Source organism: Etheostoma cragini, chromosome 12 (genome assembly GCF_013103735.1).
Source record: "Etheostoma cragini isolate CJK2018 chromosome 12, CSU_Ecrag_1.0, whole genome shotgun sequence".
NCBI lineage: Eukaryota > Metazoa > Chordata > Actinopteri > Perciformes > Percidae > Etheostoma > Etheostoma cragini.
The window spans coordinates 17,099,608-17,168,699 of NC_048418.1; the positions used below are offsets into that span (position 1 = coordinate 17,099,608).

Consider the following 69,092-nt stretch of genomic DNA (forward strand, 5'->3'; position numbering starts at 1 on the left):
ATTCGTCTGGACTATGGACCTATAGCTCATGGAAATAAATAGAACCAATGGTGTTAATTGCACTTTATTGATCAAAAAAGGTAAAAAGTGTGTTAATTCCTCTACCCGTGGAAAGGCACCTCAGGGGCTTGGAGCTTGGGCTTAGCCTCCACAGTAAGTATGGGCTTCCATTTGTCTCAAACTGAAGGCTAGCTGACTTTCTTGATAAATAGCACATTACTTATGATGAGCCAAGGTAGTCTTGCCAAAAAATATGCAGCTAATTATAAATGCAGACAACTTTTATCACAAAGCTAAATGAGTCCTTTTTGGAAAAGGTGACCCTTAGATTTAATTCCACAACATAACAACATTTTCTCTGGGTGTGTATAGGATCATTTAGCATTTATCGCACCGCACTGGCAGATTTATTCTCTTAATGTAGGAAAATTAAGTTTTTAGGAATTAGTGATACACACAAATGACTTGATAAGATGGTAATGTTTGCATCTCATCATCATGGTTTCAGGGAAGGCTGTAAAACTGGGAATGTGAGTATTTTTTTTTGAGCACTTGGAGTCTACATGTTGTTCTCTGCACTATGCAAGCAAACACATATAAATTCTCTGGTGAGTCCCGTAAAAGACGAAACAAAAAAAACAATGGTGGGTTTTGAGGATTAATTTCAAAAGCACACTAACACATTTCTGCGCTATTCATGGTTTGTGGTTATGACTGGTGTTCCCTCAAAGAGGTTGTGTGCAGGCCTGCAGTGTCTCAACCTTTATCGTTCACATGAAGAAACTGATTGAATTCAAGAATAGAATTTATGGGCTAATTTCATAGTCAAGATACAAATTTGTTTCAGATGCATTTTATTTTTTCACTAAAGTTTCAAAGAAAACGTTTAAAGTCGTAGTCTCATTTTTCTTTCTTATTTTTTTTAGCAGAGAAGCAGCCTTCTCTGGGCTCAATGGTTTGAAATGGAAAACTGATGAAGACCAACATGGAAATTGTGAGTGACAGACTGGCCCTGTGGACCAGTTACTGACCAAATTGAGAAACAGAGAAACCAAGAGCTGCACTCTGTGACTGAACATGTGTGTGTGTGTGTGTGTGTGTGTGTGTGTGTGTGTGTGTGTGTGTGTGTGTGTGTGTGCGTGGCTGTGTTGTGTGTGTGTGTGTGTGTGTGTGTGTGTGTGGCTGGCTGTGGGTGTAAAGCAATAACACTAATGGCCTTCAATACTGTAACACACAAGACCTTAATGTCCTAAAAGACCCTAAAAGTGTCTTATGTGTCTTAATATTTACTAAACATGTCAGATCATATCACTTTAAATAGCAAAACTGGTGTTGCCAATTCTGTAATTGGTTATAAAAGTTCTTCTTACTAGTGCAAATATTGATTTTTAGACATAAGTATATTTTCATATATTTTATGGTTTTTTGGGGAATCAGTCTTGCATTGCCAGACCTTCGTCCACAGTGCTGTGGCGGAGGGTGCTGCTAGTCCACACAGCCTCTGGTTTGTTGGCATTTCTTTAGACCAATCGCAATAGTCTTGGGTGGTGCTGAGCACCAAGCGGCGCAACGGTGCCGCTGCAAAATAGCATCAGGGAGGAACTTGTTTTGGTGGAACGTGTGTACGTTCAAAAGTTGTTTTAGTCATGCAGCCGAAAACTCAGGATTGGATTTACCCTGCAGAGATCTGAGGAGCATGGACATGAATCAATTGGGCTACACAATGCTGTTATGATCATGTCCTCCAAAATCTGCAACGTGCTGTGACCAACAGGGGGCATAGTCAAGCTAAACAAATATTGCAATTGTTGATGGTCTGTAATAAAAAAACATACACAAACATTGGATATATTTATTGAAATTAAAGGTGGTCAGTTAGTCAATCAAAAATGTATTTAATGCTGCTTGTATTAAATGAACATGAAGACCAGAGAGGAGGATTGATCACGGCCGCGGTCAGACTCTTCAACACCTGCACTACCTGATAATGTTGTAATTTCCATTCCTGTATTTCATTTACTCCACACAGCCTGAATATCTTTTCTATCTTTATTTATATATTTTTTTAGTTACAAGTACTTACTTTTTTAACATTATTTATGGTTACCTACTTTTGCTAAACTATTTTAATTACATATTCAATTTAATTTAATTTAACGTCAATCACTTACACTGCATTATTGTTTTTCTGTACCATTGCAACCGCACTTTACGAAACCTTTATTTGATGTCACTTACATTCAGCCATACCTTCTGCTCACTGTCTGCTGTTTGCTTGTTGTGTGTTTACTTGTGTATCTGGTTGTTTTTGCTCTTATTGTAGAAAATGCTGCTACTGTAATAAGGAAATGTCCCCGCCGTGGGACGAATAAAGTATAAAGTATAAGTAGTATCATTGAGGATTAGCAGGTTTTGAAATTGGTCGCAGGCGCTGACCAACAAAAACATATTAAATATCACAGTGTGGTGGTCTCTAACGTGCAGAAGTTAGTCTGCATCATTCCTTACTTCTGATTAACAAAATTTTCCTTCACTTAGTCCACACACTATTTTGCTGCTTACTGTGATTTAAGGCTGTGTGATCTTAAATGTATTGCTAGAAAATCATTGACACAAACACTGTTCTCTGCATCAACTAAATTCTTATTGGTTTAGTCAATGTATTAACTTTGGTATGACACAGTTTTAAATGATTGCTATCAGTAAGAATGGGTGGTACAGCAGAAGTAACCAACCTGTAGACAGACAAGCCATTGCCACACTGTAACTGAAGCTGTGTGCACTATCTAGACCGTTCTTCACTGCTTACCAAATAAATAAAAAGCATTATAAAAATAACAAATCAAATATGCCAGCTGGGCTAACTGGGGCCTGGTCTGTGTGACAGAGCATACTGAACTACTTCACTGCTTTCATGTGTTTGAAGAGTAAGCTCAGTCCATATGTCAGCTTTTTTTCAAATGATGGGCCATGCACCAGAATGGGTCACTGGCATGTTTCAGTGGATCCCCACATGCCAAGAATACTAACATGCTTTAATGACTGAAAGGTCCCGATTCACTCAGTATTTGCTCAGTTTGGCTCCTTGGCCTAAGTTTGGTTATGAAACATTAATCACACCAGACCATCAACTGGTTGACACTATAGAAAAATACACATATAAAACTTATATTCTGATATTGGCCCAGTTTATGCTTTTATTTCCAAGTCCAGAGATTGCCGTCACTGCCTGCATGTTGCTCTTTGTGTTTGTAGCTATATTGCTCTCTGCTGGCCATGTTGTATAACCCAACAAAGACATCCTAATGTCCTAATATGTGAGATAGGGGCTCCTTTAAATGAGATTCAAACTATTTGGTAGAAAACTAACTTTTTACTTTTACCATTTATTTTCAAGCTGAACAACATACACGTTCTGTATTTAATCTTTCCCTAACCATCCTGTTGGTCTGTATTTCAGCATCACTGCTGTAAAAAATCAACATGGTGCATTTAAGAGTTTCTCCATGATCCACAATGACTAATGATGAACTACCCCTTTTTGGAACCCCACATATGAAAGCCATTCTAGAGACGTAAATTATGGATATCAAATGCTATGTTTGTCCAAAATTGCGTAATTTAAAAAAACAATTGACAGGAGAGTATGAGAATTGGTACTCTTCTCAACCCTTTCTTCTTCTTTGTTCCTCTCACTGCTTCTCTCAGTCTGTCAGCCGTCCTGGGTGGTTCAGAAGTGTGCTCAGCTCACGTACTGTATGCATGCGTGTGTTTGTTTAGTCTGCATAGGGGAACAGAGCCCTGGCCTCTGCCAATTTTCTATACACTGAGAAAATATGCTTTTGGACAGATGGAAAAAGGGGAGCAGTTAAACAGACTCAGGGCCAACAGATACAAGGCCCCTCCTTCCTAAAAAATCAACCACCAAGACTCTCCAGACTGAGAAACAAGCACCTCAAAATTGTGCTGCTGCTTTTCCATGACTGCAATATCCACACAGCATGCTGGTGCAGGGACTAAAGAGACTACCATTTAGGAAGAACGTCTTCCCAGTGAAGTTGAATCATTGTCAGCATCGTGTCACTGAGTTTGTCTGAAGGAAATTAAATTTCATCCATTGTGCAGTGATAATTTTAATTTATAACATGCTGAGCAAGCTGTCAAGATCTTCTGCCATTCCCAATGAATGCACACAAAAACTAACAAAACCAAAAGCTACAGCTGTTGTGGTTGCTCTGACATCTAGCACAAATATATACATGCTCATTGTCTTATACAACTGAGAAGACTAACTAAAACATTCATCATCACTATAATGGCTGCCACCTCACATTGTGTGTCCCTATGACCTGGCCTTCATGTAAAAAGATGTCAATAGGTAAAGACCACCAGAATACTCAGATGTGATATAGACTTATCAGAGACAGACATACACGGAGACAGAGTTAAATGACTAACTTGAACCCAATAAAGATATAATGAGTAAGTACATGAATTCAAATAGAATTCTTCTAAATAGCATAGAAGTTCAAAGCATCATAACAACATTAAAGGATACACACATCCACTGCTGTTTAGTCTCCCTCTTTGTAGACTACAATTCAAAACGTTAAAAAGTTTCACTACTACCAGATTTACTATTTCAAAGAGACATATAAAAAGAGAAAAATATAGTGGCTCAAGTGCCCACATGGCATTATTTGAAACAATGTCATCGCAATTAATGTCATTATAGAGATGACACATGTCAAAAAACACGCAGACGGGACCATGTCAACACACAGACACAGAAGAAACAAGAAGATCAATACTGCAAGGGGATGTAGCCAAGTGGTGTCCCATTTCATAGGGGTCTGTTTTCACCCCTAGCGGTAGGGATAAGGCGTAAGGGGTAGGGGTAAGATGGAGAAATGGGATTCAGTTTTAACCTGCTCCATCCCCTCTGAGGACTCCATCCACTCTGAGGAAGTGTTAAGCCTCAGACTGAAGCTGTAAGAATGGATGGACTGACTGACTGGAGGGGAGGAAAAGGTGGGAGGAGCACTCGAAGTAAAGAAGGGTAGAGGAGGGATTGACGGAGAGAGAGGAGGAGGGTGTTGGAGTTTTGGGGGATGTGAGGAAAAGAAGGAGGAGGGGAATACCACCCACTAAGCAAGTTGTGGAGAGGTTCTGGGGGTTGGGCCGCTCACAGGAAACAGTTGTGGCTCCTTCCCAGGCCTCACACCGAGCAGCCCTGGGCCACCCAGTCATCGACAGACAGACCTACCAAATGGCCTGGCTGGGCCAAACCGACAGGGATTTGTTTATTTTTCATCCTTTGGTGGTGGGGGGGAAATTGTTCAGCACAAGCTGTTTATTAGACCTTTGATTTGTCATGTGTCAGCGTTCACTTGCGGGGAATGTGTATACATAAGTCCGGCTTGTGTATAGTTAGGAGGTTTGGAGGCTTAGAGGGTGTGGGCATGGAGGAGTGAAGGAGGCTGGGGGGCAAAAAGAAAAGAGGAAAAATGGAAAGCCTCCCACGTTGAAGGCAAGTCTGAACTACATTATGGGTCATTCTCCAGCTGTCCCTGATTGTTGATGTCATGGGGGACTGAACTGTTGTGCCTGGTTTGCAGTGGGTGTGGGAAGAGAAGGAGCATGTGGACAAACACAGAATTCTGCTCACATGGATGAAAAGCAATAAGCTAAATAGATCAGAATTTAGCAGCTGTGGTCTGATTAGGAAGCAGTTAAAAGTTACTGTGTAAGTAACAGTCATGGAACAGCAGTTCACAGCTGATTTGTAACATTGCCCTCAGTGACCTACAATGACGAATATTAAAATAAGGGAGGGATACAGTACCTTTTTGTGGTATAGTAATACCACTGACACATTTCTATTGTCTCACAGTACATATCACCCAACCATAAATATAAGTCAGCAGGGATTTATGTACACAATACCTTTTTTATTGTTATGAAAATGTGAATAGGCTACTACAATGTGTGTGCTTTTTTGATTACAACTGCCAATGGCAAAATATTAAGAAACAGCACACTTAACTGTGCAATAAAAAACTCAATATGAGAAATTACATTAGGTAATGATGTAATAAATGAGAAAAAGCCCTTGCGATGCAAGACAAAGTTAATATCAATACTATTTAATAAATGTACTACATGGGAAATTGCTACTATACTTATCTACATTAACGTTTTGTAATGTTGTTCTTACACTTTTAAATGTGTGGTTCTCGTGGCATAATTATGTAATTATGTATGTTATTCACTTGATCTGAAAACTGTAATATCTCATATAGTCGGGCTGCAATTTAGGACAGGGCATTCAGTAAAAAAGCATTATTTTCAGATAAATATTTCCCCAAAACCCATTTCAATTGGGTTAAACTCTATCATTTCTATCATCTATCAAGCTCTTATATGTAAATGTATTATATTCTACCATTGGCATCGCATTACTGTTACTCCTTGATTTTAAATAAGAGAAGTTTACAATATGTTAATCAAACATAGCAGCTGTAAAAAGTATTTTAATGTTGTGAGAAATGTACTCACTAGGCTACATATGGTGGCAAGTAGCCTATACATTATTCAGAGTGCAATAGATATTATAAGTGCACCATATCTTTTTGCAGATAAACTCTGTCTGCAAAGTGGTGACATAAAAGTGTACTATGCTTCTCTCTGAAGTGTAACCTTGCGGTGCAAAAGTATGATGTCACAAAAATAGCTTTCTCAAAATTATTTCTAATGGCCTACACATAAACCCACAGAGCCTACTAGTTATACGCAAGTTGCATGCAATAAAGAATACTATATACTGAATTGTGAGTAGCAATTAACAATGGATTTTTTTAGCAGATGTCGTTCCTTACTGATCCAGGTAGTGGCAGCATAACGCCAATTTGGAATTTACATTTGAAAAAAAGCCATAGAAGAAGAAGGCCGCTGAGGACCAATCAGATCCTCAAGGACCCGGAACACCACTTTCAAACTTTGGCGGCGTTGAAGTTGGCACGTATGCTAGGTAAGTGTGTTTTTTGACGTTAGTTGGCGTGAAAAGGTTAACAGATAAGATTATTATTTTATTTATCAACGAAAGGAATAAACAGTTTTAGTAGCGCAAGTTAACATAACGTTAGCTTGTTTTCAAAAGTTTAGCTAGCTAATGATACCAGGATTTTAATTTCTCCGCTAACGTTACAGCCCAAAAAAAAACTACAATGGAGGCCAACCTTTCCAGGCTTCTTGTTGGACTCTCAGTGAAAATCAGTCGCAGTGATGGTGAGCTGGTGTTGTTTTCTATTGCAATTTGTGCCCTAAATAATAAAGCTGTTTTTCGTAAACACACATGGCGGTGACTTGGTGTTTGTCTGTCTGTAAACCAGGTCGAGTCCATCTGGCGACGGTGAAGTCCACGGATACCGTCAAGTCTACTATTATGGTGGAATGGAACGAAAGGAATATCTGCCGAGGAAAGGAGGTACGTATGTCAAAATACATGGAAAAGACGTTTGTTAACCTGAGGTTACATCGGTTTTGTTGTTGTGAAACCAGCCAGGGACGCTGGAAGTCGATTAACGTTAGTTGGGGGCGCTGAGAGAAAATCAGTCTATATAATAATAATAATAATAATAATAATAATATGAATGTAATTCAACTCGTCCATGTGAAACAGCCATCACTCTGTTTGTAATGTATTAAGCAAGTTGACATCTAATCTAAATTTGTTTGATTTTAGGTGGATTTGAGTGAGTTGTGTACACTCAATCCAGAGCTTTTGGACCATATAAAGACAGTCACAAACCCCGCTTCTGACCCAGCCCCTCCTGCTCCGGACAAGGTAAGCCACCTTCATTTTCCACACAACAACGAACTAAAGCAGCTTGTTGTCAGTGCCAACAGGCGAGGACATATTTCATTCAAGAATTGGAACTTCACAGTTGTAACCAATAATCCTGTCTGAGCTGCTTCCTTTTTTTGTCTCTCCTACAACAATTCTATTCTAAATAAATGTCAAAGTTGAATGGTTATTTTGAATTATAGGGTTCAACATTAGTCCTGGATGGAAACATTGTAAATCATCTAAATAACTGATGACTTGAGCACTTTCTCTCTCTCATTCTCACTCTTTGTCTTTCTATAGAAGTATGAGGGTCGACTGCGCTCATCCAGAATTCCTGCCCCTACCTCCTGTGTGTAAATATATTGTACTATTTCTTTGTTTTAGATTTCCATATTGTGTAATTCGGCTCCTAACAGCTTTTTTCCTTCCAAAAGTCTCTGCTCCAACAGTCACCCCAGCTGAAGAGTCAGGTCGGCATGACATGCATGTTCCTCTCTCTGAAGCACATTACCCTTAATTTCTTTTACTCTATTGCCAATGGGATTAGGGTGTAAATGCTAAACATTCCACAATCCTTGGAGAGCACAACTCAGGCCTGGCCACTGGTTATTCATTAAAAAAAATCATCTACTTCAGTTTAACGATTGGGGCATAGGGTTGCAAATGGATATCTTTGGCTATTGGGTAATTTTGGGCATGCACTACTATATTTTTGACCATTAATCTGCTCTAAATTCTGGGTGGGAATAAAGAGGAGGGGAAAGGATTGCTCCATATCATCACTTATAACAAAGGTACAGCATTTGTACATGCTTTTTTTATCCATTTGTGATAGAGTGGACTGTTATAATACAATGCACTGCTTTTTCTTACAATTTAAGTAAAATAACAGTTTAATTCAGTCAGTAATATTTACATATGGAAAAATAATCAAATAATTAAATACCTGCTGCACTTTAGTTTCCACTTTTCTGCACCTGTCAAATTACTTCTGTCACTCTGGGTCTCTGAAGGTATTTTTTTTCAAAATGGCAAATTTGTTTCTGTAGTCCCTCTTCGTTTGGCAGACTCCAGTCATGTACAGTGTATCCTTCTTTTGTCCCATGGTTTGGATTACATTTACCAGGAAAACCATGCTAGCTATACTTAATTTAAGACACTGATACTCATACTACAGCTGCTTGACTTGGATTTGTCTTACTTTCAGTTGCCAATCGGTCTCAGACTAGGCAGACGTGTTTGTTCCAGGCCCCGACCCCTGTTGCAGCATCAGTCCCGAGCTCCGACTCATCTCAGGCAAGCCTAGAGATGGTCCACCCTAGTCTCCCCTCTTCATCATCGCTCCTCACAAACTCTGGTTGGTATTTATCTACTGAAAAACTTAAAAATTAGAACCTTGTCCCAAAAACATGAGAGAAACTGAGGCAAGACAACATTTGGGTACTACTGTTCTCAGAGACAGGTCATTGCAGGACCTGCCCATACATGACACGTGACACATTAGCAGTAGTATCCCAAAATGTGGAATGTGTTGTTGCATAGACTAGAGTAGATTTTAAGGTGTTTTCTAGGTGCAACTTAATCCTTTTAATGCTGTCTTTGTTCAGTAATTTCCAAATATTTTGTACTTTATAATTTTATGTCTTTACTAAACTGTGCACGCTTTCGCCTTATCTAGCAATTCATAATCGGCGCAATGGAAAGAATGAGCCCAAACCAGCACATTCGCTTCCTTTTGTCCGTGAGGCAATAAAGGAAAATGAACCTGAGATAACGCTTCCTCCGCCTGCAGTCAAAGGTTGGTTACACATTTTACATGAACATGACATCATGGTTAGTTATTGGATCACTTGGTTCCATAGCCTACCCCATACAAAGATAGAAAGCTCTACACATGAATGTCACAAGTGCAGCCTCCCTTTTCTCCTTTTTGTTTTATTAATATTTTAATGTTAAGGCACACATAGATTGTATCAACTCCATTTTCTCTGAGAAGTATAAACAGGTAGTTTAATAATCTGGTACATACAAGGAATTCTGTAACTAGATTTGTTGGATGTTGCGGTGATGAGAATGAGATTTGTATTCATTACTAGTTTATTTTTGCTCTAACAAAAAGGAAAGTATACATCATCTCTATGCACTTCAGGCAGAAGAAAATCTGTGGTTTCCAAAGAGCCAAACAAAGGCAACAAAAGGCTGTCTACTGTTGTAAAGCCTCACGACACACAGACCAAGAGGGGAAAGGTGAGCTTTGTTCTTTCTTTTTTTAAAACCTATTCTGCCATTTCTATCTTAGTTTTTAATTGGTAGAAACCTTTATACCCAGAAGGTCCATCTGTCATTGTATTTTCGTTCCCTTTGTTTCCTTTTTAGTTTGGAGAGGCTCCCCGACCAAACCAGAAGTTCTATGAGATGATCCAAGACTTCAGAGAGACCTTGGAAATAACCCCCATATCAACAAATGAGCATGTATGTTTGGACTCAAGAATGATTGGCCTTCGATGAAGTTGTATCGCGATACTTACAGCACATGTTGTGTTTTTACAGATTGAACCTCACAGGATTTGTGTGTGCGTTCGCAAGCGCCCCCTTAACAAACAAGGTATGTGATTTCTAACATCCTGTATACAGTATCACGTGTAAAAATATTTCCCTTAAGATTTTTTTTGTTTTTAATTGCTGAATTAGACATTTGTGTGTATTCCAGAGACTAATAAAAAGGAGATAGATGTCGTGTCTGTACCTGGAAATGGTACTCTGATTGCCCATGAGCCAAAGCAGAAGGTGGACCTCACCAAGTACTTGGAGAACCAAATATTCCACTTTGACTACTCCTTTAATGAGACCGCCACCAACGACCTGGTTTACAAGTAATGTCCTCATTTGTCCTGTTATTTAGCAACAATGTAGTCTCACAGGAACGTCTGGCTAGTCACACAACATTCCTTGAAAAACATTCTCTGGGTCATTGGTATTTGTTTAAAACAATCACAATCGTCTTGGGCTTTGCTAAGCGCCGAACGAGATATGGTGCCTCTGCAAAATAGCCTTGGGGAGGAACTTGGTTTGGTTGAGAATTTTCACATAGGGAGGCGAGCTCTGGAATGGCTGTCAAATATGTGATGAGAATTTTACTCCAAAGATAAATATAATTGGATAGCCGTTTCTAGTTTGAGTATGTTTTCCTGAATCAACAGGAGTTTAGAAAGTTGCAAACAAACTCCCTTCATTCATTTTGCCCAATGATGGTCTAGTACTAAAAATGTCACCTACTATTACATTTATTTAAGTTAGACAGAATGCAAGAGTTTCTTTGCAACTTTTGACTGACATATCCCCCTCCGAGTATTTTTGTGTACTGAAAACACTTTAAAGAAATTAACAATAATTTGGAGGCCCCCCTGAAGTAACTGTCCCCGGACCCCCTGATTTAAGGAATCTTTTGAGGGAGTTGTTTTCCAAAGCTGTAAATAACACGGGCATTAAAAGTGTAAATAGTAGTGTTTGGTGAAGTGTTGATTAGGAGGAAAACCTTTTGGAAAACTCAAGGTGTAATATCTAAACATGCAATTGCCGTCTTTTTCTTGGAGTTTACAAGTGTTCAATTTATGACAAATGCTATGTTTTTCCCTCAGGTTCACAGCCAAACCTTTGGTGCATTCCATTTTTGAAGGTGGAATGGCAACTTGTTTCGCCTACGGCCAGACTGGGAGTGGGAAGACTCATGTAAGCCTCCGCTTGCTGTTTTGTATTGACCTGTCTTGAAGCAGCATTTTTAAAATGTATATTTATTTATTTTTTTGCTTGTTTGGCACATTTTCTGCCTAGACTATGGGAGGTGATTTCACAGGGAAGCAGCAGAACAGCGCTAAAGGAATCTACGCCTTGGCAGGTAGGGCCGTAACCATCCACCCAGTGGATCAACATCGGCTTGCATAAGTTTACACGCCCATGCTAAAGTTGCAGAAAAAGAGGAATAAAAAGACAACTTTTGGAAATTGATCTTAATGCCTTAATACAAAAATCCAACCTTTTTAAGGATACCAATTTTCTTTATGAATGAATAATGTATTGTAAATAAATGTTCTTCCTTAAAATACAGGGGGCATAAGTATAGAGCCCTATGTTAAATTCTCATAGAAGCAGGCACATTTTTATTTTTAAAGACCAGTTATTACATGGATCAGGATATTATGCATCCTGACAAAGTTCTTTGGCCTTTGGAATTAAAATAGCCCCCCATCATCACATACCCTTCACCATACCTAGAGATTGGCATGGGGAACTTTCCATAAGATCATTGCTCAACCAGCTATTAAGCTAACTGAAATAATACCATGCCATAACAAAAATGTGCTTGCTTCTATGGGAATTTAACATAGGAGTGTGTATACTCATGTCCCCGGTATTTTAAGGAAGAACATTAATTTATTTACAATAAATTATTATTTCACAAAGAAAATTGGTGTCCTTAAAAGTTTGGATTTTCCAAAATGTTTTGAATAAGGCATTAAGATCAAGATTTTTTAAAATATATATATATATATATATATTGCTCTTTTTAATAAACTTTAGAATGGATGTGTACACTTATCCAGGCTACTGTACATGCACTTTGTGTTGAAGGAAATACTAAATCGGGGTTTTCACTTTAAGATAATTAATGTGAATCAATCAATCAAATCAGTATGATTTTGTATTTGTTTGAGTTAACTGAGATATGAGTCTCATTGCATCTCCATTTGTTTTCTCTTTAAACTACACTCAGGATTGTCTAAAACTGGCCTTTTACATGCTAACTTGATTTTGAATAATTTGAGTCTTTCCCTTCTAGCCCAGGATGTTTTTACCTATCTGAACCACCGGAGATATGCTCACCTGGACGTCTCTGCTTATGTCAGCTTCTTTGAGATTTACAATGGAAAAGTAAGAATAAAAAACTTCTACCGTCATGAACTTTTATTAAACGGTAACAAAAACAAACTGTGCCCACCTGCACCACAAAACATAAGTCTACCAGCGTTCCAGCCAATAACGGGCAAGAAGGGGTTGGGGGCCTAGTGCACGGAAGGAAAGGGAGGTGATGGGAGTAGCAGGAGTGATCTTGCCTTTTTTTTATAAATACTTTGAACGTCAACAAGAAGTGCTGTCCCCCATTATTTTTTAGAGCACCTTTTAAAAGTGAAATCTGCTTTTTGGATTCAGGTGTATGACCTGCTGAATAAGAAGAACATGCTCCGTGTTCTGGAGGACGACCGACAGCAGGTTCAGGTGGTTGGCCTGGAGGAGGTCTATGTGTCCAACGCAGAAGAGGTCATCAAGATGATCCAGCAGGGCAGTGCATGCAGGTACTTCTGTCTTAAGAACGTTTATGTTGCAACGTCAAAGACAAAGCATTCTTGGCTGTAGGTCAATGTTTTTTGCACAAAGCAATGGTGCTACAGAGGTTGAAAGGTGTGTAGCAAAGGCAAGAAGTATCAAATAAGTAAAAAAAAAAAAAAAGTCATTTCTTGACCTTTAAAATGAACACAGTACATTTTTTTATTAATCACATTTGTTGCTCGCATCCAGCGCAAAAAAAGCTGTTTTGCTCATGTGCTGGTGCGATGATTTCACTCATTGCACAGACAGATTTTTGTGAAGCGTATCGCACTGTCCAGCCCTGAACATGCAATCGTTAACTTAAGAATCAGAAATATAAAACATATATACTACCGGTACATTAACCTGGCTGCTTTCCCTTCCCTTCTGTCCTGCTGTCTCTCCAGAACATCTGGCCAGACCTCTGCCAACGCCAACTCATCCCGCTCTCATGCCATCCTTCAGATCATCCTGCGGCGTAATGACCGCGCCACCACGCTGCATGGCAAATTCTCACTGATTGACTTGGCTGGCAATGAGCGCGGCACCGACGTCAGTAGCAATGACCGCAGCACTTTAGTGGAGACTGCCGAGATCAACCGCAGCCTGCTGGCTCTAAAGGTAGACTGGCACGCACACGCCAGATACATGCTGTATTTGTGGATGAAAAGTGAGAAGAGCCTGTTTTCTCTCTGACACCTCAGCTAGATGCCATGTAACCATGGCTCTCAAATTGAGACCGTAAAGAAGAGTAAAATGCTTAACTCCTGGCATTTCCAGAGCTCTGTCCAAATGTTAAGTATGCATGCAAATCACCTAATAAGATATGGAAAATTACACCTAACGTGTCTGTGTGTCCACTCCTGTGTCCTTTAGGAGTGTATTCGCTCACTGGGAATGAACAGCGATCACATTCCTTTCCGAATGAGCACTTTGACCAAAGTCCTCAGGGACTCCTTCGTTGGAGAAAAGTCCAAGACCTGCATGGTACGTTAAAACACCATGACTGACTGACTTTGAGTTTGGCATACAGCGTATTATGCTTTGTATACATTGTAATGGTTGATGCAGATTCACACCGAACAAGCACTAACTCTGTTTTGAATAATGTGTGGGTTTAAGTACAGAACGTATATACACATACTTTTCCTTCTCTTATTTGATAGATTGCCATGGTGTCTCCAGGCATGACTTCATGTGAATACACGATGAACACACTACGTTATGCTGACAGGTACATATTTATCCTATCGTAGGAGTTTGACTTAATTCCAGTGATGTGTTTTGTGTGAAAGAAACTCCTACATTTTAACATGAAAAGAATATCATGCCCGGAAAGATGAAACTTGAAACAAATGTTCCAATCTTTGGCAGAGTGAAGGAACTGAATGGCAAATCCAAGGTCAACAGAGAAGCTAAGGCACAAGAGCCTTTAAATAGCTCCACAGAAGAGGTCAGCTTGCACAAAATTATAATTAATATTTGTGTGTGGGTGGGGGTGGGGGTTGGGGGTGGGTGGGTGTATAATTTGCTAAGGTGTTTTGCTTGTGTGTGTTGTAGGAGTCTGTTGTGGATACCAGTGTATATGATGCAATATCTCAAGTGGCAGAGCTGGAGGAGAAGGTTTTTGTACAGTTCCAGGTAATTTTCTTATGTCGGCTCTTCTTTACAGTATACAGGAATAGTGATGATCTTTTCTTATTTTTTAGATCAACTTTTTAAGTCCTCAATCTTTTGTTTCTCAGAGGGCCAATGAACTCTTCAAGGCAATGAGCCAAACCTCTTACAATGTTGAGGAAGGACTCCCCGACCTGGTGGATAATGCAAAGAAATTAATGGGTTTGTTCAAACCACGGTTTGATCTTGTTTATGTTTGTCTGTTTATCAATTTACTACAAAATAAATCAAATGTAACCTCATTTGGGGGGGTTAAATTAAACAACAACAAAACAAAAAGTTAAGATAAATGTTTGGGTATGAGCATTTCCTTGATTTAAATGGAGGCTATGTAGTAGTTTGGGAGCAATGGTGGTCTGTATGGCCTTTTTTCAAAGAGTTTATCTTGCAAACCGATGATTGCTGCATCCTGACCAGGGGAAACGCAGGAGAAACATTGTGCTGACTAGATCACATGTCAGGAGATCAAGTGCCAGGACACAACTGCATTAATAAAGGTCCAAACTCTGGCTGGATACATGTTTCACCTTCTTATTTATTCTGTTTTATCTTTCATCCACAGACACAGTACAGGCCTTGCAAACTGCTGTGGAACAGGAGAGCATGGCAAGGCAAAGATACTGAGAAGAACCGACTTACTCACAAAGTGTGTTTATTAGAAATGTCTGTTTTTGAAGAGCTTGGTTTTAATGTTTTAACAACTGTATTAAATAAAATGTATTGCAACACTATTTCAATAAAAATGTTTCAAGTCTTGTAAGAAACTAGTTTAGGAACTACTTGTTTATATTGTTAGATGCAGCACTTTTTCACTGTGGGTGTTTTCATCATCACCAGGACTAGTCATGCACCCAAAACAATGACCACATTTTTTTACACTAATGTAAAATTCAGACAACTAAGAACATTACTCAAGTACTTTACTTAAGTACAATTTTGAGGTACTTTGCTTTATTTTAATTTCCTGCTACTTTACACTTCTACTCACTTTGTATGTCTTATTCCACAGCATTGGTCAACTATAGTTAATTTACATGTTTACATACAAATAAAGGATGGGGTAATAATATAGATAAAAATTAAATGTATCTGGTCCCTGGGGGAAATGTTCAAGCTACACAGCAGTTACGGTAGTTAAAATAAACGTACCTTTACCAACTTTAACATTAAAAGGATATATGCATTATGCATAAATTGTTATAATCTGAAACTCTGCTTAATAAATTATTTAAGTACATATCAATATAATTTAAACTGTTTAATCCCCAGTGGGGAAATTACTATTCACTGTTTTTTGATAGTAATCCCTACACACATCTATATAAACAGTTTGGTCTGAGTAAATTAACATTTCAGATACAGAATTTACAGAAATTAGTATTTTGTTACATGGAAAAGAAGGCCATGTCCTTCAGTAGAACAATGGGTAATTGCATCTCCCGTTAACTTGTTTAATTGAACTAAAAATAAAATGCTGATTTGTCGTGTGATATAGTTTATAGTTTGTCATAGAACTCCATAGGCGTTGCAAATAATACACTCAGGAAAGTATACTCGAATTTCTTACTCTGTTGACTTCAATGATACTATGCCAGCTAGTGTTTTGGTTGTACTTTACCATTCAATATGGGTTCTGAGGGTGCTTGATATGTATTTATAATAACTATATTTTTGGTTTGTTTGAGAGGAAATAACTTCATGCTAACAAAAAGCAATGTGTCATTATTTATTTAAAGCTCTTCAATGTAGCTAGCTACATTTCCAACACATAATTCTACACAACACAAGCTCCAATCTGTAACAACATGAGACGGTTATGCTGTAACAGCCAGAGCAATAGGTGGTGCTAAAGATGTTGGCCAGTTGTGTTTTGAAATACAAGATTAGAGCAAGAGGAAAAGGAGGGCGGGACCATAGACAGTGGACAGGACGTAGCTAGCTAGCTACAGATTAACCTGCGGCCTGCTTCTCCTTTTAGTGAGGAAGCAAACCACGGAACGGTTTGCGATGAAGTGGTTACGCTTTTCGCTCCTCGTTTTGGGGGTTTTCTCGCTCTGCTGCGCCACATCTGGTGACATCAGCGGCGTGAAGAAGATGAAGATGCAGTTTGCTACGGGACCCCTCCTAAAGTTTCAAATTTGGTAAGCAAATAAGCAAAAACCTGGCGAGTCATTGTAAGCTAGCTAGCTAATGTGAAACACCCCGGATAACGAAGTAGGCCGAACATAACTAACAGGAGGATGACGTTAACGGTATTGGACCTGGAGCGTTAACTAATTAAGCTCATTATTTAGGAACGAATTTACTCAACCATATTCAAACTCTGTGACAATAAATGTTGTGTAAATTCTGTAATTTTGACTCTTCTCATGAACACTTCCTCGAAAACATGAACCCCGCTTACAACGCTTGAATTAGCTCCCGATTCGCATCCTCCAGTTGGGCAGTTAAGAGGAAATTTAACGCTGAAAACTTCTGATTCGGCATTGCTTAGCGAGTGAACCTACGTGTTTGGCAACTAGCTATGTTGTTAAAGCGTGCATGCTAGTAACGTTAGACGTTTTGCTAGGTAACGGTAAAGCATTAAATCTGTCGTCTTTGACTAAAAAGTGTTTTTTTTGTTTTGTTATTATCAAGACTTGGTCTAATGTGTTACATACACGTGAAAAATAAAGTGAAATCTACCGTTATTGCATTTTCACAAATAAAATTAACGCTAGCTAGCTAGTTAGCTATGTTTTTACAAATCTGAAAACAGTTTTATGTGAATATTTAACCTAGCCTCTCTGGGATAATGTAACGTTAGTCCTGATTTGACAAGTCTAGCTAGGCATATAGCTAGTTGTTTTGTGGAAGTTACTTTTGACACTTTTTATGAACAGTTCGTCATAAACACAGCCTGTCTCTTAAGCAAACATATCTATGCCACAAACGGGCATGTAGCATTGGCATTTAAAGTAGGCTAAAGTGCTACTGTGGTATGTCACACTAAACCACTTAAAAAAAAAAAAAAAAAACACTAAACGTTTTTCGCCAAGAAGAAAAACGATCTACAGATGGGATTTACATGTGCCAGATCTCAAGGCTATATTCGCAAAGTCCCCTAGAGATCATTGTAATGCTGTGACTGTCTTTAGCCAATAGTTGATGTTGTATCTGCACACCGTGTATGTCTTTCTAACAGCGTGTTTGTCTTTGCGCAGCATTTCCTGAGGGTACAAGCGGGTGTTTGAGGAGTACACGCAGGCCTTGTACCAGCGGTACCCAGACATCCGTATTGAAGGGGAGAATTATCTTCCTGTGCCCCTCTATAGGTAAGAGAGAGATTGTTTGCCTAGTTACAAGTGGGTTTAATGCAGCTTTATTAAAGCAGCCTGAAAGCTGCTTTGAGTTAGCTGGGATTTGACAGAAGAAATGGAATTCTCATGCATATCTGCCCATGGATTTGTATTTGGTAGTTGTATAGACGTAAGTCCAACACGACGAGGCGAGTTGAAACTTGGCCGGTCTGCAACCTGCCAGTTCACACCAATGCAAATTATCGTCGCAAGATTATAACACCGCATTTGCCTGACGTGGCGGTTCACTTTCCCAAAACCATCAGGCAACCCTTATTGTTAAACCCTTCTTAAACTGTAACAAGTTAATTGTGAATGTATTGTATAGAATGTTTTCTTCTTCTTTTCTTTTTGTAAAATAAGTACGTGACCTGTTTTGACCCAGCGCTTCAAATCTAAACAATACCCAACCCTAGAACCACTGGCTACAAATGAAAAATGTAGGTCATGGGTACACCATGTTATTAGTATGGATTAATAATTGGTTACTTGTCCACTATGGATAAACAATGTAATACAATAACACCACAACATTCATAAACTCAATACTTGAACTATACATTATCAATAGAAATTATTTCAGCCTCAGTTCTTTTAAATCAAGTCTGAAGACCATTCTTTTTGATATATATATTTTTTTTAAATGGTTGTTCATTTCTTTAATGTTTAATTTCTTATACGGCACTGTAACTTTCCTTGTGTTTTATGTTTTTATTTTGTAACTGTTTTTGTGTGAAGAACTTTGATTTGCCCTGTTGCTGAATTGGGCTCTACAACTAAAGCTGCCTTGCCATGCCTTATAACAACTATATAAATCTAAAATAACACAAACTACTCACTAACACTGGAGACAATCATAAAAGGATAATCGGAAAACTGCATAATTAATTTAATTATGATAAAAATACGTAGTTCTTTGTTTGGATGACTTACTGTTTAAAGGAATATTTTTTACCGGATCTGTTGCCACTTGTAGGCAGGGCTTTTAGATGAACGGTGTATGGCTCTCCATGGCGCAAGCATAGGTGCCAATTTATGTTTTCCTCCATGGGCACACACCCTTAAGAAAAAAAAAAAAGTAAATAAGTATTTGAATGTTTGTATTTTAGAACCTTGGTAAATAGACAGTGGCTGACACGAACCCACGTGTCTATTAACTCAATAATAATCTTTCAACTCCGGACAGTGCCACTTCTCACAAAAACAGATAGGACTGGAGATGAAAGGGTTAACAGACAAGTAACTGCAATCAGATTTGTGGGAAATTAAGAATCGATACCACCTGTCTAGTAGCCTAGCAACATAACCAATCACACTATGACAGACGCTCCACTTAACACCAACTGCAATGTTTAACTTAAAATGATTGTAGCTTACTAGCAGTCTGGCACACATGGGTGCTCAGTTTTTTAGAAAATCGGCGCAAGTGCCTATGGGCGCACGTGCATGGAGCTGCAGACGTCTGACGAGGTGCATTTCTCGTCTTCTGGCAGATCTGCTCTGCGGGGAGCTCTGTGCTCTACCGTCACAGAAGAAAGCCAAACACTGTTCTTCTTAACACACTTCTTCAACTCTGGGATTTCTTTTTTACTTTGGAACAAAAGGTCTAAGTAAGAGGCCTATAATCTAGCCGCTGAGTCACTTGTGTGTGATAATTGCATTTGTCCCAGGTGTTGTAGTTAAAGGCGTGGTGTCACTAAAACCCTGAGGTCCTCATCAGTTGCACTTCTAATAAACACACCAGAGATTAGCTCCATTTAAAGAAAATACTGTATCACAACCTGGGTTTCAAATTCTCCAGTAATATTCTTTAGTTTTTGCCGTTTCTATCTCTGGTTCCATCACTGGGAGAATAACCATGTGTCCGCTGACAGGATGTAGTTTACCCACCTCGAAGGTAGTAAAACCAAACGGGATTCAGGCTCTGTGTTACAGGTTAAGTGTTGTCTCGCAATGCCAGATCTATCCATCCACATTGCTGAAGAGGAAGATCTGGCTACTCCACAAATACATTCTGAGATAAGAAAAAAAAATGCTCTGGGTTGTCTGCATTTCCTCAAACCAATTCCAAGTTTCTGGGGCAGCGCTAAGCTGCGGACGCAGCGACGTTGTCTCTGTTTTGATGGAACATTTGCACCCCACAAAAGAGAACTCCATTGACAATATTAAACAAGGTTTAAGTCAGTGCTGCAGTTGACTCCATTTCCTCGTTTATGCAACACAATGGAACTTAATTTGTGTAAATCACGGTCCCCCCTTTTCCCTCGGCACAGTATACAACTAACGTTACAATTGCCTCAGAAGTGAAACCGTATTTTGTGTTTATTGAACATGACTAACGTCCTCTAAGACAAACTACAGACTCTCATTTCTCCAGATAACCGTAATATATCTCTAACAATCTTTTGTTGTCTAGGAATTGTATTAAAAGCCAGTTTCTTGTTCTTCTTTTTTCCTCAGACACGTTGCTTCCTTCCTGTCTGTGTTCAAACTGTTGGTGATTGGACTGATTATAATCGGCAGGGACCCATTCGCCCTTTTTGGCATGCAAGCCCCAGGCATCTGGGAGTGGGGCCAGGGAAATAAGGTAAGGGTTAGGTAGGGAATTATAGGATTCGTAAAAGGTTGGATCCTTTTGGTGAATATGCACTGTTTCAGCTGAGCATTTATTTTGCTTTTCATCACCAAAGCTATTGCACAGAAGCATATGATTCTTATAAATGGAGGAAAGTGGGCTTTAGTTTGACTGTGTTAATCTAATTCAGTTGTACATAAACACTGACTCAAACCCCTGGGGTTTAATTAGCTCATTCAGAGTCTTCAGGTTGTGTTTTTAGTTATTGTTTTGCTTGAATCTGTTATCCCCACAGATAGATTTGATATTTTCCAACAAAACAGAAAACTGAGGCTAATTAAATAAAATGGTTTTTTTTATGTACAGTGGGGAAAATAAGTATTTGAACACCCTGCTATTTTGCAAGTTCTCCCACTTAGAAATCATGGAGAGGTCTGAAATTGTCATCGTAGGTGCTTGTCCAATGTGGCAGACATAATCTAAAAAAATAAAATTCCAGAAATCCCATTAGATGATTTTTTAAAAACTATTTATTTGTATGATACAGCTGCAAATAAGTATTTCAACACCTGCAGAAGGGATTTTGGCCAACTCCTCCACACAGATCTTCTCTAGATCAGTCAGGCTGCTGGTCTGTCGCTGAGAAACACAGAGTTTGAGCTCCCTGCAAAGATTCTCTATTGGGTTTAGGTCTGGAGACTGGCTAGGCCACGCCGGAACCTTGATATGCTTCTTCCAGAGCCACTCCTTGGTTCTTCCTTGTTGGAAGACCCAGCCTCGACCCATCTTCAATGCTCTAACTGAGGGAAAGAGGTTGTTCCCCAAAATCTCACAATACATGGCCCCGGTCATCCTCTCCTTAATACAGTGCAGTCGCCCTGTCCCATGTAAAGAAAAACACCCCCAATGTCCCATATTTATGTCCAACCGGTCGTCAGACACCGCCTACCAAGAGCCTGGGTCTGACCGAGGTTTCTGCCTAAAAGGAAGTTTTTCCTCGCCACTGTCGCACTGTTGCTTGCTCTGGAGGAGACTACTAGAACTGTTGGGTCCTTGTAAATTCTGGAGTGTGGTCTATCTGTAAAGTGTCTTGAGATAACTCTTGTTATGAATTGATACTATAAATAAAATTAAATTGAATTGAATTTATTTGCAGCTGTGTCATACAAATAAATAGTTAAAAAAATCATCCATTGTGATTTCTGGATTTTTTTTTTTTGATTGTGTGTCTCACAGTGGACATGCACCTATGATGACAATTTCAGACCCTCCATGATTTCTAAGTGGGAGAACTAGCAAAATAGCAGGGTGTTCAAATACTTATTTTCCTCATTGTATGTCAAACGGATGAGCATCAGAAAAATCTTTAAATTGCATACAGAGCAGAGACATTAGTATTTTGGTTCAAACTTATTTTGCTAATCCTGACAAACAAATATAATTTTTACAGGTGACTTGAATTGAACTACTAGATTTGTTTTACTAAAAATGCATTATTAAATCTGCCAAGGGTGTCCAAAAAATCTTTCACATTCATGAATCAATTCAAGCTCTACCGATTCAAAATCAGTTAATAGAATTCCAAAAATCCAAGGATTGTTTTTTGTATTGTAATGCCGTGTATATTATCAAATTGGGTAAGTAACTACATTTACATACTGTGATTGTTTTTTAAATTTAGAAGCATTTTTGAATCTAAAATTGATTTCTGAATCGAATCTTCAGCCTAAAAATCTATATTGAATTGAATAGTGACATTTTCTGAATTGTGCACCCTTAAAGTCTGCCTGAACCTCGCCTGGAGTTTCATAATGCTAGACACACAAAGTTAGCTGCCAGTTAAAAAATAAATTTTGTTTAGTTTTTGTGCAGAACTTTTTAACTCTGGTTTCTTTCAGATATATGCCTGCATGATGGTGTTCTTCCTCAGCAATATGATTGAAAACCAGTGTATGTCTACAGGAGCTTTTGAAATCACATTAAATGGTGAGTCTCTGATTCACAACAATGGGATTATTGACTGAACCCAATGCTTTTGGTTCCAAATCAATTGAGTCTTATCGATGAGACAATATCATATGAATAAAGTTGCGTGGTGATGGAAGAAAATGCAGTGAATTACGGTGGAGTAATTTATCTTTCTTTAGATGTTCCTGTGTGGTCAAAACTAGAGTCGGGTCACCTTCCCTCCATGCAGCAGCTTGTGCAAATTCTGGACAACGAGATGAAGATGAATGTTCACATGAACACAGGATCACACCACCACTCCTAACCCTACTCGTCACATCCTGGCTCGAGCTGAAGCCCCTCCATGTAAGTACAGTGGTGTTCATAGCACTGTTTTGTGTATAATCAGTCTTTTGCTTATAATCATGTTTTTCCTTACTTGAGACATAATGGCCTGAGGAAAGGTATTTTATTTATTTTTTATTTGATATGCTTTCCCTTTCTTTGTGTCTAGGTTTGAGGTGGGTTTCTCATTGGGCTGTGAAGTGATGTTTATGAAGGTCTGCGCTGAAGGCAGGAAGACTGCTAGCACAGACTGGATGTCCCCATCAATCTTCACCATGCCCCTTGGAGACGCCCCGCCCCTGACGCCAGAGTGGGATCCATGGCAACAGTGCCGGCCATTAGTTTGTTGTTTAATTGTACTATTCATACTACTGCAGATTTCATCCAAGTGACTTCGGTGGTCCCTTAAGGAGTGATTTAACTTTAATTCTTACAACTTTCTGCGTATGATTTATCTATGTGAATATATAAAAAAAAACATGTCATTTGTACTACTGAGCCACATGTAGAATTTTAAGTTTATTGTTCTAAACATAGCTTAGTCGTGTAGAAAATGCAACTCTTACAATCACTGTTGTAAAAATAACATTGGGAAATTGTGTCTTGATATGATTTCTGAATAATTTTTATATTTGCATAACCTTAAGGAAGCTAAGAAGATTAATAAAACATATTGTAACTATTCAACTGCGGGGCGGTGGTGTGGTGTTGAGGTTTACGGATTGATTGTGGTGGAATCGGGTGTTATAAATGATATCCTGAGTTTAAGTCCGTTAAATTACATAAGAGAAAAAGTAGGAAATCTGAATATCTTGGGCAATATTGCCGTTTGTTCCGTTAAGCAGGCGGCCTGCTTGATTCATGAGTGTACATCTCTTAGCCATCTGCTCAGCCTCAGGAAGACTTGAGGGTTTACACTGATTAGACACAAATCAGATTAAGGGCTAATACAATGTAAGACTACAACTTTGTGACGTCACACTGCCATACACGCCCCTTGAATTTGGAATATTCCCGACAGTAAAGTCACATCACTTCGTTATGAGTTCTAGTAAGTGAACAAAGTTTAGGGAACAAAATGACCATAACTTTTATTAGTTGGCAATATAAAAAAACTGTTTACCTTTTGAGATCATTCCCTATGCGTTTCATGAAACTGAATTAATTTATTTTTGTTTGTGGTTTCAAAATAGTACATTGATGAACAACAGTTCATCATTGTGATGTAAATGCCATTATACTTCCTGAAAAGAACCATTCAGTTATGTAGAAAAAACTCTTAAGCTAATGTTTGATATATTGTTTGCTTGCCTTTTATTACTCTGGTATTCAAATCAAAGTCAAACAAAAGAAGGAAATAATTTTTTTGAACGGGTATTTAGCGCATTACTGGCTATAAGCCATAGTATAGTTGCTGTCATCACGTCACTATGTACTTTATTAATAGTACATAAAGACTGATGCCACCTATGGATGAAGGCTCTTTCTTCATACATAGGATAAACCTTTAAGCTAAATTAAGTCTCATTAGACTGAAAAGCTTGGCAGTGAGGCCCTTGATGTGAGGGTGTACTCAGGTACTGGTTGAGATGTCGAAGGGCCGTGTTGATCCTAATCCTGGCTGCCAACACAAACTCCTCTAATACTGATGGGCCTGAACCATCTGTTTTACATTCACACTGGAGGAAAAAAAAAAAGGTACTGAAACAGTGCTGGAAATGCTGTCAACTGCTAGATGAACATGGCAAGAAAACATGAAGTTGGTTAGAAGCAAAACAATGCTTTACCTGATCACAGCAGGTACCCACACTGAATTTTGCCTGTTGGCCTTTCGCCAGAAAAGAGACAAACACTTGTTCCTTCTCGAGGACTCGGACCCCAACAGTTTTGTTAATGGACAGGAAGACTGGATGCAGGGGAGTGGGACTGCTCCAGCTCCACCGACGAACCCTGGCACCCGCCTCATCCAAACACTGACCGCCTGAACTGTTCAAGGTCAGCCTGCAACATAAACTCATACATCACACATTGGTTATGCTTAACCATACATTAAATACACCCATAAGTACAGAAACAGGATATTAATTTGCCTAATTTTTACATTTATATTCACCTATATATTAAAAGGTATTACAAATGTAATATTAATGCAATACATTTTAAATAAAGAAATGTAGTTATTCATATAAAAACACTTTTAGTACCATATGTTTCCGTTGTTGTGATAACACGTTGCCCTCCCATCAGACTGGAACATTGCTCTTATTGGTTGACAGGAGGCATTGCTATCATCATACACGATGCAGACCCTACCATTTACTTCAGTGACCACGACAATGAGAGCCAAGAGGCCTGAGGGATAGCTGTTACCATGACGATAAGGATAGGAACACCCACTGTATTGCACATACAGTCACACACTCTTTATCTCCAAGCCAAAACCCACTTAAAACAGAAACCACTTTCTACAGAGATTACATTGTGAAGGGATACAAGACCTGAGCAGAGCCATCAGGGAACACTGTAAGAAATGTCATCCCATTGGAATAACACTTCCTGAGAAATTCTGTCCCATCCTGTGAACATATAAGAATAATGTATACAAGGTCAAAAGATGTTCATGTTGACCACAAATTCATAATAAAAAGCCTCCATTACAAAATGATGGTGTGGGAAAAGGTGGGCATTTAGCAGACACAGAGAGTCTAGCAAAAGAAGCTACTGCATTATGGGAAATGTAAGATCAAGTCTTTTTGGAGCCTGAGCAATAGGGACAAAAAAAAAAATCAAGATATCTCGGTCTCTGCTGCTCTGATTTTGACCAATCTTTTTCAAATCTGTCTGCCATCTAACTTATGAATCACAAATTGCTGGAGTAACCCTTTAATAGCCATAAATGGTTATAATCATAAATGTTTTGCCTATTCACAATAACAAAAAGGTTACATTTGTTAAAAACAGCTATTGTGTGGTTGGGGATTTATGCATTGATCAGACACAGTGTGGCCACATGTTTTTTTTATAATTATGTGAAAAGATAAATAATATACATATTTGTAGACTTCTATGACTTAAAAAATTAAGGCAAGGTATGGCTTTAATAAAGGAAAACTAATAACTGGTATACCTGATGATGGCATATGCCAAACTGAAGTGGCTTGTGGTCACAATAAGGGACTAACACCTGCTCCTCTTGCTCTTTTACGTTCATGTGCTTCTCAGTGTAAACTGTCCAGCATGCTTGTTCTGGAGCACAAGAGAGCCGGAAGCGGAGTACCTTTGATGTTCGGGCCACTAAACAATAGCACAGAACAAACTCACATCAGTCTCACAGACCTATTTAAAGTCACAATCTAAAGTCACATAGATACCTTTTGCACATGTTACGCCAGTTCATTTCTGTTCAGCATGACCAGATTTAAAGCTGTCAACTTGTTTGTTGCTTACTGAGCCGTTACTCACGGGTTGCTGCTACAGGTAGTTGGACTGAGAAATCCTTGTAGATACCCAATTCTGATTCTCTAAAAAAATAAAGCATACAGATTACGTTGCTTTTGACTTTAATGCTGTAAGGTTTTATGTATTGACAATATCATTTTACTATATTTGTGTTTATGTGTGTTGGATTAGAATAAAACAAAACATTTTAAGATGCCATTTTGTACCCAAGTCCACTTGGTAAATCAAGGGTAAACTTGTTGTAATCCTCCATCTCTTTGCCTTGGAAGAGACACTCCTTCATCTCTGTGGCTGGCTGGTGTCCTGATGATGATGTTGGAGTACTAGTCCTCAGGTCACATCTCCTCTCAACCAAACGGTTCCACTTCACCAGCGTCTGATACAGCTGCTGCCACTGGACACAGCAGAAGAGTGGCATGGTCTAAGATGGACACAAAAGGGGATGCAAGGAGGTCTGAAGTGCATCGGGTACATTTGGGATATGTGTTTATTGACTCTCTTTCTCACCTCTGGCCCCTGTGCCAATGGAAGATCCAGTGAAGGTTGGGCCCTTAGTCCACAGTATTCACATTTCAATGGGTATTCTGTCTGAGGCTTGGACTGGACAAGAGAGTGTTAAATTGGACTAATAAGTAACATAAAGCCATGTTTTTGTATGGGAAATTCCAATAGATATGTGATCTTTGTACCGCTGGAGGAATGGTTGTTAAGTTTATCCTGTTGTTGTCAGACTCCCGATTGTACCTCAGAACTCCTGCCGCTCTGATACAATAGGTGGGTGGGTCACTGACACACTGTGGACAGCCCTCTGGTATCCTCTTACCAAACCCAGAGAAAAACACAAATCAAAGGAAGTAAAACTATAATAGATCATGCATGTATTGATTTAAAAACAAAATGAAAAAAAACGATAGTGTATAATCTACTACTCGATCTGTCTTACGTGGTCATCCAGGACTGGTTGTGGCACATTGAGCTCATGCTCTAGTGTAGCGGCAGCGGCATCTAAATTGTAATTTCCCCATAGGGGATCAATAAAGAGTATAAAAAAATTAAATTATCTAATGGTTAACAAAAGTTACTGTTGCATCATTGGATCAAGTCCTACTACCAATGGTAAACACTGGTGTGAAAAAGGTAGGAACCTAAAGATTTTCCTCTGCAGTCAGCTTTATTATCTTATAATGAATTCAGGAATTTTAATTGTGACGGAGCAGACTCACAGGAAGAGCTGGACATCATCTTTTTCTCTGTCCTTCTGACTGGAGTGAAGTTACTGTGTTCTTTCCTCCTGAAGATGAATAGACAGTATAGGCTACAGTAAAATAAGATTAGGAAGCGATCACCTGAAAAATATCTCAAAGATTCTGAACCACATCATGTCTCTATTACACACACTTATACAGTACATTAATCAGCTTTATATTTTCCAAAATATGAAATCAATTAGCATGTATAAGAAGACAGGCAAAGGTCAGGCTGACATACAAACAAAAAATAAATATGAGGTAAAGCAATACACCTATTAACTGTTGTTAGTATAATGAATTTATATCTCAATTTGAGAGGGATACATTGCAATAGAAAATAGCACACCTACAAAAATACACAAGTACATACATTGTACAGTAGTAAACGCACCTCAATGAGTCACACCTGCTGTGTTGTCAGTAACCTTGGAGATGAAATAGCAATGTGTACACGTACTATCATTTTGCCACTGGCTGACTGGTTTAAATACCCATGAATATTATGCAACATAATTACAATATACTGTACAATACTGTCGCTGACTGTAATCTCCAATGTGGTCTGCAGAAAAGAAGTACACTTTATGTAAAGGATACCATTTCAAATCTCGTTTGACTGAATCTGGATTTATTTTTGAATCTATCCCAATTACATCTTTTGTAGATGTAGTCCTCGGTCATCCACTGCTATTTATTTAAATTTTGAATGTTATTTCTAAATTTAAATGAATATGCCAAAATCAGATCAGTAATGTTTCAGCTGATTTTAAGACAAAAAAAGGAACAAAACAACCTCACCTCAAGGTCAATAGCTGTTGTAGAGCTTCCTCTGCAGATGAAGGTTTCCCAGTTGTCATGGAGCTGTACATGTTCAAATTCCCATTGCTTTCCTGACTAGGACTAGGCAACTGTCGATCTTCAAAGTTCCATATTGGTTTACAAAACAATATAATCTCAAGGTCCTTTTCATGGTTGTATTACATTATCTTTATTTTAGGTAAAGAATGATCTCTTAGGCTTTACCTATATATAATTTATATAATAATTCTTATGTAAATGGTAAAGGAGAACACAGCCATTTTAACAGTTTATGAGGTTTCTTTTAAAAGGTTTTGTAAAGGATTGGGCTTTTCCACTCTGTTTCAAAACCCACTTTTCCATCCACATTTGTATAATCTCAGTGTTTTTCTCCCAAAGATGGCAGAGTGGTTGTGCCTTCTCAGTTAGGTCTCTGCTGTAGTCTTTATTATGTATTTATTTAGTGAGCTAAATCTGGGGCCTGTTGCACGAAACTAGGATAAGGGATTAAGCCGGGATATTCAAGTTATCCTGGATGAATTTAGCTTGGACTCGGTTGCACAAAACCAGTTTGAATTAAACCCAGCCAAGTAACCATGGAGATTTATTCTTTGCGGCTAGCCTGGTCCAGAGCAGGCTAACAGCCGGGCTAAAATTAATCCTGGAGTGTCATGTGTCAAATCAGCTGCGGCTCGGATCCGAAATAAACGTGTTATTCCGTTGTCTTCTGCATGTGTTCTGCTTAAATTTATGAACATGCATTAGCCTACTTGTCCCTATTGTTGTCGTGAGTTTGATTTAAACCCTACTACAGTTGTTTAGATGGTTAGAAATAGTTGCACTGGTAGCCTACCCTGATGCGGAGTGGGACTTTTCCCGTTGGGACGGTAGTGTGTAGAGGCTGCCAGGCGTGCGGGCGCTGCCCGGTGCCCGGTGACCGCTGTCCGGTGGCCGCTGTCCGGTGGCCGCTGTCTGGTGACCGGTGCCCGGTGACCGCTGTCCGGTGGCCGCTGTCTGGTGGCCGCTGTCTCGTGACCGGTGCCCGGTGGCCGCTGCCCGGGGGCCGCTGTCTGGTGGCCGGTGCCCGCCGGTGTACAGAATTTGGTGTTACACCGGCAGACCTGTGCATTGCGTCAGTGTCCACTCTCTCTGTAACAGTAGAGATGAGCAGCGCAGTGTCCGTGGTCTCAGCTTCAGGTCTATACAGGACGCGCTCCGAAGATTAAGTGTGACAATATTAGGCTAATGTAGGCTATATATTCGTGGCCTTACGCATATAGTTTACATTCATCACACCGGGAACACCACAATGCTTCTTAATCTTTTTATTTTCGTGCGGTCACTTGTCAGAAGAATAAAAAAACATGAATATGGTTTTGCTCACAGCGTGTATTGAAGTCACTTACTTCTTTTTCTAGTTGTTGTCCCTTTCTGATTGTTCTGTAGGCTATGAACATTAATTGTACAAAGAATTAGGAATATCTTATAGAGATTAGTGCATGGTTGTAAAACATGTTCTCACGTTGTGAATAAGGGTTTGAAATTAAGCGTAAAGCCCCTAAGGGGTCCATTTCCCGAGGAACATTAGTTCCCTCTGATCTCTTTGAGGCAAAGGCTATATTTTTACATCCTCACACATTCAGTCGGGTCCGCTATGTCAGGCTTTTCCCCTCCGTTTGATAAGAGCCGTATTTCCCTTTTTGCATATTCTTCCCCTCCTCGTTACTTTCCATTAGAAGCTGCTCCTCATTGGCTGAAACATATGGCGCATATGCGTCTTCTCATTTCTGCATCAGTAGGCCTAGGGCCTAAATCTGATCGATACCGTGGTCTATTTGAGAAAGCCGTGAACGGGCACTTATCCCAGCTATCTACACCTGGCTTGACATAGCTCCATCTGTTAAACCCGGCTCGGCAAACGTGCAACCGATAAAGCCGCGATGAGCGGATCAAACTAAGTCAAGCTGCGCTTTTTCACTTATCCTGGATATCTTTATTCTACTTTCGTGCAACAGGCCCCAGTTTAAGGTGCATTACCGCCACCTACCGGACTGGGATGAGAACAGCAGATTCCTTGACAACATTACCCAGGTGAAATGAATGTCAGTTGATTACAGAACCACATCAATTAGCCCACCTCTGGCCGCTTCTGATTGGTTGTTGCAGCAGCCACTCGCAGAGAATGTTCCAGTTTAAAATGTTGTGGCAGAGTATAATCCATCAGCTTGCTTCAATGCTAGGAGTCATGTGCCACAGAATGTTGAATGAAGGAAAAGGGAAAAGCATTACTGTTTACTTGACTGCAGCTGTCATTATGATGTGTTATTTGGGGCAAACAGTAGACTGTACTCGACTAACTGAAACAGAGTGGCGAAAAGAAGCCGATACTGCCAGAAGGATAGGTTTCAATGAGGGACAAATTGTGTTTGGGAGAGGTTTTCAGAAAGGGTCTGGTCTCGGGCCACAAGTCATAGACAGGACCAGCAAGTCAACCTCAAACACTTCTGTGAAGGAGGATGCTGAATATCAAGCAGACTTTGCAGGTAAACATTAACTTTCACTGTATTGAAGTGTTCAATTTCTGACTGAAATTGAGAAATACAAAATAGTACAACAAAGTAAAGTAGAAGAAAACATCTGGTTGCATCTGAATTGCATGCATCAAATAAAATATCACATTTGAGTTACCTAGCTATGCAATGTGTAAATAATCTCTTCTATTCCAGTGTATAGACTGTACCTCTTATCAGTGTTGCGTGGGTGAAAGGTTGGTCTGGTATCGATGTTCTTATAAAGCTCATTCATTTTCCAAAAAGGAGCAAAACGTAGAAACTAAAGTAGAACATTTAAAGTTGCAATGTTAAAAAAATCAGTGTCCCCTTTCAGGCTGGGTGAAAGGACGAACACAAAATGGTGGCTCCAAAGAAGCAGCATGGAAGCGCATGTCGCCCTCCTTGCAGTGTGGTTCGGACCAGTTGAAGTTCAGAGCAATGGGACCAGGAGCTTCACAGTTTGCTGTGGAACAAGGTAAATCTAATTATAAAATCTAAAGCCTAATTAAAACTATACACTGTAGGTATTTCCACCAATTATTGCATATTCTCATTGAGATGTTCTTCCCCCACAGCAAATGCACCTCCATTACCTCTGTCCCAAGTTCCTTCCACCTGTGGCTACATCATGCAGAGGAACTCTTTTGGGCTTGTCATACTGGTTCCCTATGATGGCTGCAACATGGTTCAAAAGGTAATACTATTTAATGCTAAATGTCGCTGTACTCCAGAATGGAGAGTTTGACCATCAGTGGCTGATCCTGGCAATGTAAAACTAATGACTATGGTGTAACAAGGGATAAAATTATTGATAGTTGCAATTAATTTGATAAGTCATTCACACAAACATGCCATTAGATGGTTCCAGTGTTTTTTAGTGCATTTTGTCTTGTACAATAATGTAACTTGATGCACCCTTTTTTTTCTTTTCTATTTTTTACATACTTTTTTTTTTCCCCCCTCCAAGGATGGCAGTTATGTGCTCCCTATGCGTTGGCAGGGACGTCCAGTCTCACTCTGGTGTCCCAAATCTCCAGCCCCTCCTCCACCCCAATATCCTTTTGGTCCCCAAGATCCAACTCTTGAGCCAGAAACGCCAACAACGCCGCCGCCACCACCACCACCACCACCAACAACAACAACTATTGCTCTCCCTGAAGGACCCCAACACCCTTTCAAATATCCTTTCGATCGCCAATATCCAACTCCTGAGGCTGAAATGACCCCACCAGTGGCTCAACCTGAAGGACAACACCATCACCCCTCTTACAAATATCCTTTTGATCGCCAATATTTCAATCCTTACTATCCTTTCAATCCCCAAAATCCAACCCCAGAATCTGAGATGACACCACCAGTTGCTCTCCCTGAAGAACACCATCACTCTCTCAAATATCCCTTTGATCGCCAATATCCTTTCAATCCCTACTATCCTGTCAATCCCCAATATCCAACTCCAGAATCTGAGATGACACCACCAGTGGCTCTCCCTAGGGGACACCGTCACTCTCTGAAATATCCTTTCAATCCCCAATATCCAACTCCAGAATCTGAGATGACACCACCAGTGGCTCTACCTGAAGGACAACACAATCACCCCTCTCATAAATATCCTTTTGATCGCCAATATTTCAATCCTTACTATCCTTTCAATCCCCAATATCTAACTCGTGAGAATGAAATGACACCACCAGTGACTCTCCCTGAAGGACAACACCATCCCCACATTCTCAAATATCCTTTCAATCCCTACTATCCACAATATCCAGCTCCTGAGGCTGAGATGACACCACCAGTGGCTCTCCCTGAAGGACAACACAATCAACCCTCTCACAAATATCCTTTTGATCGCCAATATTTCTATCCCTACTATCCTGTCAATCCTCAATATCCAATTCCAGAATCTGCGATGACGCCACCAGTAGGTCTGCCTGAAGGACACCACCATCCCCATATTCTCAAATATCCTTTCAATGGCTACTATCCCCAATATCCAACTCCTGAGGCTGAGATGACACCACCAGTTGCTGTCCCTGAAGGACACCATCACTCTCTCAAATATCCCTTCGATCGCCAATATCCTTTCAATCCGTACTATCCTGTCAATCCCCGATATCCAACTCCTGAATCTGAGATGACACCACCAGTGGCTCTCCCTAGGGGACACCGTCACTCTCTGAAATATCCTTTCAATCCCCAATATCCGACTCCTGAGCCAGAAACGACACCACCAATGACTCTTCCTGAAGGACACCTTCACTCTCCCGAATATCCTTTTGATTGCCAATATCCTTTCAATCCCTACTATCCTTTCTTTCCCCAACATCCAGCTCTTGAGCCAGAAATGACACCACCAGCTCTCCCTGAAGGACACCATGTTGTCTCTCACAAGCATCCTGTCAATACTCAATATCCGACTCCTGAGAAAACTACAATGAAAAAAAACTGATGGCCCTAAAGGGCCACATGTCCATTCTCACAATAACCTTTCAATAAATTACCCTCAATTTACATTTTGTTACTGCTCAACTACCCAGAAATTGGGGCACTGTCTACATAAGGAAATATTGTTTAGGCTTTACTCTTGACCAACTGAGCTTTTCCTTTTAGACATGAAATTGTGATGACTTACAATGTACCCTTTCAAAATGAAATTGATCGCATCTGAACCTTGTTGGTCTAATCGGCGATTAAACATTTAATTGGAAAAATGGCATTGTGCGTGTGCACGAGTTTTACTGAAGGACTTGGTTTTATTTTTCAGGTTTCTAAACTCAGTGTAGCAGATGTGAAGAATTGGATTTTATAAACTCTACATTAATCCTTGTGTTGTCCTCAGGTCAATTTGACCCGTTTTCCTATATCAATGTTCTTTTTAAGTACCATATTGTAAATACCCAAAATAACACTGATTCCACACAACGCTCTTTGGCAAGTACAACTCTATGCTTTTATTAATTTTAGAGTGTCTTATTCTATTTCATAGCATCTGGAAAAAAGAATAGAAGTTTTGAAATAGTATTGAGTAAAAGTCAACATTCTAGTCTGATCATCCAATAACATTTATTTTTAGTCCAAGCGTTTTTTTTTAATTTTTTTAAATTTTTTATTTCAAACATTAGGTATTTTCTATAAATGAGGTTTATTGATCATGAATTTCAAAAATACCTGTGAAACTAAAGTTAATTTAATGTTAAACATAAAAAGTGAACAAATTGGAAAAGGTCAAGTGTTGAAAAAAGGGACCAAAAAGTTCAACGTTGATAAAACTCAAGTGTTAATTTTCAATATTGACTGGAAGACATCACAAGAAATAATAATTTGGATAAACTCAAAAGTTCAGAAATTATATTCTGAAGTGAGTAAAAGCTGGCCAAGATTGTGCAAATTTTGCTTTATGGGAATGAAATTTCCCTTGTAGAATTAATAGGTTGACAATCCTATGTATTTTGTTTTTCTAAAAGCAATAAAATATTTTGCTTCCAATTTAATTAGATTCTTTTGAAAATTGAGTTTTCCTTTTTTTTTCAGTACTTCACAGAAGAGATGTATATTAGTTTTTTCTTCAATACAATACGAAATTCACATTTACGACCCACAGCTGCAAACCTTGAAACCAATTTGTTAGTAGGATAAATATAGTGCAGTATTTTGAATTGTAATTCTGTCAATTTATTTGGGATAACAAATTTGTATGGTGGAAGCTATGTTGATTCCCTGTGAAAGTTTGAATACAAAGAGTTCCAAACAAATTTTCCTTTTGCTGTACAAGTAATTCCTTATGTTTATTTGTACATTTATGATTTTTTTAATTTATTCCGTCAACCAAGAAAGCCAGATCCAATTCTTGTCTCTCAGAGTGACATTTTATCAGGTGAAGAATTCAACAAAGTATAGCATTTATTACCATTTGGTATTTTTTGTGGAGAATAGGAAAGATTTTAGATCTAAGAAATTCCTCATAATTAAGAAGTTGAGCTTTATCATTTTGTAAGTCTGCAATGAAAATAAGATTCCTATCAACCCAATGTTGAATATATAAAGATTTATTCTTTCTGGTTAAGAACACCATATAATAGTTCTGTGGGAAGAAAAAAATATGAATAAAGCATAACTTTGCAGCATCAAGCGCCTGCTGGTGAAATTTAGAGAACCTTTGCGGTGACTTAATTTCATTTTTTTAAATGGTGGCATTTATTTTTCAAAATAAAATGAATTAAAATGTCATGTATTTCTTTATAGAGGGTTTGATGGATAAACAGAGATTCCATCTATCTTCATCTGCATATCCGGTATCAGGTCGCGGGGAGAGCAGCTCCAGCAGGGGTCCCCAAACTTTCCTTTCCCCAGCCACATCAACCAGCTCTGACTTGGGGATCCTGAGGTGTTCCCAGGCCAGGTTGGAGATAGAATCTCCCCACCTAGTCCTGGGTCTTCCCCGAGGCCTCCTCCCAGCTGATTGGGTAGGGTAAATAAATCTAGAAATGCTGTTCGCTTTATTTAGACTACCTAACATGGACAGGTCTCTCTGAAGCTACATATTAAATATATATTTAGTTTGTTGTATTTTGGGTTTAAAATTCTTTTCTTGTTGTTTGTTTAGATCTTTTGAGATATGAATTCCAAGGTATTTAATATTATTTGTCACTGGTATATCACCCATAAGTGTTTCATCAGTGTTATACAGAAACAGAATTATACACTTTGAAACGATAAGTCCTAAACCTGATGCCAGCAAGAAGGATTGTGTTTCTTTGATTGAGTTTTCAATTTGTTGTTTGTCCTTTAAAAAAAAAAACTGTGTCATCAGCTAGCTGAGAAATTTTGAAATTTCTCTCTCAAAAATCCTTAATCCTTGACACGAGATGACACCGCCATTGGCTCTCCCTGAAGGACACCACCATCACCACCACGCTCACAAATATCCTTTCAGTCCTTACTATCGTTTCAATCCCCAATATCTAACTCCTGAGGCTGAGATGACACCACCAGTGGCTCTCACTCAAGGACACCATGTCCGCTCTCACAAATATCCTTTCAATCACAAATATCCTTAATCCCTACTATCCTGTATAGCCCCCTCCATCCTTTCAATCCCAACTATCCAAATCCTGAGCCAGAAACACCTACTGCTGCAACAAACTGATTGCTTTAAAGGACAGCATGTCCATTCTCCTTTTCCTCTATATCCTGGCATTCCTATTATCTAACTCCTGAGCCAGACTGACAACACAAATTACAAAGAAAATGGATCGACTTCAACAAGTTAACCTTCAATTTTCTTATCTTCTGCTTTTTTCAGGCTACCCTGCTGAACACTTATAAATTGTTTGGATGAGTAAGCCTTTCAGTTCTTTATACGTTATGTATAACGTACATGGAGAACCCTCACCTTCTCCAGAAATGATCATGTGGCTGACTGTACATGAGGTGTACAGATATTAAAATGATTTACTATTGAGCAAAAGCTATTTTTTTCAGTACAGAATTGTGCGGAATGTACCCTTTCACAAATGAAATTGATTGTTGGCATCTGAAAAGCCTCTGGTTTTGACAATTGGTCTTAACATTCAGTTAAGATTACAGCCTTGTGCACATGCTTTACTGAAGGACTTGGTGGTGTTACAAAAATTATTACCGAAAGATGACAAAGTCATTAACTATTTTTTTTGTACTTGTTCAAGGAGCCAATAGTGTGGGGAAACTAAGAAGTTAAAGGGAAGAAGTCTGGCCCAGTTTTTTGGAACTATATGACCTTGGGTGCTTTTAGACAAGGATGGCTATTTAAAAGTGATAGAAATTCAGTTTTAAATGTTCTTTTTTCAGTCAATTTAGATGATGTGATGCCTGGCTTTTATAAACGTCATTAATGCTGGGCCAGTTCTCTGAAATGTAGAAGCCAAAAAATGAAGGGCACCACTGCATTTCCAACACTGTACCTGCTGTAGTTTTGTGCATTGTCCCCCTTCCCCAACACTGGATCCAGAAGAATAACTGACCAAAGAGCATTAAGCTGATGGAATTGTTTGATACATATTGGAAGTAGCTATAACTTTTTTTAATCTATTGGGCTTAAATGTTCTCTTGAGAAAGATGTCTACAGTTAAAGCAATACATTTAATATGAACAGGAAACTCAAGTCAAATTTACTTGTATAGATTGAGCCACAAGAGCACCACACTCCCAGAATTCAGAGCTGCTTTTGGTTCCTTGAGTCTCTAAAAGTAAGTTGGGATTCAGAACATTCAGCTATCAGGCTCCTCTCCTGAAGGACCATTTTCCAGTCTGAGTTCCTGGGGGCAGACATGTTGCCACATATCAATAACCTGAAAACTCTTCTTTGCTAACGCTTAGAGTTAGGGAGTGAGGAGTTGCAGCGTCCGCCTAGCCAGGCGCACCTGCTTATCGTCCTAGTAATCAGATTCATCTACCATATCACAAACGTAGTGAGGTTGGCCAGTACAGCCTAGTCCGGCTGGGGAGAGTTCCATCTTGACCAGGCACGTCTCCTTGTCTCTGTTATGCTCTTATAGTTCTAGACTACTGGGGATTTCCTTTCCTTCCTTTCGTTTTGGCACACTGAGCTGCTCTCTCCTCTCCCTTTCTACTTGTGTGTGTCCTGTCACAGAAATGCTTGTTACTAACCTATAGTCCTGGGAAGTTTACTCCGGAGTTCTTTGTTTTTGCCCAGCATACAGTGCTTTTAGAAAATCATTGACAATTGACTGCTGTCCATCCACAGATTTTCAATTGGATTTAGGTCAGGGCTCTGACTTGGCCAGACAAGGACGTTCACCCTTTTATCCTTAAGCCACTGCATAGTTTTTTGTGGGTTGTTGTCATGTTGGAAGGTGAACCACCTGCCCCAGTTCAGCTATCTAGCAGAGGGCCACAGGTTTTCCTCAAGAATTTCAGTGTACTTGGCAGCATCCATTTTCCCTTCAATCGTGACCAATTGCCTTGTCCCCGCTGAAGAGAAACACCCCCACAACATAATGTTGCCACCACCATGCTTCACAGTTTTTAGTGTTTGCCAAACATAACGCTTGCAATTCAGTCCAAAACATTCAATCTTGGTCTCATGTGAACATAAAACCTTTTTCCTCATGGCACTAGAACGTTCTGTATGTTTCCTTGCAAAGCACAAACAAGCCTCTGTGTGTCCTTTTTCAAACTTGTAAATCCTTCAACAGTTGCCATTGGCCTCTTGGTAGCTTCCCTGATCAATGTCCTCCAGTCTTGGTCATCCAGTTTGTAGGGACGGCCCAATATAGGCAAGGTGCTGGTGGTGCCATACGGTTTTTACTTCTTAATAATGCTCTGCATGGTACTCAGAGGGTTGGTCAAAGCCTTTGAAATGTTTTTGTATCCTTCTCCTAACTTGTACCGTTCCAAGACTTTATCCCGGAGCCTTTTTGAAAGCCCCTTTCCAACCATGGTGTATTCTTTGCGTTGCCTTGCACTACTAGTGCAAAATCACTACAATTGATTTTAGGTGGGCGGCATTTAGCATGGTGTGGGATTTGGAAGTCAGCTGGTTGTACCCGAGTAATGATTACTCTAAGGGGCTGATCACCTAACTGTTCATCGCGGTAATCAGAAAAACCCAGTTTTTATGCTAAGGCTGCCTTAAAAACTGTAAAGCCATATCAACCCTGAAATAAACCTGGGCAATGGATTGCATGGTATTTACTCTATGCTGCTACTGGTAGTATCTAATGAGAGTCAAAATTGCGCTGCTGCTGGTCTGTTAGGACGTGTCATGCACAATTGCTCGCAGTGAAGTCAGTAGAGTCACTTTCTGAGTATAATGGGAAGTAGTGGATCACATCTGAGGTAGATTTGTGCACCGCCAGTGGTTCACATTGGTTGTCGTTCACAATTCCAAGAACTTGAAGCTCATGTATAAGACGCTGGACTGCCAAACCCTCAGCACAGTGCAATTGTCATAGACATTCTAAATCACACGTTTGCAAAAAGTAATAATTGCGTTATCTTTTCCCCTGGAAAAGTACAAAAATGCAAGCAGCATGGACAACGGAGTAAGAGGAAGGCATGTAGAGGAATGTTACTAATAAAGTAATCAAAGAATCAGTTTTGAGAAGAGAGAATGGATAGCAGAGTTTCATTTTGCAAGACATTTGCAGAGTTTTGACAAAATAGTTAACCCTTCAGTTGAGAAATTTAGCTACAGTTTCATGAAATGTTATCAAACGATCTGTAACAGGATTGATTTTATGTAATGTTTCACTGTGTACTGCTGCTGAAGGAAGAACAGTTGTACCTGGTTAAGGTTGGATTTCTTCAAATCTTTGCTATCTCTCGAGCTTATTTTGCTTCTAGTTATTCTATGAATAACTAGAAGCAATGGTCTTTGAAAGCAAGGGCTCACGTCTGTATTTTTTATTCCCTTTCTTTTGCATTTGTTGGCTGGAATCATGGAACACTGAGCCAAGGATAAAAACTTATGCAGAGGAGCAATAAATCCTAAAAAATCCATCCTTTGGTGGTCATCGGCTGTCCATCATGGGAGAATATATTGTCCTGTTATGCAACGCTGTGCTCATCTCTGTTTTGTTATTATTGAATTTTGTTTTTATTTCATAACTCTGCACTTTACACTAAAGGTAAGTCCTATGTACAGCATGTGCTAAAGATAATTTGACCTTTTATTTTACCAGTATTTAGAATTTGTGATGGAAGACCATGCTTTGTATTTGTGTTTAAGTATGTTTTACAGAATACGTTTTGTGACTTTTGTTCATGGAGACTAAATATAAAAAAGCTTAGGAACATAACATCTACATGGGAAATGTTATGACAAAGATGTGTATATTTATGTTATTACTGTTTGTATGATCACAGTACACAAAGATACATTTTTTTATTAAGAAGATTGACACAGCCAGCATTCAAGCTGTTGATTCCAGCCAGTGATCTGTGTCCCATTTTTGAATATCTTCAGTCCATCTGTGGCTATATTCCCGGCCAGGGCACTTAATCCCTCCCCCAACTTTGACTTTTGCTCCACCCTCTCCATACAGTTTGTCTTTATGGGGGATTATGATGTGGACATGGATGAGGAAGAGGAGGGACAACTGTTCATTAGAAAGGCCACAACAGGCCATTGGTGGGAGGACTGTGGAGACGGTGGCAACACACAACACCAGAGAGGAGGAAGAGGCTGCATGGTAAACAGCCGCAGTTGGGCCGAGGAACTTGAGTATATCTTGGCACCGCAGGCAGAAGACTGTTACAGTGGAGGGCGAACCAGAGTGTCCAGCATCTCTGTGAGTGACTGTATTTCTCTCTTTCTGGCGGAGCCACACAATCACTGAATAATTTCCTCACAGTCCATTTGTTCTGATAAATTACACTGCATCTTTCAGAGATTTGGCAAAAGTCCAGGTTTCTATACAAATGACAGTTCTCAGACAAATAACAAACCCTGAACATTCTCCAGTAGCAAGAAGCAAAGCTGATTTTGTTAAAGGGAAATGTGCATGACAGCATTTGCAACACGAGGTTATGCACATCTGGTTACTATACTGTACATAATGTTTACAACGGTGTTTACTGAGGACAGTCTGCCTCTGATCCTTATGGACGTTGAGTCAAAATGTTACGCTTTGTAATCAGCCTGCTGCTGCATTGTGACACAGCACTGTGGGAACTGTGTGTGGTCTACGTGCTTTTTGTGTGTGTTTGTGTGTGTGTGTATTTGGGTTTCTCTTTTGCACGTGTGGGCACAAACACCCTTCCTGGTTTCTCTCACGGCTCATCCCATTTGAATCTGGGATGTGGGATGAGCTGGATGAGACTCCTTTGGCAGACAAATCAAAACGTCGATGCTGCTAAAAAAGTGCCCATGTTCATTAGAGGAGCTATTATTGATCAGCCTTTTTAATGGTTTTGTTTTTTTCAGTGTTGCAGTCTCATTCATCAGGCTATGTGCCTTTTAACCCGCCACAACATCAATCATGTGCCCTTAAATCTGTAAATCTATCTAAAGTTCATCTGCTCTTTTCAGGACACAGCTTTCTAGCAGCTGCCATTTGTTCCTTTCTTTTGATTAAAATAAAGATGAAGAGGTGAGGAGAAAGAAAGAAGGCAAGTGAGGATGAGGGAGGCGCTGATAACAGATCAGGAGAACAGTGGCAGCACTGAGCAGCTCTGCCTCTCCCCTCCCTCTTCCATCTCCCTCTCCTCCTGCACTTCCGTCTCTTCCCACTCTTTCCTCTCCTGCTCCCACATCCTCCCTCCTCTTTCTGCTGCCTCCTCTCCTTCCCCTAACAGCTCTCTTCTCCCTCCATCGCTCTCCTGCACGGAGCTGCAGTATACGAAAGGGTCTCCTGGGTCTAGCTTCACTGCAGTGTAGAGAAGGGCAGGGCGGCTGTTTCAGTACGATGCGCTGAAGGATGGTGCATCAGGAGAAACGCGTTTACCAGGTGTGTGGAGTTGTGTTTGTATGACTTAGTGATTCTGAAGGTATAGAACATGTAGTATAATATCGACAGGGAAGTAGCCATCATGGGTGAGCTTCTGTAGATGAGTCAGCCATTATGGATGAGTGGCTGTGTATTTGTGAGGTGGCATAGGGATGTTTGCATCTCCTCAGTGAAACCATTTCCTTTATCATATAACGGATATGTGTGTAATCTTATAACATGCTTTGTTCCATGAATGATGATTATTTGACATCATTTACAGTGTTGCTTTACTACATACTTTCTTCTAGGAGGGTAAAATAGGTTGTTGGTGTGACGTAGACTGTCTGCTGGTAAGGAGGACATCTGAAGTGGATGAGATGGAGGCAGAGCATAGGTTGCAAGAGTGAAGGCGATTGACTGGGATTTATGTTCTTACATCCCAGCCTCATCTAATGATGGTTGACAAAAAAAAAAGTTTTGAGTTTTTTGAGAGAGAACATTCTGACGGATAACAGAAACATCTCTAGTTTTAGAGGTGTTTTTCAATGGCGGTGTGTCACAGGCAAACAGACATGGAGGAGTAGGCAGCCTTGGGAGATGTGGGCACTTGGAACAATCCAATAATATAAAAATACTTATGGAGCCAGAATTGGATATCATGTCATGCTGAAACCTTTCGTTGTATATTTCAAGAAAAAAACTACGAGACAGTAGATTTGTGTACAGAAACTCATGTAGCACAAAGGATTAAATTTAAGAAAAGACATTATATTATATTATATAGAAAAATTAAATATACATAGGCGTAGTTGGAGAGATCAAGAGGTCTAATGACAGCTACACAGTCAAAATGGTAAATGATTTAGGGTAAGACAACATAAATGTAGGACAGTGAAACTAGAAGATAAGAAACTAAGTTAATCTTCATTTCTGGTCCAGAAGAAAAAATAGGAGAGGAGAGAAAAGGCCTTGATTGGTGTCATTTGTTAGAATTATTTATATGGCATTTACCAACAAATGTTGGACAAATGCTTCAAAACAGTATAGATATTTATTTTCTTTTTTAGGTCTGGTGTGGGGACCTGGCAAGAAAAAAAAAACTATAGTATACTTTCCCTCCGCTATAGTTTCCCTCCAACTATAGTATACTTTCCCTGGATGTTGTCTGGGCACTGTTAACGAGGATAAAATCAACAATATTCATTCATAACTGATCATTTATAGACAGACCTAACCTAAGCTTTTTGTAGAGTAGGAGAGAACATAGAAAAACTGTGTTTTTAGCTAAGTCTTGACAGTGCAGTAAACATGTTTTTACAATTATAATGACATTATGAGCCTACAGCTGGATTACCCTAATGTGTGAAAGACAGGGAATTGGATTGATTTGCCACACTCTTTTAATGCACCTTGCTTGCATAATCCATGTTTTCCCCCTGCTCCATAGACTTTATTCATAGCTTTAGTTTAAAATGCAAACTACACTTAATGTTTCTTCTCACAAATATAACCCACTTGGTCAATCAAGCGGGGAGATGGAACTAAAGCAGCAGCATCAGCACTATCACTTTTTACATTCATGTATTTTTCTCTTGTCTCCGGCAGGCCCAGAGGAATGAGAGAGAGTGCATCAGGCAGAAACTTGCCCTCGGCAGTTTCTATGACGACGAGCCAGTCATCTATACCAGCTGCAGCAAGAATAGCCAATCCTCTCGGTGGGTTTAGAGAGTGTGTGTGTGTGTGTGTGTGTGTGAGAGAGATCAATGAAGCGTTTTGAAGGCCTGCACCAATAATTTGGGGTTTTAGCTTCTGACAGCTGACACGTCAGCTCTTTAGATGTTCTCCCATAATTTATTCTTAGATGGATGCCAGGGAAACAATGAGATACTCCCAAGATTTAATTAATTATTGATCCACAGAAAGCGTAATCTATTTAAAATCCCTGATCATAAAACTTAACTGTAGGTTTTGTAGAACTAATGTGCCGCCTGTATAAGGAACCTCCTCATGTAGACCACATGACTCACCCATACAAGGCATTCATTACTACATAGCCCACCTATTGGCAAACCAATATCAGTTTAACCCTCTTGTGTATATTCATGCATGTCAATCTGTTCTTTAGCATCTGCAACAGCTAAAGCAATCTACATGGCAAATATAAGAAGTTATTCAACAGCCAGGAGATGGAGCTGTTTAGCTCCTCACTTTATTCATTAACTAACAACTCAAAGCCCAAAAGACCCAAATCTGAAAGATAAAGCTGATTGGATTGGCTTGTAGGTGCAAAACAGTAAATGACAGCGCATCCTTTGTGGGAATCCATTTAGAAACAGTGAGTCATGTAGTGGACAGTGCAGTAAGTTGTGCAATAACAGTGGGTTTAGAAAATAAGTGGATTTATCCTCTCTGTGTTTAAAGACTTAGCAACAAACAGAGGAAGAAAACAAGTGATTAACACATCGGACAGACCGTCAATAGGAGATGAAAGGTTTCCCAGAAAGTCACAAGGCTGTATAGTCAGTCTGAAGGGAATTGACATTGGACTACAAAATTTACAGCAACAGAACAAAGAAACTCAAGTATGGAAAGAGTAGGCGCAGAGGAGGTGGCACAGTGGTTAACCTCGGTTGTGTGACAACAGCTGAGACAGAAAGTTAGGGATGCCCTAGTTTCACACAGATTTGGAGAAATTCTCACGGTGTGACATAAATGCTTTCCCTTTAAAAACTGTGTATATAATAATTTTCTTCTTGTGTTTCACACAATAATACTGCACACGCGTGTGCAGTAGTCTCCCATTGTCTTACTGTTTGTATTGTACTGCCTAACAATTTTTTTTTAAATTTTTTAGGAATATTGTGTATCCTAAATTTCATTGCAGAAGTGATTACAATATAAATTGAATGAAAAGTACATTAAAAATAACAATTACAACAACAATAATAATATAATAATAATAATAATAATAATTTGTATTTGAAAAAAGCAACCTGTACAGTACATGTGAGTGAATTGGTACCAGAGTTAGCTGAACGTGTGCTGGATTTCATCGGCAGTCCCTTTGCCTGATGTTATATGACAAGTGAAATTACTTAGTAAATGACATTTTAAATGAAACTAAAGGAAACCATTGTCTCACGTAATTGATATTTCACATTTGTATTTTGAGGTTTTACACACACACACACACACACACACACACACACACACAAACACACACATACACAGTGGAAAGAGTTGCATTAAATCAGACACAAGTTGGTTAACCAAAGCCACTGCACCTATAAAGCTCTCTGCTTTCTTTTCACAACAGCTCTGACCTGCAGTAACTCTCTGGCACTTGTTCTTTAGAGGGGGCGTTTACATTGACATTGGGGCCGCCCCCTAGGCTGGCTGCTGTTTGAGGAAGTGCAGTTGTGTCTTTGGCCCAAATTCACTGAAAGAAGAAGTGATGCCTAATTTAAGCCCGTGTCTGTGATTGGTGGAATTGGAGCCATGTAACCTCCATTGGAGGTGAAGTTGCACCTTCTGGACTTTAGTTTGAGGTGGAAATTCCAACACCTCCCTGTCCAGTTTGTGATGTTGTATGCGTTATTGTTCTTATCCCAGTGTAGGTTGGGAGGTCACTTTGGGTTGTTAGGTTATTTCAGTCAGAGTCACTCATAATCTGGAACTGAGTGAATGGTGTTATGAGCTCCTGGAAAGGCTGAGGTTAAGGTGCAACTGCTGTGAAGAGCCTTGTGTTATGTTTTTGTCTTCAGTAAATTTTTATCAATGCCTTTTTTTCTATTATATGAGGTCACAGACTGTGACATTACTAAAAACAATGCTCTTCTTGGAAGGCTTCCTGCAAGATTTTGGAAGCATGCTGCAGGGATTTGCTCCTAATCAGCTACTAGAGCATTGAAAGGTCAGGTTGGGCACTGATGTTGGCCAGCACAGGGTTGCAGTTGACTCTCCAATTCATCCACAAGATGCTAAATGAGGTTGGGCCAAGCTTTTGCAGAAATCCTTTTTTTGTAGACCTCATTTTCGGTACTATACTATTGGTACTTGGACACAGCGTCAGTGATGAACCTGGGGTTATGGGGTGTTTCAGGTTTTTGATTATCAGACACCCTAACTCAGACGGAAGTGATCAGCCTTATGTCCAAGAAGGGCCCTGCTTCAAGGATCCACAGCCATTGTGGCGCCTTTCCAGCAGGCTCTTCTGCACTGCAGTCCTTTAACTCCAAGGAGTTTGAGTGGTCACTGTATTGAATGGCCAGCATTCATCTAAATCCACCTTTGACTGGCTCACAACGGGCTCTTCAGCCATTTTATCAGAACTCTGTAACAAGACCTTCATATTTAGCCCTTTGCACGTGTTGGTTTCTTCAATCTGGTGTTTCCAGGGGACACAAAAGTAAAGCAGGACCACTTGCTTTGTAGACTGTGAAGTTAACACCATGTCTGGGCGGAAAGGAGTGGTTGCCATGTTTTCTGGGAACTTGAGCTGCCTTCCTAGGTCCACTTGGAGCTGCCAGTCCAGTGTGGTGGCAAGAAGGGCTCCCGAGGAGCTAGGCTGATAGCGTGCCTTCGCCCGGCTCTGATGCAGGTGATGGGGCTGTTAGGGGGTGTGCTGGTTTTTACTGTTTGAAATCGCTGTACTGATTGTGACTGCCAAAAACCTTAAGACTTGGTCATGGCGCCAGGAGACATTTTCTCTGTATTTAAAGATCAACACTTACACTCTCACATTCTCTCCCTCTTTGTGTTTTTCCTATCAGCCTGCAGAGTGGGGTGAACCTGCAGGTGTGTTTTGTTAATGACAGCAGCAGTGACAAAGACAGCGATGCTGAGGACAGTAGGACAGAGACCAGTCTGGACACACCGCTGTCACCTGTGGTATGCACGGCTTAGACAGTCGTTGTTGTTGTTGTGTGTGTGTTCCATGTTTGTTTCTGTCTTGTTTCACTACTCTCATTGCTCTTTGGAATAACCACACGTGAGAACAATTGGTTGTTACATCATGATGTCATTCAAACCACTTCCTCTCCAGAGCAAGCAGAGCTCATCGTTATCGGACCGGGACACGGCGGAGGAGGACTCAGACCCGTTAGATGACTGCGGCGGGTTCTGGCGAGTGCAGCGCAGGCTTCAGGAGGAGGCCCGGGTGGCACTAGCTCTGGCCCGACCCATGGCCCGGATGCAGGTGGAGGTGGAGAGGAAAATCCAGCTGCACAGACGTTCACCTGTGGCTGACTTGGTTAGTCAGTGAGAGAGAGAGAGAGAGAGAGAGAGAGAGAGAGAGAGAGAGATTATACCCTGGTATACTCACAGTGTACAACGAAAAATAGCCTTGACTTTGACAAATGTTTTATCTCATTGGACTCATTGGAGTCCAATGAGAGTCATTGGAGAGCTCATTGGAGAGCGCAATACAGATCAACTCTTCACTTCTTTGAAACATGCTTTTCAGGAGAAAATCCCAGAAGGAAAAATCCTTACTGTATGTTAAGGGAATAAAACCTGTGATAACAGAATGATTTACTCTAACTGCTGTTACAGTAAACACAACAAAATGAAAATGAAATAAGGGACCTTCATAGCCTGAATAGAAGGTCAGTCAGGGTTTGTAAGGATGTGTGTGTGCGACTTAGAGAAAACCCCAAATGCAGAAGATAGACACATTGATCCAGTTGACTTTGACAAATATTGAATAAAACCATTTTAGTCTTTATTCACATTGTAAGCAATTTTGCAAATTTTTTTAACATGCATTTTCCTGTCTCTGTGTTTAAATACTCAGCTTCCCCATCTGCCCCACATCAGCGAGTGCTTGATGAAGAGGAATCTGAGGAGAGGGGACATGAGGGACATGAGTCTGGGACAGCTGCAAGTTATAACAAATGACTTACACTCACAGATTCAGAGTGAGTAAATCACACACACACACACACACACACACACATGCGCACAAACATTACTTTCCTCTCATTTTAGTTGCATACCATTGTTGGCAGGTGAAAAACATTTATCTTAATTAGGTCAAATTTAAAAAACTTATAACTAAATAACAGCAATGCTTTGGAAGTGTTTGACAAAACTATAGGATCACAGACCTTCACCATATTTAATACTAATAAATAAAGTTACCAAAAAACAAGGCATGTCATTAACAATGCTGATAATGCTGCTAAGGTCTGGTATGTGGCCTGGTGGGTTAGTGGTCAAAGAAGTATACCATTGAGAAATTATGTTAGTTTGAATCCAGTCATCCTCCTATATTAACTCTCTACTGATTTTGAAAGTGTTTTATAGTATACAATGGAGGTCAAAATATCAAAAGACTTAACAACCAATCAACTTTTAAAAGGTATGCTTAAAATATGGGCATTTTATAATATTTATATACAGATCCGGCTCCTAAATTCTCCTTCTCTCGTCCTAAATCTTTCTGTTGCATTGGACTTAATGACGAGTTAATGACATGTATAATCTAACACAGGTCTAAATGAGGAGCTGGTGCAGTTGTTGTTAATGAGGGACGAGCTGCACGTGGAGCAGGACGCCATGCTGGTGGACATAGAAGACCTCACCAGGTGAAACACCCTGTTCTCACACCTCTCTCTGTCTTTGTGTTAGCAATATCTGTCAAATTCTCCATTTCTATCCCATATGTTGCTCATTTAATGTAGGTCCTGGGCTGGGTCTAACGTACATCCTCTCTCTGTTGGGACAGGCATGCTCACAGCCATCAGCGACACCAAGCAGAGAAAGCCATCTCGAAATAAACACCCCGACTACACGTGTGTCCGTATGCACGTCATCTTACCTCCCGCTCCATGGACCGTCACCAGTGTTACTAATGAAACTCCATCTGTGCTGAAAATAACCATGTAGTGTAATAATAACACGCACACACACGACAGGATGTTGTCGAAGGACATAAGACATCTAAAAGAAGCTGAGCTGCTTTCACTGTGGACACAGTTGAGTTTGTGCAGGCTTTTCCACTTCCACTCAGCATGATTAATCATGCTATATTTTATAGAATTAGGGGAATACTCTCATTGTAATTGCATCCCCTAACCCTGACTTACCTCTCTATGATTTTGCATGGTACACTCACGTATGTTAAGGCTGGGTGGAAGAGAGGGCCTGCACACCTTGGTTCTCCATTATCTGAAAAAGGAGGATGACTTCCAGGGGCCCAGCCTGACTGAACGTTTGTCTTTATAACAATCAAGATTAGTCAGTTCATGTTTACTCTGTTCCCCTGTTTATCATCATTTTCAGTAGGAGCATCGCGTTATTTCAGTTTCACAATGGAATTCACTGTTAAAAAAATATAATAATAACAAATTCAATGTAAAACTCTCTGAGCTGTTGCAATAGAACATGATGAACAATCTGCGCTGATTTGCAGCTTAGCTTCACAGTGGTGTTAAGCTCCACAGAGGTCTTGTAATTTGATAGCTGCTACACTTTTCACCTGCTTTTAAAGATGCATTTAGAGCTTTACTGGACAACATTTTGAACTTTATTAGACAAATTTATATTTGTCAACTACCTGCTTTAATTCGCTCTGTACAATAGACAAAATGACAATATGTAGGTTAAATAATCATCAATCAATCAATGGGAATAGAAAAAGCTAAATTGGAGGCATGATAGCCCCAAAATAAAAATACAATCATTTTTGGTATGCTCAATTTACTGATGCTAAAAAAAAAGGGTAAACATAAATCAAATATATGAATAAATCTCAGCCTAGACAAATATCTATTTTATCTGTTCAGAGGGTTTATGGACATACTGTATGTAAATGTTAAAAGACACTTTATTAAAAGTATGAAGAACATGCCTTGTTGTCTGGCTGTGTTTTCACTCTCAGCTTTTGAAGAATGTTATTTAACACAAAGTCAAACTTTCTTTTTCTAATATATGCTTCATTGATAAATGTCCTATATAATGATTGTAAAAACAAAACTCCAGTAATAAATGTTTGAAGTGTGCGGCCTGTGTTGGTTGGTTTTCATGAGAGTCATTTTTCATTTTATGTTATGTTTACATTATTCACTTTCAAACCAGAAATATTGTTTCATTAAGTGAGTAATGCTTGGGAAGATGCTCCTATTTCCATATTCAGCCACAGAGGTGCATTCTGGAGTTTTTCTGCTCATTCATATTTGAGGTGACTCTTATGTAAGTGACTTCTGTGGAGGATTACCACAGGCAAAACATTTACTGTGGGGACAAAACTAAAACTAAGTTACACTCATCTGTTCATTCAAATGAACTTCTGTTAGTTAATAATAACAATAATAATAATAATAACAGCGTTTTAAAAACTATCAGTTTGTAATTTAGTATAAGTTGTTACACATACTTCAACACACTTGAACTACAAGAATTAATATATCATTTCCACCTCAGACAGCTGCTTGGATTTTTTCAATTGTTTAAAAATTATAACACTGATGTCGCACTGTTGCTTGCTCTGGAGGAGACTACTAGAACTGTTGGGTCCTTGTAAATTTTGGAGTGTGGTCTATCTGTATAGTGTCTTGAGATAACTCTTGTTATGAATTGATACTATAAATAAAATTGAATTGAATTGAATTGAATTGAATTGAAATAAACCTGTTAAAATAAAACAATAAGTACATGTCCAGTATGTTTTTCACTCAAAGCCAAAATGGTATACAGACGTGGATCATGGACGTTTTTATCGATGTTTTTAACTTTTTCTTACGTTTTTGTCCCTTTTTTCAACACTTTTGACGCTTTTTTCAATGTTTGTCACCTTTTTTTACATATTCATTGCTACTTTACACTGACTTATTGCCTTTAGTTTGTCAGTTATTTTTGGAATTTATGGTCAATAAACCTCAAATATAGGAAATTATACCTATAATGTTTGAGTTAGAAAAGCTGAAATGAAGAAAAACGTAGACTAAAATTAATGGAATGTACGTTGATGGATAATCACAGACTGGAATGTGTCCACTTTTACTCAATACTATTTCAAAACCACTTCAATTTGTTTTTTCAAATGCTATAAAATTGAATAAGACACCCCAAAATTAATAAAAGAGATGTTTACTTGCCAAAAAGCGTTGTGTGAAATCAATCATGTTATTTTGGGTAGTTAAAAATAACATTGATACAGGGAAACAGGTCAATTTGACCCAAGGACAACATGAGGGTTAAGTTTGACAGTGCAGGACTTCACAAAAATATCAGATGAAATAAGGCTTTAACTCTTCCCTCTGGTTCAACAATGAACAGTTACCAGTATGATGCATCATTGCTCATCAGTGTTGTGTTAATTCCAGTTTCACCAAAGCATTTGGCGATATAGGGGAAACATTATGAAACCTTGACTGTGCACTTTCAAGTTACAGTTTGGTGTGAACACATTGCCGTACGGCAAGGGAAATCCCTGCATCAGAGGTATAAAACTCTTTAGTTCAGTCAGTTACACCAAAGATTCTGAAGTCTTATCCAAGATGCCCCTCATCAAGCTATGTGAGTATAATGTACCCTAACTGAACAGTATTTTCTTTTTGCAACGAAGTAGTTGAAAGCTGAAGATGTACTACGAGATCTATATTTTCCCTTTCTCCTCAGACATCCCTTCTGCACTGCTGCTCCTCGTGCTAACCTGTGCTCAGGTCAGCCGGTCCGTGCCAGTGATGAGTAAAGGGCAGCTGACAGACTCCTGTGTGACACACGCACAGATGCTTCTAGAAAACGTCACTCATGCACTCACACAGGTATAGGCCTACGAAACTGAAGGAAGATTGATTTATATACCGTTATATTTATTGTGTCTTTGATTTGTAGTTCATAACATTATCTTTCCTTGTGGTAGAAAACCCTGTTCAGTGCCATTGACTGCCCAGAGCAGAGTGTGGAGCTACACATGGAGACTAACACCCCATTTGTATGTGCACCAAAGGTAAATGATAAACATTTGAAATAATTGTTAATTGGATTTTCATGAATGTGTTTGAAGTTTGAGACATGGTTTAAATGAAAGGAAGGAATTATTGTTCAAAGCAAAATTACAACTATACTTGCATGTACATGCAGGTATAATTGTAAGTCATAGTTGAAATACCTCTAAAAAAAAGGTACATTTAATATCAGAAATTACTTATGATACTAAAGTACAGTAAATATCAGATGCTTTGACACATTTACTCAGGAGTATTGCAAATTCCAGTACTTTATAATAATGCTTATAGCTGATACAACAGCATTCTATGCCTCTGTATTACTGAAAATTGAACTGTTGTCCCACAGGGATCAACATGCTCAGGAATTGCCACGTCAGAATTTGATCAAGTAAGTTGTATTCTGTCTTTGTAAAAATATTATTACAGTAAGAATACTTTTTTCAGACCTCTATTTTTCTACTTTTGTGTATCTTTAAAAAGAACTGTATTTGAGTCACAATCTCAAATGTACACGTTAAATATAAGTAGAGAGAAACAACATTTGACACGTCATCTACAGCGACTTTATTTTGCTGAGTTTAAATACTCAGTACTCATTTTATTAGGTACACCTCTATTATCTAATGCATTTAGTTTACTTACGTGAAGCCTTTCACGTTCGGTTTTTGTTGCCATTGTCACAGAGGTGTGTTGATAAAGTATATTTTAGCATTGAGGTCATGGTTAGTGATGGTGTGTACAGAACTGCAAGACATTATCATCATTATTCTTTTTGTTATGTTCAGAAGTGTTTCTAATATTCTGTATGCAAATAACAAACAAGTAGAAACACCTGTCAATGTAATGTACACTGACATCAACAATACATATTTAATGTACATATTTCTGTTCAGTGTTCAAAAACTGAACATGATGAGCTTTGTAAAGATTGATGTTACATCAGGGCTGTTCCATTGAACTGCAGAAGATTGTAGAATGAATGAGTACATGCATATAAACTACGTGTATTATTGTCTTGACGATTGTCTTTGCGGCTCCTCCAGGACGCGTGCCTGACAAACATTGGGGAGGATCTGCATCACTACTACACATTTCTCGCTGCTCAGCCGGACCCTGACCGTTTGCTCGCTCCAACTGTACTGTCGCTCAGAGAGCTCATGGAGGTAACTCATTTTACACAACACCGACAGTTCTGTATGACTGTTATGTAAGGATTGATTCATGGGAGGTTCAAACATATACATCTCCAGGAAGAAAACAGTGAGACAATTCATGAAACCAATTACGACAGATAAGGATTTGTTCAGAGTTATTACTGAATGAAATGTAACAATTACCATTAACACTGACTGTCTCATTAGGGGCCGAATACTACATCTTTTTTAGATTTGATACGTTTATGTAATTCATGTAAAAATGTTTTCAGAAGGGTAAAAAGGGAGGTTTCTGATAAGAGATAATCAGCTGCCACACATGCAACACTGCATTGATCAATTGTTTGTGTCAACAATTTTAAAAATGAATCATCTGCTCCCAACAGAATTGCTTTACATGGTCTCTGCCAACCGACTTGGAGGTAAGAGATCTATTAATGCACACCATAACCATGATTTAAGATAAAGTTTTGTTTTATTTCTTGTAACTGAATCAGGTACTTCTACACACAGCACTAAAAAAGTATCCCTTGTCATGTTATTGAAAATATGTATGTTTCTTATCACAAGAAATCAAAAGATTTTTACTAAAATTCTTATGGAAGAACAATCATATTCTAATTGTAATAAATAATTTCATAATTGCTCTGTGTTTTTTTTAAGGCTGCTGCAGACCGTCTCAGCACCTACGATGAAAGGCTGAGGCTCTGCAAAGTGCTGAAGGGCTTCCAGCTCCGCAGCATAACAATCAACAGAGGCATTGCATACATGGCCTCTGGGGACCACGCTATATAAGCCAGCAAGCTCTAACAGATCAGTAGTTTGGAAACGCTACACAGAACCACTTAACATATTAAGGACATAAACTACAGTAACAGTACAAGTTGCATTCACAGTCTCTAGAAAACACTTTAGTCTACTTTATGGCTTTTTGACAGTACATATTTATACTTTTACATAGTCTTGTAACTTATATTTGACATCAAGATGGTGTGTTAAAGTACTTTTTTAAGAGTACATATTATGCTTTTGTGTAGTCATGTAACTTATATTTGACATCAAGGTGTCAAGATTTTTATGAAGTGTATTAAAGGCTATATGCTAATTTATTTATTAATTATATTTGGACTATTTATTTTTGGGATATTTATTGTTTATGTGTTTCTCACTTAGTTCCAAGGATCACCAAATAAATATTTTTTCTGCACATATTCTGCTGCTTCATCATTCAATTATGTTGAATTTTTTACTTTGATTCCAAAAGTAGTACTGTGAGATGATGTTCGTGACGTTATCTTTGACAAAGACAATGGACACTTCACACTGTAGCTTGTAATTCTATCACATTCAGTCAGTACGTGATAGTAGGCTTTCCTTCTTTCAGCTACAGCTACAGTTAGTTGATCCAGTGCAGCCACAAAACAAACAACATATGTCATTTGCAGGAAGATTTGAATATGCCATGTGATGGACTATACTTCCCGCCTGACTGTGTTTTCCTGGAAACACCTCAGTCCCAGCAGCTGAGCTTTGTAAGAATTAATGTAACAGAATGGGTTGTTTGCTCACATTTCATTAGGAAAGTCCAGTGTTAATAGTCAACTTACTATCAGGTGACCACAATAATATTAGACAAACATATTTTGATATTCAGAAGGATGTGAAAGTCAGCCAAAACATATCCATTGTCTGGCTAGTTTTTTATAATAATTAAATAATATTAAAAAAATAGTGTCAGAGTTAGGTCAAGATTAGATCTGGAGTCTCTACACAGCAGATAGTCAGTCTGTATCACTCTGTTGGACACACAACATGTGGAATGTCCACATAGAGCTTTCTTAGTCAGACTCTGATCTTTTCATCATTCCACTGAGTGAACTGATTTGTGTTTACTTGTTGAGCTCAACGTTTAGTTGGCACTGTTGGGAACTTTACTATGGGATATGATGTATTGAAAAAGCAGGTAAGCACCATGCGTGTATCTGTATCTCATCAAATCCTTACTGAAAGTGAAATATAGCTTTTGATTCCAATTCAATCCGTTCTGTGTTCGGTGGAAGTGGCACACAGGTTTGTGGCTGCTGGGGTTGAGAGAGACCTATGACGTTCTTAGCCACAGAAAACATGTGGGACAGAGACACTTTACTGAAAAGGGGATCAGAGTCAGACACCGGAGAGAAAGAAAGAGCAGGATATGTGAATAGGCCTATATGTGTTAAAGGGCTAGCACTTCTCCAATTTCACAAAGCCCACCACACAAGTAGACAGATGTGTTAAAATCATCAATACTACATTCATAAGAATACAAAAAATGTATAAAAATACTGAATGACCAGGAAGGCACCCACATAGGCCACTTATCTCTGTACAGTACACACAAGTAAAGCTACAAGGATAAATTGATTAATTCAATGAAAAGATCCAAAAGGTCCAAATTCTCTGATGCCAGCTACTTAAATATATGAGCGTAAACTAAATATCGTTGAGTTGTGGACAAAACAAGACATTTGAGGACGTTATCTTAGGCTTTGGGAACACTGATACACATTTTCAAAATTTTCTGACATTGTATAGATCAAACAATGAACTGATTATTGGAGAAATATGTCAACAGATTAAATTGACTATGAAAATACTGGTTGGTTGCAGCCCTACACACAAAGGTGTAGGTTTGGTTTCAGAAGTGGGGGACACAAAAGGGACAAAGTTCTGTTTCAAGGGGGATACCATTCCTTGCATTTACAAAACAACATAAAGGTAGCATAACAAAAACGTTAAAATGTTGTGTACACCGCTGTGTTGTTAATACACTAACCTTCTTAAAAGCATGTTCACTAACAGAGACCTGATATCCAACTTATGTCACAGGGGTGCTCATTGGTTTATGAACCCATGCTAAAGTTAACTAAAAAGAGGAAAAATTTTCTTCCTTAAAATACAGGGGACATACAGTAAATATACACACCCCTATGTTAAATTCCCGGAGAGGTAGGCTTGTTTTTATTTTTAAAGACCAGTTGTTTTCATCGAGCCGGGATACTATGCATCATTTAAAGTTCCCTTGTCCTTTGGTCTTGTGGCTTTCTGGGAAACCTTTTATCTCCTAAATAACATGATGATATAGAATAAGCCCTTGTTTGTTGCTAAGTCTATAAACACAGAGAGGACAACTCAACCCACTGTTATTGCACAACTTCCTGCACTGTCTACTACATGACTCACTGTTTCTACATGGATTCCCACAAAGGATGCGCTGTCATTTACTGTTTTGCACCCACTAGCCAATCCAATCGGCTTTATCTTTCAGATTTATGGGTTTTGGACTTTGAGTTGTTAGTTAATGAAGAAAGTGAGGAGCTAAACAGCTCCATCTCCTGGCTGTTGAATAACTTGTTATATTTGCAATGTAGATTGCTCAAGCTGTCGCAGATGCTAAAGAACTGAGTGAGTGAGTGAGTGAGTGAGTGAGTGAGTGAGTGAGATACATGCATGAATATACACAAGAGGGTTAAACTGATATTGGTTTGCCAATAGGTGGGCTATGTAGTAATGAATGCCTTGTATGGGTGAGTCATGTGGTCTACATGAGGAGGTTCCTTTTACAGGCGGCACATTAGGTCTACAAAACCTACAGTTACGTTTTATATTCAGGGATTTTAAATAGATTACGCTTTCTGTGGATCAATAATTAATTAAATCTAGGGAGTATCTCATTGTTTCCCTGGCATCCATCTAAGAATAAATTATGGGAGAACATCTAAAGAGCTGACGTGTCAGCTGTCAGAAGCTAAAACCCCAAATTATTGGTGCAGGCCTTCAAATCACAAATGCGCGCATGCACACACACACACACACGCACGCACGCACGCACGCGCACACACACACACACACACCTTTTAAATATGGCACTAAGATCAATTTCCAAAAGATGAACGTTTTATTATTCTTTTTAGTCAACTTTAGCATGGGTTTATAAACTTTGGAGCACCACTGTATTTTGGCATGGTTTCTACAAAGATCTTTGTAATTTGATATCTTATCTCTGACTGATGCCGAATTCAGCATATTTGTAAGAGAATAGTCCCCAATGGTCACAGAAATAAAACTTCTTTCTGTGTGTATTAAACTTCCAGGCTGTTAACTTTACAAAATGTCTCAGTACCATTCTCCTATTTGTACTTTTTTTTGTAATAGGACTAACTTCAAAGCAATTAAAGAGAAAACATTATACAGCTGAAATGATTTACTTCATTTAATTCAGTTCCATTCAAACAGTGTCGATGGAACTAATGATAGCCTACATGTGTAGTTGTAGTGCCTCCTAGTCAACTACTGACAAACAGACATGCGCAGTGAGACGGGATTAATTAGTCAAACCCTGCTCCAAGGTGTGTATGGGCAGTTTAAATCACCTAAGATTATTTACAGCTGTGGTGATATTTTTCTCAAGTCCCAGAGCACGTCTGCGTTTCCAAAACTGTCCAAAGCCTAGAATGGACCGCAAACTACCAAGAACCAATTCTTGCTGGATTCTCGTCCTTATCCTGAGTTCCACACTCCCACACTTTGTGTACAGCACACCGTCCAGGCGCGCCGAACAAACCGCGGTCCAACAGGAGCAAGGCGCGGGGCTCAGTTTGCAGCCCCGGTCCGTCGTGGTGAACTGCTATCCGGGCTGGATGCGGGTTGTGGTGCAGGCTGACATGTTTGATACGGGCCTCCAGGTGGAGGGCACACACCTGCGCCTGGGCTCAGGCTCACTAAGTGAAGGAAGTGCTTGTGGAGCAGTCCCGTCAGGTGAGGCGGAGTTCACCATCCAGGCCCACCTGAGCGACTGTGGAACCGAACTCTCAGTAAGCATTATGTTGTTTTTTTAGTGTTTTTTTTTAATGGGATGCAGCTCTGGGGACCTTGTGGAAAGTCTGGGTTCAGTCAGTGACTGTTTAGGATTTAGTGTAGCCAATCGTGTGCTGTATACATTCTGAAATACTACATTGTTCTTTGCAGTCGACAAGAGAGAAGATTGTCTATTCTAACGTTCTGGTCTACTCACCTGAACCTTCATCTGGTGGTTTGCTTAGACTGGGTGGAGCAACTATTCCAGTTGCATGCCATTATGAAAAGTAATTCCTGTATATTTTGATTTTTTTTTTTTTTTTTTTTTTTTTTTTCTTATGTAATTGTGATTGTTGCATTCTGACTTCTTGGCCATGGCTAATCTTGAATTGTTTCAGGAGGAATGCTGTCAATGGCATTTCCCTGCATCCCATCTGGATTCCCTCGGTCTCCAGGATCTCTGCAGAGGATCACATAGACTTCAATCTGCTAATCATGACTGGTATAAAAAGGATTATTCCCGATGGGGCATCTTTTTTCTATTCTCATGCATCTTAATTGTTTTTCTACAGTTTCCATGATGCTTCTCTTTAAAGATGCCTATAATACAACTACATTATAGAATTACTTTTAAATGTCTGGATTTCTTATTTGTATCTTCACAGATGATTGGCAGTTTGAGAAGGGATCGTATTCTTTCTTTCTTGGTGACCCCATTCACTTTCAAGTTTCTGCAGTCATTGGCAAGCACATTCCCCTGCGAGTTTATATTGACCACTGTGTTGCCACAGCAACTCCCGATACAGAGACTACAATAAGATATGACTTTATTGAAAATCACGGGTGAGCTCCACAACCAAATATTGCAAGATTTGGTTGTACAGTTAAAATTGTCTACTTTTTGTGATTTCTTTTTAAGATAATGCAACTGCATTCCTAATTTTTGTCATTCGCTGCCCTAAACAGATGTCTTGCCGATGCCTACCTTACAAACTCAAATTCCCATTTCCTGCCAAGAATTGAAGAGCACAAGCTGAGGTTTCAGTTGGAGGCCTTCAGGTTCTACCAAGAGACCGGCAATCAGGTTGGTTAATTTACTTTTTAATTGGCATGCACTTTTGAATATTAACCCATTTTTAAATTAGAAAAACAGTGCAATACTTGCATTAGATTATTTTGATCAATACACATGAGACCAGAGGAGCTTGGTCATTTTTCACACTAATCTCTCTCTCTCCCAGGTCTACATAACCTGCTACGTGAAGGCTGTTCCAGCAGAGTTAACCGTCAGCGCTCAAAACAGGGCCTGCTCTCTGATTGACAACAGGTATTATACTAATGCTGCGTGGTCAGTGTCCCTACAGTGAATCTTTTATCAGAAAATAAGGAGTGAAGTTGTACCTCTTACTGTCATTTCATCTGAAAATCATCTCCCATGTATAAAATGTACTGAGTTTTAATGAATGAGCTCACTTATTTCACCGAAGTGAGTTCCCTTCATTTTGAAAAATGTCCTTATCTAGATGGCGGTCAGTTGACGGGAACGACCAGGCATGTAGAAGCTGCGATGTTTCCCATCGGGTTGCTCAGCCTCTGCCCACAGAGCGCCCCAAAACTACCATCAGAACGAAAGCATGGCCCTCTAAGACTTCACAGCAGAGTTCAGTCCAGAGCAGACCTGAACAACCCCCAGCCAATTATTACCGTTTTAATCCAAGTACGCAACAGAGCCAACACAGCAAACCTCGGCAATCCTCTAGATTGATAAAAAGGGGGTCAGAGTACAATGCAGGTGAGTAGAAGGAAAGTTATACATGTACTCAATACTTTTTGTCACATAAGATTAAACTGCACAGTTTAGAGATCATGGTTTACTGACGGGTTTTACTGATTAAAAGACTTGTATAGAGTATGTATTGATAAAATAGACTTTTTTTTTATCAAAAGTTGAAATATTTGAGATAATGTGGTACCATTTTAACTTTTAGTGCAGCTTGAAAAACATTTGACCTTTTTTTTCAATCATTTATTTACAGAGCGAACTATCCAGCTGGGACCCATTACTGTCCTGCCGCCCCGCAAAACTGACAAGACCATCAGATTCTAACGCCGTACTTTTACCAAAGACCAAGGCCACCAGAGATTTAGGATGGCACAGTTGAGGCTGAGGATGGGGATAGGGGGGACTGCTGCCTTGTACAGGGCAAACCTTTTTGACAAAACCCCCGTCCATGCAGTGGTTAATCTTGTGATTCGAAATAAATTTGCACCTGTGTAAAGTGCTTACACATTCCAACTGTTTCTCTGTAAGATCCTTTTTCTCCAATAAATATAGGACAACAAGTTTTGCTTATTTCATTTTCACCTGCTTTACACAACACATAAGCATTACAGTTGTCTCTATTTGAGATCTGGTCTTTAAGAACCCAGCATGCTGTAGTTATTTCCCAAGAGCTAGATGTGCCTTCAGCCAACAATTTAATAAGCATTGGGTTTGAAGCTCTCAAAGTCATTGGACCCCAGCAGCAGAAGTGGATGTCAAAAAGATGCATTGTGTTTATTTTAACACAAATGCGCACACAATGCTTCATTTTGCCATCCCCTGTAAAGATTCCTCTAACACAATTCCGGTTCTTTTGAAAAGCCGACATGCTATTAGGGAGCACTTCCCTCCATTATAACCCGCAGCCTACTCATCACGTTGTTGCTGTATTGATTAGTCATTGTCAGGAGATATGCTGCAATGTAACATGTTTGCTTAGCCTTTCACATCCAGTAAATTGATGGTTTTATTGTGAACACGTTTGATCAGTTAATTCTTGTAAGTCATTTTGTACACTAATTTTATGATAAATGCTTATTACGGGCTAGGGTGACTGGTTTACTTGTAGCAAAAATCCTTGTTGCCAGAGGCAGCGTTTTTTTTACTTACTGCATCATATCTTCTAATCAGCCTAAATGGAAGTCTGCCAAACCATTGCACCCTTTTAAGGAAAGACCTGACTTGACCCCTTAATGTACACAAGTATTAATATTGCAAATGGAAATTCTTCGTCCTCTTGCCATCTAGAGAATGTATATTTGGGTTAAGTTGTGTCAGCACTTTGGACAGCGCCCCTCAGTGTTTCCCTTAGTGGGCGTGTTGAGCGCTGTCGCTGGTCCTGAAACATCAACATTGGCTTCTGCAAGCCACTTTTTAACATCCCCTCCCACCTTTTAGGGTATTTTCCTCGTGCTCCCGACACGACTGGTCGATGTCCTGGGCGCCTGTTTACCTTAATAGCCAATGAATAAGCCATTGTATGGGAGGCTGTGTTTGCGATTTGCTGGACAGCATCAATATACCCGCTAAGTGCATCATAAATCAATGGCACGCTGAAGTACACTCAGGAGTTAATGTTAAGCTTATTAGCATATTCAGATGTTGCAGAGAGGCATTCAGCCAATTTTACTTTGGTACAGCACTGAGAGCTGACCATTCAATCCCTTCCTCCCTTTCAGTATTTGTGGTTAATGATGGCTCTGCGTCGGCGGTTCAGCCTTAGCGTTTTTCAGCGTATGAAGTGACTCGTCTGCACCCTTTTTTTACCGGCTTTACCATCGAGGCTCACTGGAGCATTTCTCACTTTGGAACACAACAATGCTTTTCTACAAATGCCGAGCGCTGGTGGTGTTCACAGTTTGCTTTCTTGTTCGCGCAGTAGTTAATTCCATCCGAAAATGTGGACAAGACATTTGTCGGGATGACCAGGTCTGCTGCGCACAGGGAAACAACACCACTGCCGTCACCTGTTGCAAGCAGTTCGTGGACAACACATACTACAACATCGCCATGGTCACCCGGAAACTATCTGGGGTGCTTATAATGCTGCTTCTCTTCGCTGTGGGATACTTTGTCCAGCGAATGTTGTGTTCCAGATCCAGGCAGCTCACCCCGCCAAACACCGGACACCCCACCGTTACCACGTCACAGGAGCCGCTCATGGAGAGCAGCACAACGGACCGCTTAATGGATCCCGCTCCTGCTGCTCAACTGCCCTCATATGATCAATGCAAACGCCTGCCGACATATGAAGAAACAGTGCGGGATGGGAGCAGAGGGCGGCCGGAGTTCAACATGGGACAGGCTACAAGGACCTCCTTTGGATGAATCAGGGTTTTACTATATGACACTATAGGTTCGAGATTTGCGATTGTTTCCTATAGCCTAATCGTAATGGAAATTACATAAACACAAAACCAAACTGCCCAGGATATTGTCTGCTATTTCCCAGCAGCCTCAATACTGTGCCTCTGTGGAAGAAGCGCATGACACACTAGGCCCATTGTATCGCTTATAGCTCCATTTGTTCCGAGGAATCTATCAGCGAGTGCTCAAGGGTAGTTATATTTTTGAAAAAGGCACTTTTATTAATGGGTATGGAAATATCAATATATAATCTAGAGCTAATGGTATGGTTATAAATCAATAATAAGACTTTAATTAGAACAATTTTGTGGTTGCCATGTCGTGAAAAAAAATCCCTTTGGACACTCGTCTTGGGTTTTCGGCTCTTTAATGAATTATCTTGAAAGTAATCTGTTACTTATCTTGCTGGTCATGCGTCAGTGAGATGCCTCCCTCAATGCATCTAAGTTTATTGGAACAGTGTAAATGCCCATGGCTTAGTGAGACAATTGATTTGTTTAATAATTGAAAGAAGATGCAGCACATGGCTAAAATCGTTTCTACATTAACGGGTGTGTTTGTGGTTGTAATGCACAGTAACAGACGTCATGGTATCTTGTGTTTCCTGTGGTATAATAGTGTCACAAACGTAGCCTAATAGCTTCAATTAGTCTAACGTTAAGTAGCTTGAAGGATTCTGTAGTCCCAGCTGGTACACTGTGGGCCCCCATTTGCATTAAAGATAGATGGGCCTGTAGACTTTACCAAACGGTGGGATCCCTTTAATGGATTCTTCGTTTAGAGGAATTTAGATCTAGCCTACCAACACATTTTAAAACTCAATTCTTCATTGTGTCAGTGGTTTGAAAAGAACATATTTCATACACAGTTATTTTGTTTTATTTGACCATCTGGACCACTCGTCTGAAGGCCTCTTCAACTCCAAATCCTGTCGAGGCGGAACAGGGCTGCACGAACCAATCCCGATCGGAGCAAATCTTTCTCAGGTTAAACTTGTCCTTGATTTCAGTGACAGTCAGTGCGCCGTTCACGTCCTGTTTGTTGGCGAGAAGAACCAGCGGACGGCCCCGCAGCTGCTCACTCCTCAGGATGTTCTCCAGCTCCCGCCGCGCTTCCTCCAGGCGCACCCTGCTCGAGCTGTCCACAACAAACGCCACAGCTGCCGCGTCCTGGTAGAAACTCGGCCAGTGCTCACGCATCTTTCCCTGGCCACCGACATCCCACACTGTTAAGGCGATGTTCTTCATGTTTTTTCTCGCCTCAAACATTTCCACGTTGAAGCCGATGGTAGGCACGGTGCTGACGCATGCGTTGTGTTTCAGTTTGTAGAGGAGAGTCGATTTCCCAGCGTTGTCCAGGCCCAGGAGGAGAACCTGGGCTTCAGGTTGTTTAGATCCTCGCAGTCCCATGGCGACGCGCACATGTAAAGACACGGGATAGGCACATCTTCCACTTACAGTATCTTTTGACGCAGTGTTTGCTTAATGCGTTGCCCTGAGTTTAATAGATAAGCCAGTGGCTGCATGCTGACTGTAACTCACGGCTCACCGATAAGGTGCCACACCAGGGGGCAAAGTTTGCACCAACCAAAGGATATCCCTTGTTTACATACACTGTAGAGTTATGCAAACGTAGACTATTGCATCTGTAAAAACAATGTTGTTCGGCATGTTATGCAAAAGACCTTCTGCTACCTACGTTCACAGTCTAAAATCACATTCAAAAAGGATAATCAGACATGCATTGCTATAGGATACCTGCTGTAAATATTTCTGTGAATACAACCCACTCTTTACTTCTGAATCAGAAAGAATAAAGGTAAAGGGAGACATGTTTTATTTATTTATATAACAACATGTTGCACAGTGCATTTGATACTTGCACACATGCAATACTTTGCCTGAATTTTCTGACACAGTTCAGGCAATGTAATCATGTACAACGCAAGTGGCCTCAGTGCAGGTGACAGTTAATGGGAACGTTATCTAGACTTCACCCGCCAAAGAAAGATATGCAGTTTCTAACCGAACCAGTGCTGTCCTGCTCTTAAATAAATAAAGTAATAAGACATCCTTTATTTCAACATACAAAACAATTTCAAACAGTGCATCCACCTGAAGTGAAATGTCAAGTGGATGTTTCAGTCCTCAGACGATCCACTTTCACCAAACAACCTCAAAGTTTCCAGAGCTTCTCAAAAACCGGACATTATACATATATATATATATATATATATATATATATATATATATATATATATATATATATATATATATATATATATATATATGATACCTCTTCAGTTACATTGTCCTGAATCTAAAGGTGGGTCACCTCCAGTCCACATTAAAACTATACCATCCAATCAATAAAATAAATAAAATACAATACACGCACGTTTTAAAAAAATATTTCTATGATATTGAATACAGTAAAATGTTGAATTCTAAAAAGATACAGCAAATAAGAAATCAAGGTAAACAACTGAAGGTTGGTCAGCCGTTGGAAGGATGCACTTGTTTTCCTCAGCACAGTGGGCCGAAGTGCACTGTGGTTACAACCCGCTCTTTATAGCAGAGTGGCTGATGTGAGCTGTCATCACAATGCGTTTGCACAAAAAAGTAGCCAACTCTACTTACTTACTCAACCCAAACTCCCTTCTTTCATTTGATCTACTCCTCATTCTTCTTAAAATTCAACAACCGAAATGACTTAGGTGTATTCATTCTTTCTAACTCAGACAAACATAACTCACAGTTATGTTGGAAACAAGCAATTTCCCAAAGAAAACCCGTTATCTCAGTGCGGATGACACATGGCTCTCTCTTCGCCTCCTCTCATCATTTTCTTTTCTTGCAGTCTGGCACTGAATATATAAATGTCTCATTTAGACTAAATTAAGAAATTGCAGTGATCAGTCCAGCCAACTCTTTCATGTTTCGAAGACGATATCCAACTTGATTCCGCGCGCAGCAGTGTGAATGCGCCATGACGGCGCATCTCCAACCCAAATCAGCATCAGTGGCATCCTGCTGCTCGGGAAACGCCAGAGCTTAAAAATGACACACAGTGTTCATGTAGCCTAGGGGGCGCTTCCCTTAATTCCCTCGAATAATATGACCTGTAGTGGAGATTTAGGTCTTGGATCAAGATCTGAGCCAGTTCTCTCCTGGTTTCACCCACACTCCACCGGTTGGATTGTCCATCACGTACACTAGCCCCCCGGCGTCACAGCGGCTTTGGGTCCAAGAATGGGATGTTGACTTCTCTATTGACCGGGGGGAAGAGTGAAGACTAGCCGACTGACTGGTCACCTTCTTCTGAATGTGGACAACGGAGGCTGGAGTGCAACAAGCGTCGATCCGCTGACCCATGTCCACCGTGCCACCGCTGTGGAAAATCACCCGCGCTTCTATGGAGGATTTGGAGCCTTGCTGTCCCATATTGTAACTTATAGTCAAAGACAATAAAAAGCAGAATAGTTTAATTCGTGCAAACGTGTGAGGGTTGGCTGAATGTCAACTTTCTTCCTCTGGTGGCTGCCCACACTTGTCTCACTTCTTAAGTGGCAAATCTAGACTAAATAACATTAGACAACGAGTTCCCGTAAGGTTGTAGTCAGACGCTTGAGTGTGGCAACACGGCTGTCCAAGCTATTCTGAGTCCTTCCACCTGGTAAAGAGCGTAAATAAACTTGATATGACTGAGTGCTTCCGAGCTGCCCGCACCCCTGGGGGCTGCAGCGGTGTCGAGTTGCAATGCGCACGGCATGGCAGAGTCATGGCATGGAAAGCTATTTGTAGTCCAACAGAGGCATCCCAGAAACACTTAGCAGACGTCACTTGTTTCCTCCAACCTTACTCTCTCTCTCTGTCTGTCTCTCTGTCTGTCTCTCCGTCTGTCTCTCTCTCTCTCTCTCTGTCTCTCTCTCCCTCTCCTCATTCTTTTGGGGTTGTGCATCGCCATAAGTTACAATAAACTTGAGACATGAGTTGGTGGCAAGAGAGCACAGCTGATTCAAAGTCCTGGAGAGGTGATAAAACGCAAAATAAGGAAAGAATACCTTTGAGCAAGGCACTTATTACTCAACTGCTTCAGTGGGTGCAAATGTGTTAAAACCCTATGTGTTGTTTAAATATATGTATAAGTAGAGTAATGCACAGTTAGTGCAGCCCAGCTGGCTCCGAGATAATAAAGACCAAATGGGGGGAACACGTTCCAGATGAAAGAGTTAGTTTAATACTGATAGTTTGCATACAGAATTGTTTTACACTGCTTTTTCTTTTTACACTGTGCATCTGCTCACCATGTGTGAATCATTGACAGCTTCTCAAATTAAAGGGATGGGTCCTTTTTTGTAAACTTCTGGTCATGTAAAGAAGGACAACAAATTAATTTACATTATATTGATTTGGTAATCCGCCAGACACCCAAAAAACAACAACAACAAATAAGGCATTAGGTAAAATCTTAAATAAAAAATGACTTCTCTCAATTGATGCAAAGTTCATGCAACAGTTGTAAAACATAGGTGAACAAAGGTATAAGTCTGGTTTACTGTAACCTTCCTTGACAGGTTGTTGCTGTCGATGACACCAGTTGTATTGCTTCAGGAGCATATCATGTTACTAGCTACTAGCATTCCGGCTGTGCAGTTCACCATGCGCCGGTTTCTCCTGGTAGAAGACGTGTGGAAGTCTGTTGCACCTCCTGTTTCGTGCTTTCAGGTCAAAAGGCAGCCAACATTGTGTCAATGGATACGTACTGTAGGTATGTACTTTGTTCATGAACATGGATAAGCCGAAGCACATGCCCTGATACAGATGGTGTAAAACAACTTTGATTGAACAGCTTACATTAGTTCCACCAAGAGGTTAAGGTCAGCAAGTAAATCAGGTTGTACATACATTGAAACCCTCTTGTGTTACTGAGGACATACAGTATGTATATGTAACAATTCACCGTTCCAAAAAAATAAACATCTGAAAAGTGCAATTTTTGACATAATTGATTGTGTGTCTGTGTGCATGTGTTGTATGTATGAAGAAAAGAATACTACAACCCAAAATCTATCTTCTGAGTATACCTAACCTTTGGTTTACTCCAAAAGCATAAGTAAAATGGAGCAGTTTCAGCCTTTAATAACTAAAGTGGCCCGAGGAGCCCCCCTCCAGCAAATTCATTGGTTCATTCATTATTTTGCTGGTTGGCTGCTGCAAACAGTTACATCCCTAAATTGGTCAAATTAAAAATAAAACAGTTATATGTTGTTAAATTACTCTACATTAAAAGCCAGAACAAACTAAAAGTAAAAGGAAATGCCAAATTACTAATTTCGTTTCTCATTCCATCTTTAAATTTTAAACTGGAATCACATTACTTTAAAAATCACTTTTAAATGTACGTTTTTTTGTAATTCAAATTACTCTTGTATCTACTTTTCATATTCCATCTCACAAGTCTTAAATTTCCTGCTTAAACATTTACAGTTTGCAATTGTGTGTCTGCTTGAACTTAAAGACGGTTCTCTTTCCTTTATAGATGTGTTTGTACCTAAAGGTTTAATGAAATCCAACCCACAGAGTAGTAGCAGAATTGTGATATAGTATTGTGACACTGTTCACAGCTGCCTGCAGCCAGATGGTGAAACCACAGATGGTTAACAGCTACCATTTAAGTCTACAGGCGGCCAGTAGTTGATACTCAAAAGTTAGATTTTAGGTTCAGCATCACTTCAAGTTAAATGAAGGTATGGATCCACTGGAGTCTTTTTATGTTTAACATTATCCCTATTAAAAATGTAACAGACACATACATTACTTGAGAGCATCATTAAAATGCAGCAAGCAGGGTGGTGTTTTAGCAAATACATTTTCAACAGCTCCCTGTGGTTGCACAGTAGTTATTGAATAGGCACTAGTTGAAGCCTCCAGTGGAGCTTTACCATTCATGTGCATTAACGGTATACAGTAGTAATCACAGTCTGAAGTGTGCTGGTTAAGAGAAAAAATCCCCTGCTGCTCAGAAAACGCTGTGTTTATGCATCTCCACTGTTGGAGAACTTCAGTATTTTTTCATGTATTCATCATTAAGTTTGCACATGGTTATGATATCTGTATTGTGTTTGAATGCCCTCATCTCAATCAGAAACCTACAAACGAAACAAAACCCTAATTTGACACGTGTTTTTCCATGTGTGCGTATGTCTGTATGTGTGTGCGTGCACTTGTACAGTTCTCAGTAACCTTCAACTTCCTCCAGTCCTACTGGGGTATCGCACTTGCTGCTCCATCCAGAAGATGTGGAAAATCATTGAAAACATTGATCGCAATGTGAGCCCTAAACTTGAGCCTGACCTACTCTCCCGCCTTGCTGCTCCCCCCAGCTCCGCTTTTGAACTTCACCACCATGACAGTGATGTTGTCGGGGCAGCCGCGGTAGAAAGACTGGAGGACGATGCTCTTGGCGCCGAAGTGAGGCTCGTCTAGCCGCTCGCGGACAAACCGAATGGCCTCCTCGTTGCTGAAAGCGTCCCACAGGCCATCAGATGCCAGGATCATGAACTCCGGTTGGAGCTTGTCCATGTCAAAGGTCATGATATCGGGGTCGGGGATGACTACGTTGAGGTTCTTCAGCGGGTAGTCCCCTAGAGAGCGGGACATAGCCAGGATTCCCTGGACTCTCCAGGATCCATTAAAACTGATGAAACCTCCTGGAAGTGAAGAAATAAGAATAACAAAGGTTAGGCACAGTTTATGATCTGTTAATATGGACATACTGGAAGAAGTCTAAGTGCTTTAAGTAAAAGTACTAATACCACACTGTAAGAATACAGTGTACTGCATTGAAAATGTTACTTAAGTAAAAGTATGTAAGGAAAATGTACTTGAAGTATTTAATCGGCTAATAATTTCAGCTGGACTAGTAGGCCGTTATATTGTTGGGTAGTTAAATTTGTAGTAAAACATTGAATTTTACACATTTCATGTGTTTTGTGTGCAAAAATCTTAATTAGTAAAGTAACTCAAGTAACTTAAGCTGTCAGATTAATGTAAAAAGAACAATATGTCTCTCTGAAATGTAGTAGAATTGGAGAGAGGCACAGAAAGAAAAGAGTTAAGTAAAGTACCTTACATGTATGCTTATGTGCAGTACTTAAGTACTTGGTAAATGTAATTAATTACTTTCCACCACTGGACGGAAGTGGCAGAAAACTAGACTGAGCTGAAAAAAGCTGTTGTAAACACTGGAGAGAATTGGGATACTTTGATAGGCAGAGCTCACCATTGGAAATCCTTAAATCACACAGCTTAAGGATCTATTTCATCTACATCTGACCGGGTGCTTTGTTTAACACAATGCTGTTCCTAAACAGA

At 39.7% G+C, this 69,092-nt stretch overlaps 8 protein-coding genes and 1 pseudogene across 11 annotated transcripts; 6 read left to right on the plus strand and 3 right to left on the minus strand.

Moving 5' to 3' along the window:
- The first annotated feature begins 6,931 nt into the window (after positions 1-6,931).
- Positions 6,932-15,606, plus strand: kif2c (kinesin family member 2C). 2 transcript variants are annotated; one of them, XM_034888201.1, is made up of 23 exons: positions 6,932-7,030; positions 7,210-7,287; positions 7,392-7,486; positions 7,745-7,846; positions 8,150-8,198; positions 8,284-8,319; positions 9,057-9,206; positions 9,528-9,647; positions 9,999-10,096; positions 10,226-10,321; positions 10,400-10,454; positions 10,560-10,722; positions 11,488-11,578; positions 11,681-11,744; positions 12,687-12,778; positions 13,058-13,200; positions 13,621-13,834; positions 14,090-14,200; positions 14,380-14,447; positions 14,588-14,666; positions 14,774-14,854; positions 14,959-15,052; positions 15,453-15,606. In XM_034888201.1, exons 1-23 carry the CDS (start codon positions 7,024-7,026, stop codon positions 15,512-15,514), a joined length of 2,148 nt encoding a protein of 715 aa, XP_034744092.1. In that variant the 5' UTR covers positions 6,932-7,023; the 3' UTR covers positions 15,515-15,606. The 2 variants fall into 2 exon arrangements, with proteins under 2 accessions (XP_034744092.1, XP_034744093.1); XM_034888202.1 differs by having other exon boundaries at positions 6,953-7,023; positions 7,189-7,287.
- Positions 15,607-16,758: 1,152 nt separating this feature from the next.
- selenot1a (selenoprotein T, 1a) lies at positions 16,759-23,782 on the plus strand. Its single transcript, XM_034888205.1, has 6 exons — positions 16,759-17,031; positions 18,094-18,204; positions 20,689-20,815; positions 22,702-22,789; positions 22,951-23,116; positions 23,265-23,782. Exons 1-5 carry the CDS (start codon positions 16,898-16,900, stop codon positions 23,073-23,075), a joined length of 585 nt encoding a protein of 194 aa, XP_034744096.1. The 5' UTR covers positions 16,759-16,897; the 3' UTR covers positions 23,076-23,116; positions 23,265-23,782.
- Positions 23,783-24,267: 485 nt separating this feature from the next.
- On the minus strand, positions 24,268-28,685 carry LOC117954419 (glutamate-rich protein 6-like). 2 transcript variants are annotated; one of them, XM_034888204.1, is made up of 13 exons: positions 28,603-28,685; positions 28,196-28,229; positions 27,778-27,845; positions 27,498-27,559; positions 27,244-27,372; positions 27,062-27,154; positions 26,761-26,975; positions 26,558-26,616; positions 26,223-26,389; positions 25,589-25,671; positions 25,300-25,458; positions 24,883-25,096; positions 24,268-24,774 (listed from the first exon to the last, which is right to left on the minus strand). In XM_034888204.1, the coding sequence occupies exons 3-13, from the start codon at positions 27,794-27,796 to the stop codon at positions 24,613-24,615; spliced, it is 1,362 nt and encodes a 453-aa protein (XP_034744095.1). In that variant the 5' UTR covers positions 27,797-27,845; positions 28,196-28,229; positions 28,603-28,685; the 3' UTR covers positions 24,268-24,612. The 2 variants fall into 2 exon arrangements, with proteins under 2 accessions (XP_034744095.1, XP_034744094.1); XM_034888203.1 differs by lacking the exon at positions 28,603-28,685 and having other exon boundaries at positions 27,778-27,869; positions 28,196-28,338.
- A 2,176-nt stretch (positions 28,686-30,861) lies between these two features.
- On the plus strand, positions 30,862-33,067 carry LOC117954031 (MAGE-like protein 2). Its single transcript, XM_034887486.1, has 5 exons — positions 30,862-31,145; positions 31,489-31,629; positions 31,730-31,848; positions 32,122-32,385; positions 33,056-33,067. The coding sequence occupies exons 1-5, from the start codon at positions 30,917-30,919 to the stop codon at positions 33,065-33,067; spliced, it is 765 nt and encodes a 254-aa protein (XP_034743377.1). The 5' UTR covers positions 30,862-30,916.
- Positions 33,068-39,524: 6,457 nt separating this feature from the next.
- On the plus strand, positions 39,525-49,596 carry LOC117954715 (schwannomin-interacting protein 1-like). Of its 2 annotated transcripts, XM_034888673.1 has the most exons (8): positions 39,525-39,781; positions 40,199-40,444; positions 43,190-43,299; positions 46,357-46,474; positions 46,629-46,835; positions 47,379-47,502; positions 48,078-48,171; positions 48,312-49,596. In XM_034888673.1, the coding sequence occupies exons 1-8, from the start codon at positions 39,704-39,706 to the stop codon at positions 48,361-48,363; spliced, it is 1,029 nt and encodes a 342-aa protein (XP_034744564.1). In that variant the 5' UTR covers positions 39,525-39,703; the 3' UTR covers positions 48,364-49,596. The 2 variants fall into 2 exon arrangements, with proteins under 2 accessions (XP_034744564.1, XP_034744565.1); XM_034888674.1 differs by lacking the exons at positions 39,525-39,781; positions 40,199-40,444 and adding an exon at positions 41,485-41,602.
- Positions 49,597-51,084: 1,488 nt separating this feature from the next.
- Positions 51,085-53,665, plus strand: LOC117954544 (interleukin-12 subunit alpha-like). Its single transcript, XM_034888434.1, has 7 exons — positions 51,085-51,103; positions 51,206-51,351; positions 51,450-51,536; positions 51,884-51,925; positions 52,581-52,700; positions 53,078-53,113; positions 53,355-53,665. Exons 1-7 carry the CDS (start codon positions 51,085-51,087, stop codon positions 53,484-53,486), a joined length of 582 nt encoding a protein of 193 aa, XP_034744325.1. The 3' UTR covers positions 53,487-53,665.
- A 3,430-nt stretch (positions 53,666-57,095) lies between these two features.
- Positions 57,096-59,800, plus strand: LOC117954417 (zona pellucida sperm-binding protein 3-like). Its single transcript, XM_034888200.1, has 8 exons — positions 57,096-57,544; positions 57,699-57,814; positions 57,926-58,029; positions 58,193-58,370; positions 58,494-58,611; positions 58,769-58,854; positions 59,051-59,319; positions 59,564-59,800. The coding sequence occupies exons 1-8, from the start codon at positions 57,185-57,187 to the stop codon at positions 59,632-59,634; spliced, it is 1,302 nt and encodes a 433-aa protein (XP_034744091.1). The 5' UTR covers positions 57,096-57,184; the 3' UTR covers positions 59,635-59,800.
- Positions 59,801-62,194: 2,394 nt separating this feature from the next.
- arl14 (ADP-ribosylation factor-like 14) lies at positions 62,195-63,219 on the minus strand. Its single transcript, XM_034887872.1, has one exon. It carries the CDS (start codon positions 63,123-63,125, stop codon positions 62,595-62,597), a length of 531 nt encoding a protein of 176 aa, XP_034743763.1. The 5' UTR covers positions 63,126-63,219; the 3' UTR covers positions 62,195-62,594.
- Positions 63,220-65,932: 2,713 nt separating this feature from the next.
- LOC117954243 overlaps positions 65,933-69,092 on the minus strand; it is an 8,557-nt pseudogene continuing 5,397 nt past the window's right edge.

What these genes read in the sequence shown, in the direction of transcription:
- kif2c (XM_034888201.1), top strand. An exon ending in TCCTCCGCCTGCAGTCAAAG is followed by an intron (nt 9,648 to 9,998) that starts GTTGGTTACACA and finishes TATGCACTTCAG; the next exon opens with GCAGAAGAAAATCTGTGGTT. An exon ending in AGGTTTTTGTACAGTTCCAG is followed by an intron (nt 14,855 to 14,958) that starts GTAATTTTCTTA and finishes TTTGTTTCTCAG; the next exon opens with AGGGCCAATGAACTCTTCAA.
- LOC117954419 (XM_034888204.1), bottom strand. An exon ending in AACCAGTCCTGGATGACCAC is followed by an intron (nt 27,373 to 27,497) that starts GTAAGACAGATC and finishes GGGTTTGGTAAG; the next exon opens with AGGATACCAGAGGGCTGTCC. An exon ending in CATTGGCACAGGGGCCAGAG is followed by an intron (nt 26,976 to 27,061) that starts GTGAGAAAGAGA and finishes TGTCCATCTTAG; the next exon opens with ACCATGCCACTCTTCTGCTG.
- LOC117954031 (XM_034887486.1), top strand. Translation starts at nt 30,917, where the DNA reads ATGATGTGTTATTTGGGGCAAACAGTAGACTGTACTCGACTAACTGAA. An exon ending in ATATCAAGCAGACTTTGCAG is followed by an intron (nt 31,146 to 31,488) that starts GTAAACATTAAC and finishes GTCCCCTTTCAG; the next exon opens with GCTGGGTGAAAGGACGAACA. An exon ending in GCTGCAACATGGTTCAAAAG is followed by an intron (nt 31,849 to 32,121) that starts GTAATACTATTT and finishes CCCCCCTCCAAG; the next exon opens with GATGGCAGTTATGTGCTCCC.
- LOC117954715 (XM_034888673.1), top strand. Translation starts at nt 39,704, where the DNA reads ATGCAACGCTGTGCTCATCTCTGTTTTGTTATTATTGAATTTTGTTTT. An exon ending in GTTCACCTGTGGCTGACTTG is followed by an intron (nt 46,836 to 47,378) that starts GTTAGTCAGTGA and finishes TTAAATACTCAG; the next exon opens with CTTCCCCATCTGCCCCACAT. An exon ending in GACATAGAAGACCTCACCAG is followed by an intron (nt 48,172 to 48,311) that starts GTGAAACACCCT and finishes CTGTTGGGACAG; the next exon opens with GCATGCTCACAGCCATCAGC.
- LOC117954544 (XM_034888434.1), top strand. An exon ending in CATTTGTATGTGCACCAAAG is followed by an intron (nt 51,537 to 51,883) that starts GTAAATGATAAA and finishes GTTGTCCCACAG; the next exon opens with GGATCAACATGCTCAGGAAT. An exon ending in CGCTCAGAGAGCTCATGGAG is followed by an intron (nt 52,701 to 53,077) that starts GTAACTCATTTT and finishes TGCTCCCAACAG; the next exon opens with AATTGCTTTACATGGTCTCT.
- LOC117954417 (XM_034888200.1), top strand. Translation starts at nt 57,185, where the DNA reads ATGGACCGCAAACTACCAAGAACCAATTCTTGCTGGATTCTCGTCCTT. An exon ending in GTTGCATGCCATTATGAAAA is followed by an intron (nt 57,815 to 57,925) that starts GTAATTCCTGTA and finishes GAATTGTTTCAG; the next exon opens with GAGGAATGCTGTCAATGGCA. An exon ending in GACTTTATTGAAAATCACGG is followed by an intron (nt 58,371 to 58,493) that starts GTGAGCTCCACA and finishes TGCCCTAAACAG; the next exon opens with ATGTCTTGCCGATGCCTACC.
- arl14 (XM_034887872.1), bottom strand. Translation starts at nt 63,125, where the DNA reads ATGGGACTGCGAGGATCTAAACAACCTGAAGCCCAGGTTCTCCTCCTG.